Genomic DNA, 72,089 nt, shown 5'->3' on the forward strand with positions numbered 1-72,089 from the left:
CTATGAAACATTCAGGCTATGAATAATTAGTGTTATTAATAGCATACACTTTCACTGTATCATGTCTATTATTGTTCACAAAACATATGATGTATGAGTTTCTGACCTTTGACCTCATTTGCATACAAAGGTTGTTTATTTAGGAAATTGAATTTTACATAGATATCAAAACATGGAGTACTTTGAACCTAGTTTGTAACAAATGCCCCCCCCCCCTGAAAATTCAAAATGGATGCATTTTTTTCATATCACAATATAATTTTTGTGTAATTTGATACGAAATTCTTATCTGCAATGAGAAGGAATGAGAGATAATACATGACTCTACATTCAGAGGTTAAGTGAGTCACTCCTTTACTTGCCTTTCATTTTGGTTCTTTTATAAATCATCTAATTTCAGACATGAATGATCGAGAAAATGTCCAAATGGAATATTTTGTGCCTTTAACGATACGCATATCTGTTTCACAAGTTGACAGGAAATGATGAACGATGAAATTCATTAGCGATATAAAACTGAATCTAGATAGAGACAACCATAGATCAATCTGCCTACATCTATTTTAACATGCGCTATGAATACACACAATGGAATATCCCCCCCCCCCCCCACTGTGTTATTTATTTTGTACATCAGAACAACATCAGCTGGAAAATTGCACAGTCCATTATTTTATGACTGCTTGTTTATGAGATTGGCAAACTGTACAGTAACCAATTTAAACAGTGTGACCCATTTTTTTTAGCTATTTGGAGTGCGAGTGTGTGTACACCATTCACTGACAAGTTGTATTCATGGAAATCAACAACAACCAATTTAACACTATTTCAACAATTCTGACCAATTCTTTTACAAAATGTGGATACATGTGATTGTATATATATGTGTGTGTGTGTGTGTGTGTGTGTGTGTGTGTGCGTGCAACTGTTCACCAACATGCTGTGTAAAGTGAAATCAACGACAACCAATGAAATTTCACACAAATTCAAGTGACCCATTTTTCTGCAAATTGACTACGTTTGTACTACATGTATAATTTATAAACATCTTCACTGAAAAGTTCTAAAATTAGGAATCAGCCAGAACCAATTTCATACAATATCAATCCATGTGTACAAATGGAAATCAAGTGACCTCTTTACGACAGTATCTGGTTGTGTGTCTGTGTGTTTGTGTTTGTGCGTGTGTGTTTGTGTGTATGTGTTTGCGACAGTGTGTGTATGTATATCTACATATGTATCTATAGATGTATGTGTATGTATCTATGCGTGTCACTGTGTATCTGTGTGTGTGCATGTACTCATATATTTTCTCTGACAAGTCACATATTATGTAACTACAAATGGGCAACACCAACGCATATTTCTCTCTGACCCACTATCAGATTCTAGTAGAGAGATAAACTAACATATTCTGTACATCCATAGGGATTGACTATGATCTACCCACTCACTTAAAAGTAGAAAGAAACGGGGTAATTCCCCTTAGACATCTAAGAATAGACCAACAATATATACAGTCAAGTTAAAAGCAATCAGGCAATCACAACAGACCCCGCACAGCTCTAATGACGATACGATTAACCAAGACAACACTTCCAATAACACCAACACACTGCAGCTCACTAAATTACAAATATCAATACTTTGGTTATATACACAGGAAAAACTTGGAAAAGACATGATTTTTTTCCCATGATTTCCTAGTATAATTCCTTAATTCTATTGGGATGGAAAATCCTGATAAAAACATAGACACTGTTTATGATAAAATAAACTGGAAATTCGGTTTTCTCTACTTCTGTTTGAACAACACACAACAAAATACTGACCATACACAACCAGGGGAGTAAAACACACAGTTAAAAGTTTCTCATGCAGTATATTTGAGTGTAAAATTCCACAAAATACTAAAGTCTTCTAATTACACATAACTGCCATTAATTTTCATCATACAGTATTACCATACAATGGAATTATCCAGGCAACTGTGCCATGAAAGTCAACGCTATTATGCCCATCACAATAGATATACCTGCACATATTTTTTTTTTTTTTTTTTGGAAATTTTTGATCAAAAACCATAAATAACACACTAGTATTTCCATAGTACATGCCTAACTTTCATTGTGAGGTGTACTAGAAATGTAAAGCAAGAAAACCCTTTTCATTTTTCTTGTTCTTGAATGGGGGAAGGGTTTGCTGGGTACTAAATATATGAAAATAATGTCAGGAAAAATCAACAGATTTTTTTTTTCTGGTCTTGAATGCCTTGAATGCTGAGAGATAGAATACGTGGTGATAAATAGCATATGTTGTAGATATGACCTTTGACCTGTGGGGTGATATGACAGTGATTATCAGTGAAACATGTATATCGGTACACTTCCCTCACATCAGTACATATTAGTCGCTCTCACTGACTGCTGCCTTTTCGCAATCTACTTTTGTGACCTTCACGGCGGTTTACACAAAATGATTTATGTTACATAGCATATATGTATCCATGAAGTCTCTAGGTCGGCCATGTTAGTTATGACTACCACCTGGTGAGCTTGCACAAGATTAAAATCTCTGCTCATTTGCATAATAATAATTTACATATTCAGCAAGTAAATGCACACTGTGATTGGGCAAAATGATTCAATACTAAATAATTCAATATTCCTCAATTTCCACACTGCAGTTCAGTGTATAAAGTTTAAACAATTATGCTACAAATACAAAACTGCAAATTTCAAGTCGACTCTCTCACCTATTCTCTTATGTGTGGACTTAAAAAGTTTGATGAAAATTTCATTTTGAGATTAATTTGTTAATGTACCATATATATTCAAAATGTAGAAATGCAATGGTATTCTGGCAATGTGCCCATTTTGACGAATAGTTCAGTCATTTTAGTAGTTTACAGCAGAAATTTAAATTTAATGTTGACTGAAGTACTTAGTGATGACAAAGTGACTCTAATGCACCAACCAACTTATCAAGTGGTTTTCCATTACACTATACAAGAACATATACACACTATACAACACTAACCAAAGCCTGGTTAATACCATAACTTTCAAGAAATATTAATTTCCATAAAAAGGACTCATAAATGTCATTTTTTAAATTAATATCTCAGCTAAAAAACACTGGAGTGATAGTTATAGACACTTGACACTATACTTCTCAGTTTCCATGGAAGCAAAATGATGCATCACCTAACAGGATGTCATACCCAGATTAAATGTTGACCCTTTGACCCTGGATTTGAACAAATTGCTGTGTATCCAGAAAAATCAGTATGTGGGTTAGTTAATTGTTACCTATTATATACACTACAGGATTAACAGGGTGATCTCTTGTACAGAACTTATGAAACAAAATATCAGAAAAAAAGGGACAAAATAGAAATTGAGGCTAAGAATTTCCAGACACAATCTTTTCATGACATTAAATTATCACAGGATACAGACATATGCTTTGCATAACAAAACACATTTGGATCCATAGGAAGTTTCGCTTTGTAGTTCAAAAGAAATTATTTCGAGAGTGGAAGTCAACGTCCTTTGCTATATACACAAATTTTGTGTCTGACAACATATATCATGATATTCAATCACAGTGAGTATCACATTACTTGAGACATATGGAAAATATATTTCTTTCTTAATTCTATCCTTGGGGGAAAATGTACTTTCCTGATTTTTTTCCTGGCCATGTACAACATGGAGAATTATCTCATATTTGAAACAATGCAACTCGGGGAGTCTAACTTTTTGTCATATTATGAGAAGCTGACAACAAAATTAATACCACCACTAGTACGTACACGAAGCCTTTGGTCGTTTTTTATGTTAGAAAATCCAATATTTATCCAAGACTATGATTTTTAGTCACTTACAGTTACTGTACATGTAATGCTATTGTTCAATTCTTGAAAAGTGACAATCAAAACAAAAGGGCAAAGTTCATCAGAAGTTGTGTTCTGAAAATCAATAAACAATCATTTTCTAAATCTCACTTTGTTTTTAATCATTCAATGCATGAACAAATAATTTGGACAATCGGTTTAAAGACAATTTATACTGTAATAGACTTAAGTTATAGCTTTGAACTGGCTCAGTGGGTGACCAACGAACTCAAACAGCTGGTCCCTGCCACTCCGCAAAGTACCTCTACACATCTATCAAATTCGGTGTTTATTTGTAATCGACGTCTGTTGTCTCGAATTTTTAACTACAAACGATTGTGTCTAACAAAAAATACAACACTTTTTTAGTGTCATGGTTTAGTGAATTTAGGAAGGAACTTGGGAAGTTTACTTTATTTGACAGTGTCTGCTAAACTTGTGTTTGCATGATTGCTTTTCCGTTGACAGGAAAGATCACTTTTTAGGAGTGGGACAAGCGTTTCCCTTCTGCGATGGGAAATACGTTCTAGGGGACGGAGTTTGGCGAATTTTTTTTCGACAGGTTGTCTGGTGTGACTAATGATTCGGGTGATTTCGGGGTGAAAGGGATGGACGGTCAGTGAGAGTACATTGTGCTAATTGATATGGCTTGGTGATAAAATCTCCTGATACCGAATACGGAGTAAAACGGGGTCGTGTGGATTTTACTGTCCGAGGCCAAAGTGAGGAAAAGATATATATGGAACCTTGTACATTACCTTGTATACTTGTCCGTACGTGCCATTTCCTACTACTTCCATTAAATCGAATATACCTGCCGGGTCCTGTCAAAGAAAGACAAATCGATTCGACATATTGATAACAATTGTTCACTGAAAAGGGCGAGAGACAAGGCGGGGGCATTTTATAACGAAGAATCGAACTCCTTCCATTTGTGTTGATGTGTGTCTATTGTCTGCACGGCACAATCTTTCAACTTCGAATGTTTATTTTCATGTCGGCCCGCTTGTAATAAACTTAGGAAGCGATCGACGACTTCGGTTTCGATTTAGCAGGGCGAAATGGTTAAATGGTATTTCATTCGATAGAACAAACATTCATAATCGGGTCGGTAACAAAGATTACAGACTTACCCGTAAACTCGACAGGTCAATATCGTCCAAGCTACACATGGTATTCTGCGATGCCATTTTGAATAATCAGTTCTCCAGCATAGGCATTCGCGAGATAATGTTTGTGATCGGTGGCAGTTTTCAACTTAAACACGGCAGTGTGTGTCACCTACTGACCATCTGAGGCAAAATCCACCTTCATACTATTGACGAGAAAAGCAGCTTCACTGTTCGTCGACCGCTTCCGTCAAATTCATGCGATCAATCTACGGAAGTCCTTCTATGTACATCCGCTCTCGTACTCATCACGGCCCCTGCCATTACATAATTTGCATATTCAAATAGAGGCGGGGCAAGCCCTATTCCAGGGCATTATGGGTAACCGATCTATGACGCAAAGTTCGCAGAACTTACAAATTCTTCTTCAAAAAAATTCATTTCATTCGTCAAAATTAATTTTTTCCACAAAGTCTGACGCAAACGATTTTATATAAGCGTATCATTGAAAGAATTGAATTGGAAAGTTCGTATATTGGTTAAATTCATCACAAGGTGTACGTGAGATAGAGAAAGTACATCGCAGGATACAAAAAACAAAATAAAAGATTTATTATTGAATAGAGGGCGCTAAACGTACATACCCGATGGTCCATAGTCCATGACCCATCGAACTCCGAAAGTACATGATACTGGATTGAATATACTAGGTTTGTTCTTTGTGTCCTGTGTACTTACATCGGGTGATAAACCATCTCCTCTGCATGGCAACAGCCCAATGTAAATACAGTTACAAGCAAATGCAACCATTTCTTTCATACACATGTTCTTTGTCAACTTTTGAACAAAGTTTAGCTTCAGCTAAATTTTTTTACAACTTATAAATTACAAGACTGAAACCAGTAATCCTGGCCTACAGACAGATGGATAGACATAAATGCACATGTGTGCATGCATGCATGCACACGCACACACACATACACACACACACACACACAATGTATAAGTAACTTTTTCTCCTATATTTTGACCCGTGTTACTGATATGAAGTTTAAAAGCCCCGCAGATATGACACTGGGATTGGGGACTAGAAAACAGAGTGTAACAAAATGAAGGCAAACATTTTCGTAACACTTGATACAAAAGGTGCATAACACTATTAACAGCCCACACATGTATGTAACTCAAAAATGTAAATAATCTTCTTAATCACAGTGTCATTTCCTAGTGCAAGTACAAAGACCTTGTAGAAAAGACGAAACACAACAGAAACAAAACATGTATTTTTAGATTTATTGTAAGAATTCTAACAAGCAAAGGTTTGTATACCTGGTGACGGTATCACATACTGACTGTACCATGCAAAGTTTCATAACCTTGCTGGCTTCTCCTATGTCAACTACCAAGGCTAGCTACTGGGAGAAGTATGAATGTGAAAGTGTAAGCTTGAATGAATAAATAAACATGGCTTTTGTGTTCTATTCTCCATTCTGCTTTGATTTAGTATTACATGTTGGACTGCATGAAGGACAGGGGAGACTTATTAGATGAAGGGGAAAAAAAGAAACCTTTTAGATCATGAATGGAGGCATTCAGTATATGTTTGTTTGTGAGTACACTGGGAGTACTTGATCAGAAAACCATTTACTGGAGACTTCGGTCTCTGTAGTTTGAATCACTGTCATCATTGTCATTGGTATTCTTGGCATTTGGGTAAGTGGTCTTCATTTAGAAATTGAGACCTGCATTTTTCAAAGGCTCACGATTCAGTCCCAGGTTCTCGAAAGTGATCTCATCAGCAGAGCTGTAATTCCAATAAGGGGAGAACCATTTGATTTCGGGTGGGGGGGGGGGATTTTGGGAAGAAGATAAAAATTGTCGGCAGGTGAATGAGAAAAAAAATAATTTGATTCTGTAATGGCTTGAGAAAAAAAAATTGTTCCAACAGACAGAAGTAAAAAAAATGTTGCAATGTGTTACGAAATTGGTAACCGAGAAAAAAATTTGCATTGCTTCTAGAAAAAATTCTTTGCTGCCATACCCACCCCCCCCCCATCAAATGGTTCTCCCCTAATTAATAATAATGATTCCATAGGATCATTTTGTTTAGGAACAATTCTTTCTGTAGTGTATTGGATTTCTAGACTAAACAATTAGTAGTTGTAAGCACTCTTATCACCCCTTTCCATACTTTGAATGCGAACATGGTCTCAACTAAACCATGGCTAGTCAAAGTCCTTCAATCAGCACAAAAAGTTGTTCATCCAATCAGTGAACCCCAACTATTATAAACAGTGTATAAGTAGCATCCTGAGCTGATAAATATACCATATTTGGACATTACATAACTGCCCCAATAAACACTAACTTTATGAGGGACTGTGTTATTAGTTAGAATTTTGTGATCGATTAACAAAGACATGATGTTAATGACTGTGTGGGTGGCTGTGGATGAATTTTAAATTGCATCTCATGCATCTCAGGACTTCTAGAGTAACGACTTTGACTATACTGTGAGTGGAAGTATAAATGGTAACGATACTGTATAGGAAACTAGTCTACATTTTTATGCAAGTCGATGATAAATCTTGGAGGAACTAGACTACCCTTTCCACAAAGGGGATGATAAGGACACTCGGTGACAAATTTTAGTCGACTGTTTACACATCCAAATTAATCCTATATCACCATAGACCTAATAGTTTAATAAGGATTAAAATTTGGGTGATGAAACAGTTGTCTAGCAATGATGCAGAAAAATTTAGTCCTAAACACACAAATGTTCTTGTCTAGTTCTTTTGGCTCCATTGATGAAATAATACTAAGACAAGAACCTGGCATTGAATGATCTCGAATGTAGTCTCCGTTACCCAGACTACCTTCATTGGGGGCTACACCCCCAACCTAGTGAGAGACTCTCTGTTGGGGTGGAAAGTCTGGGTAAACAAAACTATCTCCAATTCAACATGTTCACCAACTCAAGAAGTAACAGGTGAATAACTATCCATGCCTAATTTTGTATCTAACAACACAAGACAAATTGGCATTCATTTGAGGACTTCGACATTTGATGAGTACACACCATAATTTGATAAGCTGGGTCTTTTTTACTACAAACTTCCAGTCACTCTGATGACAATTGTGTCAAGATTCAACATTTTTGAAAGGAAGAAAGGTTGATCCTGCCTTTCATACATAAGAAAAAGTTGTTTCTACCAGATCTCGCATGACATGGCCTTTCTGTGAGAACTGAAAAATATCCGTAAACCTTCCACCATGGCTCCATTGATAAACTAATACTAATACATATATATTGGACATTGGATTCCAAGTAACTTTAGACGGCAAGTTTTATTCATCACTAAGAGTATATATTCAGAATCAACAAATCACTCTGTCATGCAGTAAATATCGCATCAACAACACCCCCACACTGTAGAACTACAACTTCATACCTTAGTTAACACAATCAGTTCCTTGCTATCAAGATACACACCAATCTGATGAAAATCTGATGTGGTGAAAGCAGCTAGATGCCTATATTTACCTATATTTCCATCGTTTTGTGTCGTTTGTTTTGTTCCGAGTGATCGCCACCTTCCCACATCTGAACCTGTGTAATAGACAATCTCATTGAATGTCGACAATATTGTAAGGTTTTCACAACCAATCAGCACACTTCAATTTCTCCAGTGTGTGCAGCTGCCAACGTAACACTCATCGTCATTGGCCAATCAAAATCGCGAGATTCAAACGCAATTATCTATTACACAAGTTCAGATGTGGGATGGCAGTGATCACTCGGAACAAAACAAACGACACAAAATGCTGTACATATAGAGGTAAATAAAGGCCCCTTTTACCACACCAGATTTTAATCAGATTGGAGACACACACATGGTGATAAAAACAGACACTACACCACTATTTTCCTTGTACAGTAAATACTTTATTTCTTTGTTTGGTGATTTATAACAAATAACACGCCATTCGTAGACGTTATTTATTCCTTGTCTTTTACAGTCTTTGTACCACGTAGACGACCAGTACGACGAGCAGCGATGAGACCGACCTGTCAAGAAACAACAACAACCAAAGTTAGTATACAGTATCAAAGTATTGATGCCGATGCTAAATTGCGTCGAAATCTTCACAAAATCACTGCATAGACTATCACATATTTCCAAATACTGAACGGCAAAAGTTGTTTACTTGACTCTGCCAGGAAATACTTGTGACAAAAGACAAAGGTATGTGTCACTACATTGTTAAGTTTTAGTAATTCTGAACAGCATACATGGTTTCGTATTTGCTGTGGTTCCCCGTTGACAAACACAGCTAGACATTCTTGTTGTGTGATTCATTTCATTATCAAGTGGTTGGTTTAAAAAAAAATTGACAATGAGTCAACAACACAACAAACTTTGTCCTTGAATTAATCCTCTATGTGCCAACAACAATACAGCATCAATGCACTGTAAGCTGTAATCTTGTTTTGTTCTAGTATTTCATAACGGTATCTTTGTGCGTTCAAAGTCAGAGAGTGCATTTACAAATGGCTCATTCTTTCTGTTGTTTGGAAGCCTTCACAATAGTTAACTGTTGGATAATGTGTACAAGTCTATGCTGTGCTCCCTAAACTTGTTGAATCTCAACTATAAATGATAGTAAGGCAACCCCTACACAAGGTAATGCCTACGCAATTCCCGGCAATGTGACATCCACCCAAACTCCCAATGAGTTTCCTATGCTAATTTAGTACTAAACTATATCAGACACTCCAGAAATTTTGACCATTATGAAAACTGTAACCTCGGTGGGGTAACCCAAAATGAATTCATCACACACACTACTAAATTACACTCTACTTGAGAACCCGGTAAAAAAATTGAATCTTTCATCAGTGGACTTAAGAATAAATCCATATTATTATTACCAAAGTGTGCACAATGAAATTATTTCAAAGCTCCATATCATTACAGTCACATGTGCAACTCTCTGAAAGTTCAACTTGACACAATTGAAAGTCTCATAAAGATGGTTCCAGTCTTTAGTGACTACTGCCACCTAGTGGTAAATTTTTAATTCTCCACTACTTTTGTTTTTATTCGGACAATACAATACAATGAGACTTACCTTGCGACCAGATGATGCGTCTCTTCTAATAGTAGATGGTTTACCAATATGTTGATGGTTACCACCACCGTGGGGATGTTCAACAGGCTGTCAAAAATACAAAAAAAAATAGACATTAATTATAACCGAGCAGAAGCTGAAATGCATCTGAAATCCTGCATTCAAAAGTAACCACCTTCTGTTGGGAGCTTACTGTTTAAAAGCCTCACTGCTACCAATAAAATGTTTCTTTCAAATCTAAATTACATCTTTTCCGGCAATTTTTGTACTTCTAGCTGGAGCTGATAATCTTTCATGACAACCAAATTGATTACTATAAATCTAATTATGTATTTTTCAGATACAAATTCATCCAGCCTCTGAATATACAAATACTGAAATGTAAACAGTTTCATACAATTTTAGTAAAAATGGAAAAAAATTTCCAGGTGAAGTAATTGTAATACTGCTACCCCCAAACACACTTAGCTGTACAGATCTGTATTTGCCTTATTTCACTTACGTTCATAGCCACACCACGGACACGTGGCCAGCAGTTCCTCTTTGCCTTGTATTTGTGGTACGCCCTTCCTGCTTTCAGCAAAGGTTTGTCAATTCTACCGCCTCCAGCTACGATACCTGTACATCAATAAAACATTAGGAAATGAGGTCTGCACAACAAGCAAGGTACTAATCAACAACAAATGATTACATGTTTACAGTCAGACCAAGTTTTCATTTGTCCATGACAACTACAGTAACACCCATTTTTACAAGACCAACAGGACAAAGCAATGCTGTGCTGGCAATGCTGTTAACCTCTAACAAGGTAAGAGGGGCATGGGTCCTCTTGTGATTTCATGATATACCCTCGATAAAATGCATACATTTCAAAGCATTTTAGATGTCAAAATATCTAAACGGTAATCCAGTATGCCCTCTAAGCCAATTTGACACGCCACTGACGCACAATCTAGTGACACACCAAGATTTGGTTTTTTCCTATCTCTCACTATGTACTACTACTCACAAGAAATTGCACTTTTGATCATTTTAACTCACAACAACAAAATTTGGTTATCATTAGAGGGCACACTGATTGTATCGCTCTGCCCCAATCAGTCCCCTTGTGAGCTCTGGCTGATAGGACACAGACTAGGGAGAATGCGGCAATTTCAGTTTTCCATAATATTGTCAAAAGCTCCACCTTGTCAGGGTGAATTTCCCCATCACTACGTCCATCTCATCACAACAACTGATAGAGGTAGAACACTCTACCTTGAGGGTTGTATATTACCCCAATCTCCACTTCCATCCTATCACACCTGATGGAGGTTAACTCCAACACTTACCAACCATTCCTCTGTTGGTAGATGCAACAACTTTTTTGGCTCCTGATGGCAACTTGACTCTGCTTTTACCAGTATCAGGATTATGTGACACAACTGTGGCGTAATTGCCTGAGGCACGTGCTAGTTTGCCTCGGTCACCGCTTTTTTCTTCTACGTTACAGATGATGGTACCTTCAGGCATTGCTGAGATTGGTAGGACGTTTCCGACCTGAAGAGTAGCTGAGAATATACAGAGAACAAGTTATTGAGGTTGATATTGGAAAGACAGTGAATTCAAGACTAGCATACATACTGTCTGCTTCCCATGTACTGGATTATTCAAAGAAGTATTGAAACAAACAACAGCCTTTATCCTTGCAAGTGCTACCCCACAGACTTAGTATAGTAATTCATTTCAAGGGTAGATTTTGAGGCTCGTCAACTTTGTCAACAAGTCTTCTAGTATTTTGATGTGAACCAGACAAACAACAATAACAGAACACTGTAATAGGTTGCCATTATACCCAGCACTGGTCATGGAATATATACTCGGGTCATTCAACATAACGACAAAGCGTGTCTATGTCATAACAACATGTGTCTATGTCACTGGTTCTGCGATTCTTAAAATACGAGTCAAAACATTCAAAATTGCCATTACTTTCCCCAATTCAAATTGATATTACTGGTGCTGGTATAATTATGCTACTCTCCAATATTTTTCTTCATTCAAACAGAAAATACTCGTGACCTGGGTGTCATAACTACTCATCTAATGACTCGTAGTGACAAAGGCACCTTAGGTCACTCGTATTTTCCTTGGCTAAAGGAAGAAAAATATGGAGGAATAATATCTAATTGTTCTCAATACACATTTTCAAATGTTTGCACAGTGGTCAAATAAATAGCTTTGTGAAAGAAGTTCCTTCCAAAGTCAGTCATCAATACTGCAGTTGTGCACGAGACCAGACAACTAATGACTTTGAAGGGATCAAACATCAAGAACTAAAAGAATTATTTTACAATATTTACCTTTTTTACCGCAATAAATGAACTGTCCGGTGTACATGCCTTCTGCTGCAATGAAGTTCTCTACCCTCTTTCTATACCTGTAGGGGTCACGGAACATGACCTTTGCAAGTGGTGCACCTCTACCTGGGTCATGAATAATGTCCTGTGGGTGAAGAACAATTCCTTTAATAAATGTAAAATTCATATCAGGCTTTCAGAGCGGGAATCTTTTGTGATCACAAAATCACAGACAAATTGCTCAAATATGTGGGAAATTTAGATTGATAAAGATGGACTGTATCAATCTGATTAAAATCCGATGTAGTGTACACAGCATGACTTCTTTTGGGCCATTACATTTACTGCTGTTTGTGAGCGCTCATCACATACATCTGACACAATATACGTTTTCCCAAGCCACACATCATGCTAAGTGAAGGCACTCAACCAATGAAAATGCACAACGCGCCGAAACACATGGGTACAGTACAGCGTGCTCTGTTCGACTAGAGCACAAGCACAGAATGCAGAGGATAATGTTATCGATATTGTTTGGTCGTTCCCTTTCTTTCAATTTCAAAAGTTGAGTGTTGTACGGTCAGACAGATTCTGGTTGGCTACTCATAAGTATGAGATTGGGTTCAGGAAAACCTATGGTATTGTGTCAGATGTATGGTAACAACTGCTCACAAAGATCAAACGACAGTAAACGTAACAGCTAAAAAGAAATCATGCCATGTACTCTACATTGTATTTTAATCAGACTGGACTCTATATAAGTTCTTGTACTCTTTCAGTAGCAAGTCAGTAAAAGCTACCGTCAGCTGGCTACCATAGTTCCCAGGTATTCCCTATCAACATGCATTATGGTAGATGGTATGGAAAACCATATTTATCCCTTCTTTTTCTTGGGTCCCAATATTTGGCAAGAACACAGACTCTTGCCACAGTATTGGCTATGTTAATAGGGTTATACAGTCAAATCATGACCCAAATTGTCGTTCATGCAATTTTACTACCTGCAGTGAAATTGAAACATTGAAATACGTTTTTCATGGTTTCATTCACATACGAGAGAGCTCGGCCAGTGAATAGGGATTCTATCGTGTTTTGAAGATATGTTGGTGTGCCCAACTGATGGTTTTACTGTAATTTCATAATACACAAAACTGTACTTACTGTAACTATACCCTTGAGGTAACCATGTCTTTCAGCATAGTCCAATGATCGAAGCTTCGCTGCACCTTTCCTGTGTTTTGTATGGGCTTTGAAAACTGAGCCCGGACCTTTACGCTGGCCTCGGATAACACGTCCCATAGTGGCTATAGTATCGTAATAGAAAACACAAATGATAGACATTATAAATTTCTTAATTGTGATATTACTTTTTCTCCAATTGGGTACTTGTGAAACTACTTCCAATAAACAGAACACATCGACTCAAGGATATGGCACGTTTCATTTTTAGCGATGTATACCACACAAGATGTCAACATGGGGACTCGTGGATCTTACACTACATTTATTCCATGTAAATGTCAAAAATTGGCTAAAATATCGATACCACACTTATAATTGACTTATGAGGCATGTATCTTTTCAATTTTTAATACACAAAATACATTTATATATACGATGATCACCGATTTAAAATATTATCTCGATCTCTCCACAACTCACCAAAATGGCGACGTAAGTAAGAGAAAGATTCCCGGATGTCATCTTCTAAAACAGCGCCCTCAAATTCACTCGTGTTTCATAAATCATAGTATGGTTATTCACCGCACTTTATTGATAATGTAGTATTTTGATATTTAGTAGTTATTTGCACACTTTATTTAATGATTTTATCATTTTTAAATTTCTATTTACTATTATTTCATTGTTATTGGATGGTTTTATCATTATTTCGTAATTATTTCATCATTATCTGGCGTTTATAGCATCGTTCTACCATTGCATTAGTTCATCATTATTTGGGGATTTCATCATGGTACTATTTAGAGCAACAAAAACATGATATCAAATACTACACAATAGGACACACGAGACAATAAAAGAAAAAAAGACCACACTAATAATTGACAGTAATACAAATAAATGTATATAAAGAATGTAACTGCCAATTTGTGAAAGGAATTCGAAAGGTGCAAGTTGTGTCAACCCATAAATTTATCAAAGGAATGAACAAACAGAGATTTGACAAACTATAATGCAATATACATCCGAGTTCTTTTCAATTTGATTCATTCGCTTTTCATATTTGGGGCTAAAATTAGTACCATACACAGTATGAACTGAAACAAACGTAAATCAACCAAAGGAAACCATCATCTAAGGTACTGGTACATGGTGGAACATGAAAGTTATTAATTTGTTTGCAGCTGCAGTATACAGTATGTTCATACTATCTGAGCGTGACCACACAACTGCTTATATACGTAGACTGCGCCATGTGAAAGAAAGTCGAGGTTGACCGATGTGTGAGGGCGCTCCGTCATGGCGTACTGACAGACCAGCAAGACTGCACTGCACTGTTACATTATAACCCCCCCTCCCCCCGTCCAATGTTCTACACCCCTCCATTTTTTAATGCGCCATTGGAAACTCACACTTTCTTTCTTTTTCAAGTCTGTGCTGGGCTGGGCTACATGGAAATAGGGAGGGATTAATGCAAAAAATGTCAGTCGGAGATGCGATTTTTTCTATCGTCATCGCTGTGCTGTAATGACGCGTACGACGACGACGACGACGACGACGGTGGTGGTGGTGGTGGTGGTGGTGGTGGTGGTGGTGGTGGTGGTGGTGTTGATGATGATGATGATGATGATGATGATGATGATGATGATGATGATGATGATGATGATGATGATGATGATGATGATGATGATGATGATGATGATGATGTTGATGATGATGATGATGATGATGATGATGATGATGATGATGATGATGATGATGATGATGATGATGATGATGATGATGATGATGATGATGATGATGATGATGATGATGATGATGATGATGATGATGATGATGATGATGATGATGATGATGAGAGAAAAAAAATAGCGAAAATAGTGAAGTCAATAGTGGATGCAGAAACTGACAATGTTACATACATAATAATTTGATAACTAACTGACTTGCAGAAATATGGAAATGTCCGTCTGACCTCAAAGAGCTGTAAGACTAGTATAATAGAATATGTCCTGAGACAGTTTGTTACAATACAATAGGAAAGGTCAAGGTCAACCACATGTCCTGAGATAGCTGCAATAATTGTAGCGTTTTGCTGCGGTTTTGAGTTTTTTTTCGTCTGTTTTGGTGACTTTTTAAGTTTTAGTGTTTAACCCGCACCTAACTTTTTAAGTTTTAGTGTTTAACCCGCACCTAAGTTAGGTGCGGGTTAAACACTAAAACTTAAAAAGTTACCAAAACAGACGAAAAAAACCTCAAAACCGCAGCAAAACGCTACAATTATTGCAGCTAGTCCTGAGACAGCTTGATACAGTACAATGGAAAAGAGAGTGATCTCTGGTAGCATAATTAATTCTTTGTAATTAACTTAATATCAATAAGTCCACCTCAGAGATGTGAGAGATTTTAATCCAATCAACAATCTTAGAATAAGAATTGTAATATGTTTTGTATATGTAGAAACGCACAGTTTCTGTGCTATATATATGTTACATTTTAATAGTACTTGGATGGAGAGCAGAAAGGGCAATCTGAAGGGTAGACTGTAAGGGATGAGTATATGGTGAGATCTGGCTCTCTCCATGGAGGTTGGAAGTCCTTCAGAATCCTATCCTACCTCCATAAAGATCTTGATCGTGATCTTGATCTTGATCTTATCTGCCTTATACTTGCCGCTAAGATGTGAAATAAAGCTATCTACAAGCATCCTGTTGGTCAATGTGCATTGATTCCTGACTGAGTACCGCTAAGCTGGCCAAGTGAGTGTGATTCCCTGTAAGAAGTGGTTGCTGGTAACAACGTAGTGACAGAACGTTGAATTTTACAACAATATACAATTTCTTTACTTGTTATGACTGTCCTCTTTGCACCCCTTATTTTTAAGTGCTTTATACGAGCAATTCAGTTTTGTAGTGACTAATAAGCCCGGTGGGCTGGGTGATGTGTTTGCTTTCTGATATTGTTATTGCCAATTTGTAAAATGTATATCACATGTCACGTGCACTATAATAAACAACCTTTACTACTTACTACTATACATGTAAAACTATTACTTCCAATCTGTAATGGCTGTACATCTGATGAGAAGAAACCAATAACACAGAGACCATAGGGAAAACAACGCAAAACACAACTACCTGAACTAGACACTCAAAAATCTTCCTACCCCACCTATTCTAAAATTGAAACTAATCGGGAACCACATTTTTAAAAGCCTAATGTAGACAAACACTGCTTGGGTATCACCATCGGGAAATTTAATTATTTGCGAATTTAGTTGTGCAACTCGCGAGTTGTGATTTTAAAAAAATCTATGTGTCAACGTGTAATAAAGGAAGCTATAAAGATATTAGATTAGATGTCTTTTCAATTTTACTACTATATGTAATTATAAATCAATATGTCTCAAATGATAACCATCTACCCTCGTTGCGTTTCCAGTTAATTTTACACAGTTGTTACCGCACAGTCGTCACTTTGACTTACGAAAGCCAGTGATTACTGTACCCCTGCCCATGTTCGAAAACTAATAGATATCTGCTGGCGTGGCGTGCGTGCATGTTATATATAGGTGATTTATGATTGTCTTGCCAGCCATCTGCTACGACTCGGCACGGACCACCATCGCAGTTCGCTTATTCAGTCAAAGTGTCCGCGATTCAATTATCAATTGATGAAGATTGTCTTTTCATAACTTAAATGAGCAAATGCAACTTAAACGAAAGGTTTTAGAGTGCATCTGCCATGATTTCACTTCACTCAGTCAGTCAGTGTTTCAATTCAAGTCCACTTTCTATTTACATATGATATATGGGGTTAAAAAATCAAATAAGTATCGTTGGTATTGTGGCATTTACTTTACAAAAACATGTTTACGGCAAATTCTGTGTGGAAAATGTACTCGTCTCTGTACATTTCTTTTCAAAAGAATTTGAGTGATTGCACAACGGAAAACAGACTTACACAATATCGAAAGAAGAAAATTGTCGATGTCATTCTGATCATGGCATATTTTCTCCCAAAACGCCCTCTGGCGTTCCTAGATTGAAGGTTTTAAACTTTGACCTGAAATGGTTTCATATTAAAAGAGAGGGGTACTAGGTGGGAGTCTAATAAGTAGAAGGAATTTAGCCATGTGAAAACAACTAGGATATCTACAAAGGAATAATTAAAATCTCTCAAAGACACTAAATACTTTGATCATCTTCGTTATATTTTGAGAATTTTTTCCGTATGTTTGCTAGACTGAATCGTGTGCATCTCTCTGTGCAAGCTGTGGACCCCATAGTAGAGTCTTATAGGGCCGGTAGTGACGTAGCAGTACCCAGAAATAGTAGCGGCGCAGCTTGTCCACCTTTTGTTGTAATTTTCTTTCTTGATGACCAGACAGTCTCCAAGTATACACTAATTTTTCCTCAATATTTTCTAGTTATGAGTAATGGGGCCAATCAACATGGACAGGGTCTAGATCAGCAGGTAAGCTGATATCACTTTTTCGGAATAGAAATCCTAAATCATGTACAGAGAGCCATGGAAAAGTGCCGTACTATCACAAATTTTTTCTCGTGTCGAGCCATGCTACACCACCAGCAGCATTCTGAAATATCTCCGGAAGGATGATTCACGCTGGGGCCAAAACTTTGTAATCTTTCGAAATATAAGCAATCTGCTACGTTCAACAGACCATCTGGTTGTTTTAAGATACTTTTGCAGCACATTTCGATCTTTTTTGTGGGTTTTCAAATTGGAAATGATCTCATAGTTGCCGGATCATGCGCCCTCACAAAATGAAACAGAAAGATACTGAGAGAGCGGTAACGCTATTTTCGGCCATTTTCTTTTGCATAAAATGTGTTCCCACGTGTAGGTCAATTTCCCTTTTCCCGAGGAAAATGTTCTTAATTTCCCCTATCATTCATAAATTGTTGTTCTCACTAATTTCAAATAGTTGGAAACTCTTACTGTTGAGTGAAATATTATTCACATTAAGTGTCACCTGCTCGTAGTTATAAAACCGGCCGGCTTCACTGAAACTGTGATGTCGGCCATTTTTAGTTTACCAATTTTAAAAAACGACACAGGTAGTCAACTGTACGTGCCGGCAGCGGAAAGATCTTAGTTTGTATGGTAAAATTGATACTATAGTTAAATTAAGGGTTGGAAATTAATATGTAGGCCACTGTGAAAACTGTTTATGGATAGGAATATAGAAGTTATAAAAATGTTACAACTTACACATGACTTCAGTCTGGTGTGGACTTCGTCAAAACAGAAAGCTACAAAATTTTAAAACATTGCGGCAAATTGCCCTTCATTTTTTAAGACAAACAGCTTACCCTGACACATTTTCAACAGTGACCCATCAAAATTGACTAAATATTGAGATTGTTTGAAGCATTTCCATTCCAGAAAATGTATTTGTCATGTGTTGGGGGGGGGGGGGGGGTGTTGATCGAAGGAAGTCTGTTGATCACGATGTTGATGAATAAGCTAGCCTATCCCACACCTAGCCCTCTTTTAACTATTCAGAATTCATATATGCCCATTAATAACAAATGCTGAAGTAATAATATAGTGATGGCTTGTGATCATTTTCATTTATCCTCAATATTTGACATGCTGTTTTTTGTTTTTTTAAAATTGAAAGCAATAAGTACTTAGGGTTAAATAATGATCTAAAGTATTCCATGACGAACAATAGTTAGGTGCTTTTTCAACATTTACTTCTCATCTGAAACTATTATCAAACAATTTGAAGGTGTGTACCCAAGTTATTTGGTTACAAGGCTTGTAGAATTCTGTCCTGAAAAATCAAAACTGGTAGAAATAATGTATATGTCCCTTGCTAAGTATTCAATCAGTTTTTACATGGAGTTAGAATCACTTCTCCATAGTTTTTCAAACACTGTAAAAAAAACAAGTTTCTTTATGTCATTGCTACATTTTCCGCATTGGGGGAAAGGTAGTCGCATATATAGCGCTATGACTAGAGTTGCAAATTTTCAATCCATACCTTTTTCTATTTGAAGGCATTTATCACTGTGCATGACAATGTAAATCTCTCAATCAAAACTTCCCATGACAACCATTGTAATCAGAAAAATGACCTTTCATGATTTGACAGGCTGTGTATCGGCAAACAAAATGGATGGGGGTCAGCCTGATTGTAATGGTATAGTGATTACTTACAGCAAAAACAATGATATCGTTTGCCTTTCTTTCTCTTTAGTTTGCAGGCCTAGACTTGAATGCTCCTATCGACGGCAGAGGAAGAGGAGGACCAGTAACACGTAAGATGATCCTATTTATTGAAAAAAGTTTTGTAGAAATGTAGAAATCTTCCCCAAATTGAATTTAATGTTAGCTTCAAGGCCAGGAATTCATACCTACTAGGTTCTTCAGACTTGCATAACTCAGTTATTGTATTTGTATAAGTGAAGACAGAAGGATTACTTAGGCATAGTAGTTTGTTCTGGACAATCTTTTTCTTAAGCTTTTTCAAGGAAATGTTTTTCACACATACATTTTGATCTACGGGAACTTGGTCTTTAAATGCTGAAACTATTCATAATCAAGATGAGGAATGCCTACCCTGTGTTAGTCAAAAGTTGTTATCATTCATGTAAAGATGAAGAATGCCTACCCTGTGTTAGTACCAAATTACCATTCATGCAAAGATAAAGAATGCCTACCCTGTGCTAGTACCAATTTGTCACTGTTCATGCGAAGATGAAGAATGCCTACCCTGTGCTAGTCACAAGTTGTCACCATTCATGCAAAAATGAAGAATGCCTTCCCTGTGTTAGTACCAAATTACCATTCATGCAAAGATGAAGAATGCCTACCCTGTGCTAGTACCAAATTACCATTCATGCAAAGATAAAGAATGCCTACCCTGTGTTAGTACCAAATTACCATTCATGCAAAGATAAAGAATGCCTGTGCTAGTCACAAGTTGTCACCATTCATACAAAGATGAAGGTGAAAGATTTCTATGTTACAACTTTTTCTTAAATTCCTCCATCCTAATTATCATTTATGACTACTGAAAACCGTAAAAAAGAAATTTATGTAATACCTGGATGCTGATAGTCTCCCTGTCCTTGCATGTTTTGTCTATAACAGCAGGTGTAAACAAATTTAGTAGTGGGAGGTCAACCACTCAACTTATGTAATGAGTACTTGGAGACATCAGCCCAGCAAGTCACCTTATATCTGGTGCTGTGCAAGAGTACATATGTAACTGTACAATAAACTCTCTTGTCTGCCCATCAAAGCAGTTAGCTAGTCAGTATTTTACTGAAATCATTTGACAGCAAAGTATCTAGGTTGCGCAACAAGTCTTGTTATAAATGCCGTGTCACTGTCAGTCAACTTTTACACAAAGCAATCATATCTAGTGCAGGGCTCGAAATGAATAGTAATCCCGTGTCTACACAGACTGTCATGCTTTGTCATGGGCCACCATTATTTGCAGCTGGTATCTCAATGGGCTGCCACAAATTGTCAACGATTTTGAAAATAGAAAGGTTTAGGGACACCATAACCTTATCTCAGATAAGGCGTAAAAAAAGAATTGTGTGAAAAATTGCGTGGTTCCAATTACATTCAATTTTAAAATAGGTAGGGTAGATAGATTTTTTATTTTATTTTTTACATTTTTTCTTTTCATACGCGAGTGTCTAGTTCAGATAGTTGTGTTTTCTGTTGTTTTCCATATGGTCTGTGTTATTGGCTTCTTCTCATCAGATGTACAGCCATTACAGATTGGAAGAACAGTTTTATATTGTCTTTTTCAGTTGATGTCAGTTTCCGCATCCACTATTTCTTGTGAGACTTTGCAATTTTCTTATTTTTTTTCTTGAATATGTAAAACAAGTTAAGGGTCAGCGTAAAAAACTAGGTGAGGTTGGGTAACTGGAACCAAACAACCTTTTTTGTTTGGCCTAACCATGATACAGAACACATGTATATTTCCAATGCGGTCCTCTGTTTTCTGTTCAGGAGTGTTGGACTACTGGTCACCATCCCTTGGCTAGCAATATTTGAACGTGGTAGCCCACTTGGACTATTGAAAGAAAAAAGTTGCATTTGTAATTTCTAGCCCTGTAGTCTACTATATGTATATAGTCTTGTTTTACAATGGCTTGTAAATTTTTGCAATGGATGGCTTATTTTTAGACTGGCATTCTTGTACAAATGATAGGAGCTGATTTGTATATACATGATGCAAATTTTGAATAATTATTTCTGTTGAAATTGGTGTATCACAAGAACACATTATTCAAAGTGTTTATGTACAGGAACGCTGGTTAACATACAACTTCTAAATTTGCATGTATACATGTGTATGCTTCACTTTAGTCTGGATACCAATGTGGTCTTTAACTAAACCAGTGAGTGTGAGTGGTGGTGTAAATCATAACAATACCGTGTATGAACTAGACTAGCTTCACTAGCTTTTGGTGGCATTTTGTCATTTGTGTCATGATTTAACAGAATATATTTCAGAATTTTGTATTCCATTTGCTATATTGATTATTATCAATACCCAGAAAGTTATGTGTCACACATGTACGTCAAAAAAGTAGTGAACTTGTGATATGAACTTTTGTGATCAAGTTGCCACCATTCAAGGCAGCAATGTATGTCATTGATATGTAGGGGCAATGTGCCCTCTAATGATAGCCAAATGTTGTTGTTGTTGTGAGTCAAAATGAGAAAAACTGGCATTTCTTGTGAGTCACCACATAGTAAGAGATAGGGAAACACCAAATTTTGGTGTGTCATGAGAAATTGTGCATGTCAGTGGTGCGTCAAAATGCCTTAGAGGGCACACTGCGTAGGGCTTGGGTTGTACCCAAAACTTCAACACTTTATCTTTCAGATGTCTTTAACTGTTATGATGCTTTGTACTCCAACAGGTTCAAAGTATATTCCTCCTCATTTGCGGAGTAGTGGTCAACCTCAGCCACAGCCTCAGGCTAACAACTTCAATCCTGCTGCAGGTGGTTACCCTCGTCAGAACCCCCAACAAGGTAAGTAAGATTCTTGATACTGCACTATCATACATTGGTGGTGATGGTGTTGTTGTTGTTGTTGTTGTTGTTGTTGTTGTTCAGGTCTTGCTGTGATCATCAAAATTGTGTGATGTGTTATCATGGAAGTCAAGATAATAAAGAAAATTACATTGCAAAAGATGAGAAACTTTCGATATTGCAGCAATTGCTCAGCTTAAAAGATATGCATAATTGATAATAGTAGGTAGGGTAAAATATGCAATACTGTGTTCAGTGCACTTATGTTGGGGTGCCCCCAACCTTCCTGAAGCTGAAGCAGTTTACCATAGAAACCCCCCCAGTAAATATATATAACTGTACAGTAAGTTGTAATTGAAGATTTCAGCATTATACAATTTACTTTATGCATCTATTTATAGCCTGATTTTGAAGAAAAGATAATTAGATTTTAGTTGTTACCTCTTCTACCTGAAAAAATTGCCCATTATTACCCATCAAAAGGTCTATTGCATCTGGGTTGTAGCGTTGATTGACCACTGCTATCTCCTCTGTGCCTAGAATTCTACCGCAGAGCAAGTGGCGGTGGTGGCATTGCCTACAATAGTTTTGATGGCTATGGTGTTCCTGGTTACGCAGGTCAACCACAAGCTTTCCCGAGAGGTGCGTTACTTTTTTGCCCTCCTTCTTTGGTTGACCAGCTTACCGCAGTATCCAACTTGTGTGGATGTGTAGTGATTTGATTTGTTGGAAAATATGAATAAGCATCAACATCCCAGGATAATGTGATATGTAGTTGTTTTGTTTTGTCTTTTTTTTGTTGCAAATTTTTTTTTTTAATGTTTACTTTCTTTCATTAAGTTTTAGTACTAAAAGTTTAGTATTGTTTTATTGGGGAACAGCTCCTACTAATCTTAAGTAGAGTTGAAGTAGGGTAAATTTTTTTTGAATACTGATAAAATATGATTGACGTTGTGCTTTTGTTTTAATAACTCTCCTTTGATCGTCAAAGTTATTAGGGGAATATTGATATCGATCCAAATTTTGTTCAACTCAGGTGGTTTTGTTCCATCACCAAATGACTACCACATGAGAGGTGGCCACCAGCAGGGCCACTTTCAAAACTTTCAACGGCGTGGAAGTGACCAGGAACGTCCCGGAAGTGGAAGGTACAACCAAGGTGGTTACGATAATAGAGGGGGGTACAACAGGGGAGGATATGGTGGAGGTGGATACCAAGATAGAGGGGGGTACAACCGAGGAGGGTACAACAATCGTGGCAATTTTAACCAAGCTCCTGCGTACAACAATCGCTGGAAGAATGACGATCGCTCTAATCTTGATGATGGGCGACCAACAGAACCAGCCACCCTTGATGACTGGACTAAATTGCTTCCAAGAAATGAACGAGTGGAAAAGTAGGTATATTTTATTGGAATAAATCTGTTTTAGATATTATTCACCAATATTTTTCTTTGTTAGACTCATAGTGACAAAACACCGTAAGTCATAAGTATTTTTCCCGACTGAATGAAGCAAAATATTAGAGAATAACAAAATTATACCAAGTGCCAGTAATATAAAAGAAAAATCGGGCAAAGTAATCGCAGTTTTAAATGTTTTGACTAGTATTTCAGACCGGCAGAACTAGTGACGTAGATGCACATTGTCGTAACATAGGCGCACATTGTCATAACATTGAACTTTTTGATGACAATGTAACTTTTTGCCAATGGACTGTAAACTTCAATAATCCCATTCTGTGCTTCTTTTGTAGAGAGTTGTTCAGTGGCGGATGTACTGGTATCAACTTTGACAAGTATGAGGATATTCCAGTTGAAGCTACTGGAGAAAAGATTCCTGACCATATTAATGATGTAAGTTTAGTTCTTTGTCGAGTCTTTTCAAGACACAGCCAGGGAGACGTTTACAGTAGAAATGATGTCGGCTTGGTGTTTCACTTAATGGAACATTGCGTTTTTGACAGCTAGACAAATTTCAACTGTAGACTAACAATAGCAGAGACACAACAAACACTGCATGATCCTTCACCCAATCACATTGAACACTGATAAGCATTGCTATTCTTTCAAAGTGAAGTAAAAACAGACTTCTAATGAAAACATTACACATGGACTTGATGATTTTAATGGCTTCAATTGTTTATTTTCTAACTGATAATCAACTTGACTACTTCTTCATTGCCTATTGCAAGTTTCCTATTAATGACATGTTTTTGGGTTTTTTTTGGTAGTTCTGTGATATTGATCTTGGGGAAATCATTCAACTGAACATCCAACATAGCCGATATGCCCGGCCAACACCAGTCCAGAAGTACGCCATTCCCATTATTCGCAAGAAGCGTGATGTGATGGCTTGTGCACAAACAGGTAAATTTTACAGAACTTAGATCCTTCTTGAGTATGTCTGTTTTGATGTTGACATCCACTGAGGGGACAAAATCTCAGTTTTTAATCTGAATTGTGATGGTATAGAAGTGGTTGCCGTAGAAATGATCTCTCTGTGAGGTGCTTTCATGTATCTTTTATCGAGTGGCTTCGACAGAGCTACCAACTGATACATTGATTGTATGTGAGCAAGCAGAAAAGAAGGCTTGGTAATATGGCTAGTATTAAATTATTACCTTGAACTCGTACTGTAAGATTGACACGTACGTACGTACATACATACATACATACATACATACATACATACATACATACATACATACATACATACATACATACTGTACATACATACATACATACACACACACACACACACACACACACACACACACACTTGAGTGTTTGTGTTACAAGACATGGCATATCTTCATACATAATTATTTGTTTCCAACAGGTTCTGGTAAGACAGCAGCCTTCCTGCTGCCCATATTAGCTCAAATCTATGACCATGGCCCTGGGAAAATAGCTGAGGTTAGTTAACCCCGACACCATACACACTCACACTTACATTCTCCTTGTGGCATTTGCAAAACGAAATGTTGATACGAGTGACTTATGAACCCACTGTAAATGTGTCAGCAATGTTCAATTTTACATGTTGTGCTCCTGCCTCGCTTTCTGTTTCACCGCCCTGCTTTTCAGTTTGCAGCCTTGTATTACTGATCAACCTCAAAACATTATTGTTTGTCAATGTTTTCACAAATATGGCTATTGTTCTTTCACTGTGCTATTCACAGGTATATAGGTAGATCATCAAGTCACTGGTGATCTGTGTGTTTAGTTTTGATGATATTTCTTATTGTTTAAAATGGTAACTTTGGCCTCTAAGAAAACAAATGATTGTTCACACGTTTTCAAAGTTAAGTGACACTGTTGTGACAAGCGATAACGTGCTCTGTGTGACATGCAAAGTTTTTCTGTCAACTTGTGTGCCAGGTGAACATATACATAAAGTGTAGGTGTACACAATAACATTTCATTAATGTTATGCAAATTACATGAATAAATTATGTGAATGAGCTACCACTTAGCAAAACAATCCGAGGAGAACACTGCCAGTCAGTATGTCATTATCGTTTCATTTTCTAAAGAGTTTTACTATTATCTAGAGTGTGATGTCTTGTGTTTTCTTGCTTTTATTTTATGATTTCTTGATTTTTATTTGTTATTTAACAGGAATTTTTTATAAAAATTGCATCAAGAAGTGTTTTATTCATGACAAGTGAAAATTAACATTAATTTTGTTTTCTGTCTGCAGCAAGTGGCTCCACAAGGAAGCCAGGTAAGCCTGTGTTTTGTTAGTACAGTGTTCTCAACAGTTCTCTGGGGTAGTGGGGTGATATTTTGCATAAGTTATACAAATATTCATAATTTATGCAAATAATTTGCATAAAACTGAATTCCTCCAGTAAGTAATTGAACTGACTGAGAATTTCATGTAGATGTGATGAACTGTGTATTTTAATTCAGTGATTTGTGTACTTTTAAAAACTTAACAAAATTAATTGGGAAGGAGCACAAAGATACCGGTTCCAAGGTTTTTTGTTGTTTCCTAGCAACTATTCCATTTTCCAGCAAATATGATTGTGTCTGGGCATGAATTACAATCTGCCTCTTTTTGTTCAACAGAACCGTTACACACGTCGCAAGCATTTCCCTCTGGGTTTGGTCTTGGCACCAACTAGAGAACTGGCTTCTCAGATTTATGATGAGGCTCGTAAGGTAAGTTTTTCCAAACTTTAGAGAATATAGAAATTAGATAGATTACTTACATTCATAAATAGTCTAGTGATAAGATGTAAAACATTTAGTAATTGAGTATACTGTTAAAATAGATGTATATAGATTTTGTGTGTCATGAAACTCTCCTTTGCGGTAACCCTAGTGTGTTTCTTATATATATTATATTATATATTTAAAAAAAATTACATCAAGTGAGGAAAATGAAATAATCAAGTAATAATCAAGTAATCACATCGCCAATGAGGAAAAAAAAAAAAAAAGAACAAAAGTTCTGAGACCTGTAATTGTGATACTAGACTATACATATCTGTATCGACAAGAATTCATATTTTTTTTCCTGTGTAGTTTTCTTACCGATCCCATGTACGTCCATGCGTGGTATATGGAGGTGCTGATGTTGGTGGACAGATGCGAGATCTGGACCGTGGATGTCACCTCTTGGTTGCTACTCCAGGACGTCTGGTTGATATGATTGAGCGTGGTAAAATTGGACTTGATCAAATTCAGTAAGTCTGGGATAATGATGTCTAAACTATGTACATTACGGTGAAAACCAAAGTACAGTACAGTATTTTTTTGTAGCTCCCAACGGGCATCACCCAGGGAGGGCTACTACTTTGGGTTTTGTCTGTCTGTCTATGTATGCATGCATTCACTTGCATATCTTTGGCATGCACCAAGCAATTTCAACTAAACCTGGCACAAAGGTACCATGGTATGTGACACATGTGCACGTCATTTTGCTTTGCTTTGCAACTCAATCAAATATGGCCGAATGGCGGCCATATTTGTCGTTAAATTTCAAAGTATCCATCATAACTTTAGAGGTGCAATATGTAGTGATTCCATTCAAGTGCCTATGCCCATATTATCAAATATGGGCTTTCTTTTAAGCCCCTGTCCTTTTACCTTTAAAGTCTTCTTCAAGGCCAAATAGCCAAATTTGGGTTGTCTTCAGAGCTATGTTTTCAATGAAGGTTTGTTGACTGTTAAATTCAGCCAAAAATTGTCATCCACTCAGTCAGTCAGGGGTTACAAACTTAAACAAGCTTAGCATCATTGAGCTTTCAATATGTATAAACATCCTCGTTGGAATTAGTTTGCAAGTTCTAGCCATGCCTGACCGTTACCTCGAGCCTGCTCAGTTTGTAATTCCTCACCTTGACATTGCCTCATAAAGTAACTTTTCCAGTCTGTGGAAATAAGAAATCAATGTATTTTATCACCATTCATCACTTATAATTTTACCAATGTTAAAGTGTCTTTAGAAGTAATTGCGAGTGTTTACCTCTTCAGATGGCTTGTCCTAGATGAAGCTGACAGAATGCTGGATATGGGTTTTGAACCTCAGATCAGACGCATAGTGGAACAGGACACCATGCCTAAAACAGGAAGTAGACAGACACTCATGTTCAGTGCTACATTCCCAAAAGAAATCCAGGTATGTGTGTCAGTGCTAGTCTGACGGAAAATAACACAAGGTTGTTCCATGTAATGAGTCAATGATAATGCATTTTAGTTATGATTACAATTCTTAGACCTTCATTTACGTGTAACTTCACTGATTTTGTTTTTGCACCCAGTGGTAAACTGTTTGATTTTGTTTTTGCATCCAGTGGTAACTGCTTGATTTTGTTTGAACGTTATTTATATTGAATTTGCACAAGTACACAAGTGAAGTTTTGAGAGATCTTTAGCACAGTTGATCCTCAGTAGTGCTATAGGCATTAGAAAGTGCATGTTTTTTTCATATGTGTATGCGTGTGTAAGAATTTGAAATGGAAAACCACTACACTAAGGCCAAAAAAAAATAAAAATCTGGTTCTGGTCAGGGTAAACTTTCTAAAGTGGTGCGACGACGCGCGTTTTTTTTTTTTTTTCCTAATTTTTTTTTTTTTTTGCAAATTAGTAAATACACATTTTTGACACTTTACATGCTCTCGGAAGATGTCATACAACTCTGGAAGTTGGCACTGTTGTATGGCAAGTTTTATACGATGCGGATCAATCATCCATCAGGGCATCACTAGTCACATTTACAAATTTATCTTATCGCCCAGTGATTTGCAGTTATAATCCCGATTTGCAGTTACAATCCCATCCAAGATAATGAGTCTTGCCTTGCAACCACTGTATAATGTCATTGTGCAACTTGCAACGTTAAATAACGAGAAATAGGTCTGTCCAACGGACGTAGAGGAGGCAGTGTTTTCTTTCGAGCACCGTCCATCATCAGTCTGATACGCAGTCTGTATACGGTACGATGTTTGACACGTCTTTCCAACTCATCGCAGATGGAAAGACGTGTCGAACATCGTAGCGCATACATCCAGAGCTAACTGCTTACGCTACAGGAAAATCTTTGTATTCAGAAGGCAGAACGAAACGATCACCAGAACTAAGAACACCTCGAAAGTCAGCTGAATTGATATCAACATTTCGATTGCTCACGACGTACTCAAACTTCTGACATTTTCGAAACATGTGAGCGGTTTACCACCTAGCACAGTGAACACACTATTTCCCGTGATTCCCATCAACCACGCTCATCGTACATATTACGTACACATATCGTACGGGGGATTATGGGTATGCAACAGTACTAGAAGAAAAGGGTACCCGTTACCAAATAGAAGTGCGCCATCACACGAGTTAAATTTTTTCCGCTAGCCTTGCATACAGTGTTGATCGACGGGGAATTGTAAATAAGGAACGGGAAAGCAAAAATTATCGGAAAAAAAAGGATCGACGCGGGGGTATTCAGGGCACGCGCGCGCTGACCAGAACCAGACATATTTTTTTTTTTGGCCTAATGGGCTTGGTAATTGAGGGTGGTGGTGGTGGGGGGGGGGGGGGGGATTATGCAGGTTGTTATGTTGGGAAAGTGTTAAAAGTAAAAAAATAATTATACATAGGTGTGGAACAAATTGAATTTTAAAAACATAGGATATATTAGTGTGAAAGTTATCAGTCTTATTTGTAAGGACATCTTGATGGAGTGTTGTTCAAGACAAGACGAACCATCATGGATATGTACACCAAGTCCCCAAAAAATTGATCTTTGGACAAGGGATTTCAATTTAAACATTTGTGGCAGATATTTCAAGTGCTGATTACCTTTATTGTACAGTCAGTTATGCGGCAATATCATTGGCCACTTATTTGTCTCCTGTCTTCAACAGATGCTCGCCCGTGATTTCCTGGAAACCTACATTTTCTTGGCAGTAGGTAGAGTTGGTAGTACCAGTACCAACATCACTCAGAAAGTTGTATGGGTGGATGAAGCGGACAAGAGATCTTTCTTGCTGGATCTGCTGAATGCTGCAGGTCAGAAAGTGATGTGTTTTTTCAGAAAAATTGTTGTCCCAAGTTTAAAGGAGAACACCGTTCTGGAAAATGAAAATATAGTTTCAATTTGATATTTCTTGGTGATTGTGCCAAATTTATTTGATGTGAAATCGTGAGATGACTTTCCACAACCCAAAATTTATGGAAAAATACATTTACTTCCTGGAATGGTGTTCCCCAATTAAGCTGTATGGTTTGAACAGAAAATACAGACACTCATTGTCATAGTAACAAATCCTCAGTGTTGCTTGTAATATTTGTCAAAACAACCTAAAGTGTTATTATTTTCCATAATTGTTGATAACATGTATGGATAGGTTTATCATTCTAAATATGTATTTCTTTATTCAGCTGACAATACTCCTGACATGAAGGCTTTTTCCCATATCCCTGGTTTGCTTGGTAAAAACAAAAATATTTGTGGAGTTGTGTATACTTATTCTCTGTACTTCTCGAGCTGAGTTTGTTTAATTTTGTGCATATAACAGGTTCTGAGTCTTTGACACTGGTGTTTGTGGAGACCAAGAAAGGTGCTGATGCGTTGGAAGATTTTCTACACACAGAAGGTTACCATGCAACAAGTATCCATGGCGATCGTTCTCAGAGAGAACGTGAAGAGGCTCTACGTAACTTCCGTTCTGGCTTCCAACCTATTCTCGTTGCTACTGCTGTAAGTTTATTCCGTGATTTACAAATTTTTTAAATTTTTTTCCAGACTCAATTACTCATATGTGGTTTTGATATCTTTATAGCATAGTTTATGAATGTTTACATGATGAAACATGGATATTTATATTTGTAATAATGAATTTGTCTTGATATATCTACTATATGTATCTAGTAATGATTGCAATTTTTAATGAGTAAGTTTTTTTTGTTTACATATATTTGCTGTGGCTGTAAAGCCTTCCAAGTTTCACTGATGTTCCCATATGAAGCAATGGTATGATAGGTCTCACATTAAACTTCTGATCCAAACACAAACTTGAAAATTGTTACCTGAAATTTTTGACTGTGTACTTCAGACCTTGTCAACAGATTGCCCCATTATTCAACACGAAGCTCACATGTCCGTAAGGTCACATGTTCTGAATAATGGGTCAGTGTGTTGACAAAAGACCACTGAAGTATACAGTCGAAAATTTCAGGTAGAGTTTTCTTCACTTTTAGGAATATGAATAGTTTGTATGTGAAATATACAAATTAGTAACGTTTTGTTGTTTATGGAAACAGGTAGCTGCAAGAGGTTTGGATATCCCAAATGTGAAGCATGTCATCAATTTTGACATGCCAAGTGATATTGAAGAGTACGTCCATCGTATTGGTCGTACAGGTCGTGTAGGCAACTTGGGTAAGGAACATTAACATGTGATTGGCAACTCCCCTCAGATTTGTGAAATTTGTCGTGTGGCCACATTGGGTAAGGAACATTAACGTGTGATTGGCACTCTCCCGATACTAGAAAATAAAATATACTGGTTGTGTGACCGCATTGAGTAAGGAATATGAACATGTGATGTGTAAGTTGTTATATGGATAAAGATGTCCTTGGTATATGGATACATTGGGTAATGAACAGTACAATGCAATTGACTCACCCTTCCTATTTGAAAAAAACACATACTAATATGGCCACTAAGCTATTCAGATTTAGTTTGGTGAGATATTCAACAATTCTGTATTGTTGTGTAGAAGTGAAATGAAGGGATTGTTGGCAGTTTGATTGTAATAAAGACAAGTGTAAGCAACTTGAAGGCCTTGATTTTCTTTCTAAGTTGACTTTCTATTCTGTGTTTTTTAGGTTTGGCAACATCTTTCTTCAATGAGAAAAACAGAAATGTTGTACGTGACCTGATGGAGATTCTGGTTGAGAATAAGATGGAGATACCGTCGTGGTTAGAATCAATGGCTTATGATGCCAAACATAGTGGTAGCACTAGACGTGGCAGTGGCCGCAACAGGTATGATGTCTTTGATATTCCTGAACTGCCATCATATATAGTATTCAGTCTTGTCCTGAGGGTTATTACAGCAGGGAGAATGCTTTCAAATGAGCTTGTTTTGTGATTGGCGAGGGGGTGTATTTCAAGTATATTACATGTAGGCATTAATCAATATACCATGATATGGATTTCAGTGGCGCAATATTTTAATGCCCCTCTCTGATTTGACTTAATGAATGTAAAAGCGTATTTTTTAGCAAAATAACAACACTTCTTTCGAGTGAAAATGAAATTTTGAAATTTGCAGCTTTCTTAAAAGTTCTGTTATTTCTCTCTATTCAAGGTATGGAAGTGGTGGTTTTGGTTCTCGTGATTACCGTCAAACCAACCGTCCTCGTAACACAGGGCCACAGTATGGACATAATCCTAACTTTGGTGGTTACTATGGTGGCAGTTCCTATGGTGGAAGTTACTCACAAGCACCACAGACAACTGACTGGTTTGGAAACTAAAAAGAAGAAAAGGAGATATTCCCTACAAAGTCGACTGATGTGTTTGTGTCTCCTCAGTTGACAAACAAACCCGACCTGTCAAAGGAGAGACAATTATGTTGTGAGATAATAGTGTTGTTTCAATCACGACGACACTTCTGTCAGTCAGTCTGACGTTTTTCATATCAAAGTAGGGGATTTTCCAAGTCCATGTTTGTTAACCATAGCCAGACATTTCATTCTGTTTTCAAAAAAAAGTCAAGTTTCTAGTTCTCATACCAGTTTGTCCAATTTTATTGAGAAATGAAACCGTTTAACATTTTCACAAAAAAATGATCCCGCTGGTCTCAAAATGTAGTATACAGACCGTGTGTTTGTATGTGTTTACCATTGTAAGGGAGAAACCAGTATCTACATTTTTCACGTAAATAGCATTATGGTAAATTCAACATTTGGTAAAACTGGCCAAGTGTTTGTATTCGATCATTACCATTGTAAATACACAGGTATGAAAACTTGACACTTGGCAAAATATTTCTAGATGTGTTGAGTATAGTGTTAGTAGCTAATTATAATAGTGTATGACAGGACTGCCATTTGACTGAATTTGAGACATACATGTTACGGCTCTTGGTCGTAATGCCATTTATATTACGGTTGCAAGTCATAATGTCAACATCAGTATAGAATGTTTGCAATACCGTACGATAATTTTGTAATCCTGGACACAGTCCTCATATTAGTACCGTTTGGATGCTTCAAGTTTATAAATGCTTGGAGTTGTTTGAAATTTGACAAAAAAACGGGACTTGTATCTAAGCATCTATACGTAGTAACATTGTGTTTAATTAGGTAACATTCACTTAAGAGAATGCAAACATGAGTGTATGCTCAGTTTTGAATCTGCAGACTTAATTCGTGTCCTCGTCAGTCCTGAGGAGTGAATTAAACCAATTTTTAAGTGAAAGGATTTATCTGGTCAAATGGGAGTCCTGCTTGGCTGTCTTTGCTGTTAGTGGTTTCACACAAGTATCTTGACAGCACTTGAAAAGTACAAAACCAATTCTTACAAATCCACTGACTATTTAAAAATAATCTATTAGGAAAACGTAAGAATCAATAAGCTTTATAAGAAAAAAAAAATCAGTTAATGTTATTGTGTAACCTTTATTCAGAAGTTTACAAACTGAAAACATCAAGGCAAATTTCTGAAGACTGTGTCTTGATCAACTACTCTCTACTGAGTTGTAAACTTCAGCGGGTTTTTTGCAGTTGCAAAATTTGTCATTTTTTTTCCTGTGGGTTGATATGTTTCTGGTTCTGCTGAAGTGAAACAGAAATAACAAGAGGTTAAACTCTTTCCTCCAATGTGTGCTGTGTAGAAACAGAAGGTCAAGGTTGAAAGTTGAAACATCCACATATGACCTTTCACCATCCAACAGTCAACGTTTTGTTTTTTTTAAAAATGAAAACTTTTGACTCGAATCAAACACTTACATTCAAAAAAGTTGTGTTGTTTTTTTACTGCGATCTCAGGAACATTCTCACTTTGTACTGAAACATGTCCTGGGCTTTGTTGAGATCTTTTACCGTTTTGTGACACAAGTGTGTATATCTGTAAAGGAGAGAGAGCATAATGCTTCCACGAAGTGCACTGCCTTGGTATATAGGCATCCTGATATTTAGACAAATTTAAAACCACAGGGTGGGAGAGAATTATGGTAGTTCTTAAAAGAAAAAAAAGTGGTCTAGTTTCTTACTTGTCTGACTACTGTCATATTTCTTTTAAAAATTTGATAAAGGAATTAAGTACAGAAGGGTAGATTATTTAACATTTATACTACTCTAAGTGGACATACCGAGTTGTACTCAGTGAAATTTTATGTTTTTTTTCTCTCAAATGTATTTTTATTTTGTTTTAATTATTTGCCACTTTGGCCTGTGTACTTGGATATCAATGGACGGGAGGGGACATTTCAATATGCATATTATAGCTTGGGGAGGTCTTAGCTACAAAGTGATACACACAGTTGCTCAACCCCCCTAAATTTGAAATGACATGGTCTTCTTCAGGCAGGAAGCAGAGTACATTTCAGTCTGATTAGGGTGAGCTGACTCTAGGATAGGGGTGAGCAGAATCTGAGAGGGGGCTCAGACGTGTACACTGCCTGTGTGTGGGCAAAATTTGGAAAACTTAGCCAGTTGTACTATTTTTTTTTTCCCTGAACGGAATTACTCATTTTACATATAGAATACAAATTAGAAACTGACGAAGCTATTTTCTTTGTAAATATTTGTACATATTGGAGAGGACATCAGTTTTCTCAGAACTTAAAAAACTCTTTGGAAATTTCAGTGAAGAGGATAAAAGAGAAACATGAACATTTGAAATTTGAATTTTGCTGAGGAAACCAAACCAAAACATTGACTTTAATACTCGAAAGCAAAATTTGTGCAGATTTAAAAAAAGAAAAGAATGAAAGACTATAACAACCAATATTTCTGCACTCGGAAATCAGTATTCCCATTAGTGTGCATAATCCATAATATGCATAGCAATAAATGCAAATAAATGAATGAGTGGCCTCCTCTTTGTTCTCAGTTCACAATGCAGTGAAATCTTGTTCATGAAATGTTGAAGGTAAAAAATCTACAAGGGCTTGGACCACAACCAAGCTCTTGTGTAAATATGCTAGAATAGATTACAAAGTCACATAACTGATACAAGAAAGAAAGAAAAAAATGTGATGATCGTTCTTCAACCAGCCAAGAGTTACTGGTCATCGGATTTCACTGTATCATGTTTCTATTGTCATTTGAAGATATGTACGAAGTTTTAAACAGATTTCCTATGGAAAGACTTTTCGTGCAAAAAAAATTTGTTTGCATCAAAGATAAAAACAAGAATATTTTTGGATATTGTTCAAACATTTGCCAAAAATAAAAGATACACTTTTTCTCTCTCATTTATAAAAGTAGGACTTGATGGGAAAAAATTGCTTATTTGATTATTACATATAAGAGGAAAATAATCTCTTTGCACGTCAGGTCACATGAGATGTTTATTTACAAAAAATAAATATAGTGCATACTGAAAGTAGCACTTTTATCATTTGAAAAAGAAATTTCTCAACTCAGGTATGCACTTCTGAAACTTACAACCGTTTCTTCAAATTTTTATGTGTGCTAGTATTTATTTTTCTACCTAGTGTCAATCACAACTACATTTTGAACTTATTAAAAGTATGAAAAAAAGGAGAGGAAATCTGTTGCATGCTCCATTTGGTACTGTTTCGTCAAGTTTCAATCCGTTCTTTGTATTTTGTCAGTACAATTGTGACATGCGTAGCTCGTCGTTAAACTTGAACTTTTCTGTCTAGAAATCAGAATCTCAACCGTATAACGTACATTTTTGATAAAAAAAGACCTCTCTTTCTCCAAAGAACTTGTACATATTCTATAATAGATAATAGAAACAAATCCTGTGACGTGAAGTCTAGAGAAAAAATCTGTTTGTTTTTTTTATTTTTGTGAACATTACAAGTTACAAGATTTCTCCAAGCTGTTGCCTGCCCATTGAAATATTTAGAATTTGGTTGGTGCTAAAAATATAAATAAATGATGTGCTCTTTTTTCATTCGAAACAATATTTTCATTTTTTTTTTCTAGAGGCAGCCTGAAGTTAATCCAGTTCCTCATGTAACTGGTAAAAATGCATTACAAAAGAATAGGGTTTAAGACTAGGTTGTGTCAATGTACAAGAGAGTGGTGATTGTTTGGAGGTTTTTTTCCCTCAATATTGAACAGAAAAACCTATGGGCACCCTCTCACTACATTGATGCAAATATGATTATGCAATTTCATGAACAGAGAATGATTTTTAAGAGTGCATACACATTTATTTTTGCAATTCTAGAAGGATGGGGAAAAGTACAAGTGTTGCGTATATTTAACTTCAAACACAATCTGAAATGATACCATACTCTGAATATCATCTCTGTTTTGAATGCGTGAAAATATCTTTTAGAAAAATAGAACTTTATTCGACTGGTGAATAAAACTACCAAGAACGGGCTGAAATATATATTTTCTTACAAACCAAGTGCAATGCCTCAGGCGCCTTTTTCTTCAAAAAAACAAACAAACTTGCATTTTATATTGGAAAGCTAGTGCTGAGTACACACACATAGATTGAAAGACTAAATGTTATTACAACAGAACTTAAAAAGAAGATAATTTATTTGGTCGTTATTTTTAAAGTATAATTTATTTCACACTTGTTGCAGGCAGTACTGTGTATTATCCAAAGAGAGATAATATTTTCTTCATCTAAAACGTATGAAAGCTCACAAGTTCTCGTTGTGGACTTTTATTTGTAAATTTGAACCCACATGGAAAACAAGTGCATGTATGAGGAAAATAAAACTTGCGTGAGGTTGTATGTATCGTGCGTTATGTTCTACACATCACAGACGGAGTGAGAGAGTAAAAAATGTTTTAGGTACAAGTTACATATACTACATTATGTAGTAATATTATTATTATTATTATTATTAAAAAAAGAAGCTTATTTCTTGATCTGTACTTCAGTCAATGAATAACCATGTTTTTTGTACTTTCACGTACTTTAACTTTATATAACACATGTCTGGCTATATAGTAATTACCATATACAACTTTCTGCTGTTGATGTTTTTGTGGACTTCATTACTATTAATTTTAGTGGTTTTTTTCTGTAACTGACATCGCACAAAGCTACCCGAGGTACATTTATAAATTATATAAAAAATCAGATTTTTACATTGTTTTACTTTGCTGTGATAAGTAGAGGAAATTATTGATTTTGATGTTCAATGGGAGAATTCAGAATCAAGGGTCAAAGGGCACCAAGATGGCTGCCATCAAAGTCACCAAGATGGCCACCAAAGGTCATCAAGATGGCTGCCAATGAATAAATTTATTTACTCCAGTGACATGAATACAAGCAATGCAACTTGACTTATGAAAGGGGTAGAAAAACATCACATTCACAATCCATGAGTACATTATCACGGGTGGTTATTTTTGTGCCTTTAATAGTGTTTTTGTGCAAGCTGAATATGTTACATAAAAACTTACAATAAGTATTGTTATTCAGTGATCAGTTCAGAGATCTGTTAAAATCTTACTATACTTTCAGTTACCTAATTAAAAGTCTTGTATGGCTTAAAATTATACTTCTTCTTGTGTGACTAGATTTATTACACTTTTCCTTGTAAGGTTCCCTTTCTATGTCGGACTATCTCTTACAGACGAGAGAGAGAGAGAGAGAGAGAGAGAGAGAGAGAGAGAGAGAGAGAGAGAGAGAGAGAGAGAGAGAGAGAGAGAGAGAGAGAGAGAGAGAGGGGAGGGAGGGAGGGAGGGAGGGGAGGGAGGGAGGGAGGGAGGGAGAGAGAGAGAGAGAGAGAGAGAGAGAGAGTAGTAGTAGTAGTAGTAGCTGGCATCCATTTATTTTTCCATCACTTGGAAGTCAAAACTCAAAATCCCCGTTCACCTGAATACCGTGTTATTAAGATTATTGTCTATGTACAAAACTGCTGTTTGACCTTGAAGATGTTGTTGGAGGTCAAAGTTCAGTGAATGCCTTGCCAAAGATTTGAGAGAAATGTTTACACCCAACATTTGCACTATTGAGCTGTTTGCTACTAGTAGCCTAAAAACATAGTAGACATTGGAATGGTTTCTTTGGGAATCTAATGTCACAAGGTACGGAACAATTTACTATATGTAATGAGGAAAAGGAGAGACAGAGAAACGTGAAGATGAATTTCATTTTTTTTAATCGACCGACTGACCCATAGTTGCCTTGAAAATGTAATGAGAAACATTTAAAAAACAGGCCTTATACTGAACAATGTCTTACTTTACAAAATTGTAACATGTATTGGAGAGCGTAAGCTACGTCGTGACATTCCGCCCTCACCGGTCACCAGCCTCAAGCTCCTTTACAGACGTGGGATGGGTTGACTGATGTGTGAGGGCGCCCTGTCACGGCGTACCTTACAGACTACAAGTATTGATTCACTTAGTATTTATCCATGCAGTTGTCATCAATAATGCAGGACTGGTGCCCTCAATTGACCCATTTCAATTATTTAGTTTTGTATATCACTTCTGAGAAAATGGTATGCCTAGGGTTAGGAAATTAAGTGTTGCTGATCGTGTCTTCTATTACAATGTCTTAGATTAGAAATTCGTTTTTGGGACAACACAACCTTATTTCTTTCGCCTACATCACTGAATTAGCGCCCTCTTTGTCATATTTACCCAGAATGTGTTCTTTCGTTTATTTAGAACGAAATGAGGAGTGAATACAGCAGTAGTTTCGTACAATATATATATATATATATATATATATATATATATATATATATATGCGGACAAAAGTGCTGAAAAACACTATTCCTGTTCAGGGTTTTCTAAAACGTGTTATTGTTGTTTCATGGGTACCATTTGAAAATTATTCGATCATATTTGAAACCCCAAAAACATAAAAATATGATGTGTAGCCAATGTGAAATATGCCTCTCGATTTTCTTTACATGACACCATTAATGAAAATCAAATTTAGGAAGTGATGTAGGTATTTAAAAATCAGCACTAATAGCGATGAAGATCTTACACAGCTGACAAAATAGTTCGTCACAATTTATATGCTGTCGTGACAAGAACACTGTCGGTTACTGTTAACATTCACCGAAAATATGGGACGTATCACTATACGAAAAGTCATATTTGACCATGTCTTTCCACAGGCCAGGGTAAATCTTGAGCTGGATAGAGATGGTGGTTAGATGGCTCACAGGTAAAGGTTGGGTAAAGTGGGTAAATTGGGCTTTTCGTGTCAATCAAAATGATATGACAAACAATCTCCCCTTCTCTATCTCTGTCTGTGCAGATGTCTGTCTGTCTCTGTCCACCCCCACCCCCCACCCACACCCTCTCTCTCTCTCTCTCCCTCTCTCTCTCTCTCTCTCTCTCTCTCTCTCTCTCTCTCTCTCTCTCTCTCTCTCTCTCTCTCTCTCTCTCTCTCTTCCCCCGCATACAATTATTGCCACAATAATTGCATCGGATTAAACGATATCTAAACACCATTGTAATGTAAATCTAGACAAAATATGCTAAGACAGCAGTATATGCTTCAACTTCAAAAAAATATTTTCTCCACTGTTTTATTTTCAAATAAAATACATAATAAACAAAAGAGAAATAATGCGAGGTATTGTTGTGCTTGTAAATGTATAGCAGCAGTAAAACTTGCAATCGTTGCTAAAAAAAAGCGGTGTTAACAAAGAAAATAACACACATACACATGTATCAGTTCAACCCTTTCACCGTGCGCAGTTTCCCGCCAAAATCGAGGTGCACAAATTGTCGCACTTCCGACGTTTTACCAAAGTTTACCAAACAATTTTGAACCCAAAAGTGAAGAATAATTAATGATTAGTCAGATTTAGCATCAAAATTTCATTTAAATACTAGACAATTGCAAATTATATTTGAACGAAATAAAATTTACGGCATGGCAGTAAAAAGGTTCAGCTGACATCCAGGAAAAGAAAAGCATACACAAATACATATCATGTACATATACCCTCATATGTATCTACTTTATATCGTCTGCCTTCTTGCAGATTTCTGTAGACTAAAAAGTTAGTAAAGTACAAATAAAATGATCCCTGACCCAGAAAAGTCTGTCAGAACAAACGACAAATGAACGATGAGTTTACCATAACTTGAAGATGATTGGCTAAAATAAAACATGTCACTTTAGTTTTGCATATTCAAATTATCATAACTTGAAGATGATTGGCTAAAATAAAAACACCTCACTTTTAGGTTTGCATATTCAAATAATAAGAACTTGAGGATGATTGGCTAAAATAATACTTACTTTAGTTTTGCATATTCAAATTTTTAGTACATAAGGATGATTGGCTATTATATAAATAATTCATGTGAAATGTAGTTTTGCATATTAAAATCATTCCGATAGATAACTATTAATATTAGGGTGAAAGAGTCAATTAGTCCAAACTAAGTTATGACATCACAGACTAACAGAGACGATGAACCATAAAATTTTGGTACCAAAGGGGTAATCCGAAATGAAACTATACATAGAAGTAACTGTGGAATATAAATGCACTAGTTTGTTTGAACGTAAAGCTACGATCTTAAATGTTTTAATTGTATGCTCTGTTGTGGTGTTAACTAACACGAATAACTTTGATGAACGTTACGTTTATTTTATCCGTGCTCAGTGATTGAATAACTTAGAATTAATCTAATTTAATCTAATCTAATCTAATTTAACCGAAGCTATTCATCTAACGAATGGTTGACGCTTTGGTACGATAAAGGAAGTAACTAAAAACAAGAACAAAATTATGTCGTAAAATCCGGATTGTTTTTCATAAGGATAATATTATATACATGAGTCTTTAATAAAGAAATAAATAGTATTTCAAACTCCTTCGTTTGACCGTAGTTTCTTTTCAACATCAATTTGACGCGTTAATTTTCAATAAATATTGAAATGTTAAAAACGTCACCACCTTTACTAGTCTCGGTTACTCAGCCTCTCGCCGCTGGGGGCGCTGCCTACGAGACCACCCCACACGTCTGCTGGGAGGGCTCGTAGAAGAGCCCCAGCGGTGAGAGCCTGGGTAACCGAGAATACGCCTTTATAATTACATAATCAAGCAAAATGGCACATGAATTAAAAAATGTCCATCTTCAGTCCTCACATCCTTTAGTTTAATTTCAACTTTAGCTTAGTTCCTTTATGTGTTCGAGTCAGTCCAATTCTGACAAAATTGAATAAAATATATTATTATATACATGTAATACATTCAAGCACCGTGAAAGTCAACTTGAAGTTCATTTTTCGTCCGGGTTGTTTTCCTCCAAAGTTCCGATATTAGTACGAATACTGAGACCAATCCTCATCCGGGTCATCCCGTGTTTCTGAGGAGTCCCCGTATGCAAGGTACCGTTTTACGTCATTGTTTCGCGACAATGTGCGATAGTCGTTTCCAATTCGGAGGTGATGTGGTTTCTTGGACAATGTCTGTCTCTTTTTGAACTCGGTGTGCATTCCATAAATATCAAACAAGGCGATTCCCTTTTTAGGTTTGACGATATCCTCAGTGGGTGATGTTGGAGATGGCGGTGTACTACTACCGGAAGATGATGGACTTCGCGAGTGTCCTGTAAAGAAGAGAAACACTTATTAGGGTTGCCATATGCAGTTACATGTATTTTAACGTATGACCATTTCAGAATTACTAGTTTATACAATTGTACACTACCGCTTTTCTTTTTCAGCAAAATTTGCATAAATTGGGGTACTGAAAATGAAGTCAAATTCAACATGGCTACCGTGACTTTAGATTCCTAACATTTGTAGTTTACAAGTTTCTAGGATTTGAATATGTAAATAAGGTCATTATTATTTTATCGTAATCTCGTTCCATTTTTAGTCATTATAGCCATCAGTTTTGGTAGAGTGATATTACTCTGTAAATTTAGTGACGTCAGCAATTGTGAAATTTTGGAAAAAGTATACCCTTTTCTACACACCTTGTGGATTTCTAGCCCTTAGCTGTCCTTGTCTTTCAACTTGTTCTCGTAGTTTCAACTCCCAATCTCGGTACGCCTGTTTGAATGACTTTGCAAACGCCACGGTTAATGCCTCAGCTTTGACCCTCTTGTAGCAGTAATGGACGTTGACTTGGTAGGCCTGCTGAAGACATGCGATGAAGACGAATATTTTGGGACTAACGACGTCTGATGCGCAATACTGGACACAGTGAATAGGAATGATGGCCGCCCTCTCGCCAGTGTCTGGAGATGGAACAGAAAGAAAAAAAAAGTTTTAGGTTTAGCGCCACCTAGCAATTTTTCTACACTATCTTTCGTTTTATTGAGTCAACCGTAAGTCGAATGCAAAACATGAATGTAATACAGTACTGTACTCGTCGAAAGTTACCATGCATGACGAGAAATACGTGCGAATTCTCATACACCACAGTTCACTTTCGAAATCAACTGTGTCCTCTGAGGGGTAGCTACACATTTATCTTGTTCACTGAACAGAACATGCGTGATTACCCGTGTAGTCTTGTGTAATGGTCCTTCGGGTAGCTCCATGGTCACTTATTACTAACTCTAAAAGTCGTTGTGAACCGAGGTCGTGAGGCTTGAAACCTCGATTGATCTCCCTGGACAACTTAAGCTGCAATCTTCCTTCACATTTGAAAGTGATTGAAATGGCCATTGTACGTACGTACGCGTAGAGTAAATGGAAGGAGAGAGTGACACAGAAGGCAATCAAATGTGAAGTTATGAACACCGTACCGAATCGTTGTGTTCTCGCTCCTAAGTACATCCCCTGTCGGTAAATGAATACCTTGTGGATTATACGCTCCGTTGCAAGTCAATCATTTCACAAAATGACTCGGAAAGACAGGGCAAGGCACGCCATCTAACACAATAAATTAATTTACTGAATCTTGTCAAGGTAGTAAATATACGTTGCAAAAGTCGGTTTTAGCGTATGCGCAGCTCATTGGCGTTTTCATGAGCGAGGGTACTAATTGGTCAACTCCTAGAGGAGTGCGTTCTATCGCTGCCGTAAAAGTGGGTGGTGGTGTTACGACGATGTTTTTAGTGAAATGTGTTGATCAAATCCGTGTGACGGTATGTGTACTATGCTAAGGTTGTTTGGTTTCAATGTGCTATTGTTTTGTAAGTGAAAAACAGGTAACACGCTTAAATAATTTCGACTTCTGTTGCACTACGTGGCATGATAAAGGATACTTCCCATGACGTGTGGGGGTTTGTGTTTTCTCATACAGCTCATTTACGTGTATTCGATATCAGCGTTGGTGACACGTTTGGAAAAATGCCAGAAAATAACATTAAGGTCACTAGATAACAACAGTTGCGGGTTTTAAGACTGTACATCTTGTCAATAATTTCTATTATCTAGCTTATGGCGTTGCTTAGCAACATCATCTTTTAACTGTTTTTAAGTGCTATTTCATCGTTTAGGATGCATCAACCCTCTTTAATTGTTTGCTCTGGTTAATTGGCCTCTCAAAAGACGAAAATGTGTAGTAGCCTACAACCAAACTGTTCATCGATTAACTGAAATGAGAGGCAACCAAGAACCCCGCGGGGTAAGGTATGTGTAAGATATTGATTTTGGAGCCAAACCAACTCAAAAGAGTTACGAGTTGTATAATCATCATCATCACATCACGTGTTATCTCGCGTGGATTCATTACTTGACCGAGTTACCGTGTGCCAGACAAGCACAAAACTACCACTGTCTCTTCCCCCCCTAAAAACACTAGTTCTGCTAGAATAGGTTTACATAATTGTACAATCACTTTCAAAGCGTGGGTTTTAAGCTGGATCAACTAGTCTGAAGGATTTGTTTTTAGTTTACAAGGCCTACTATACTTCGGAAAAAGAAAAAAGATCCATTCTTTGCGAGTTTTGTTCGCTCATTCAGTTCAGTGGTTTGGCGTCTAGACAAAATTTAAAACCTTTTCTCAATGATATCTGGCATAACACCAATGTTATAATGAAAGTAAACTGTCGGCAATAAAATAACAAAACTATCCAATCGAAAATTTAAAGGGACTCTGAAGACATGACGCACACAACGATACTTTGTGTGTTGTAAAGTCACTTGGGATCCTGGAGAACCAAGAAATTTAAAGATAAAAACGCTAGTACACCCAAAAAAACGAATTCTTTTTGTCAAAATGTAAGTTCAGTGCTGAACATACAGTAACACTACTTTCAGTGCACGGTTTGAAAGTGTTTTGTGAAAAACATTGCTTTTTATGATGTCCTGAATTGTCGACATACACCCAAGTTCAGTCATAGCTTATTCTATGTTATTTGTAGGTATTATGCAAATATTATTCAAATGATATGCAAATTTCGTACTTGTCCTAATTCATGGTAGCCTACATCAGTCATAATATAATATAGTCTCGAAAGATACGAGGCGGGACGACACGACGCATCTTTTCAATTTGACACTGGATGCTGACCACTTTCAACTCGATAGGTAGTGGCGAGGTGTAACTATTCCAAAACAAAAATGTGTATTAGATCAAATAAAACCATTCCGAATCAACAATTTAATAAACAATTTTATGAAGTTTTTAAATATTTTACATTGTCATAGAATTCTTTGTTCCTTTGTTAGATTATTATTAACTTTGATGACGTAACGGCATCCGTTGTTAACTTTTGTATATAAATTATAAATAATGCAATTCACGTTAAAACATGTCAATCTCGGCCCAAGCTTTTATATCTAGTATTGAATGCCTACGCTGAAACATGTCAATCGCGGCCCCAGGGTACTACATTCTTAGCGAAACTTTGCTTTGTAACGACGCGTGACTCTGCGTGTCTGGAGTCAACAGCACAAAGCGAAGTATTAGCGAAAATTCTTGAAGTTTGAAAAGGATCGGAGAACACTGACTGTATGGGTTTATTAGATTCCGACAGTTCTATAACATGAACTACATGTTGTGTTCGGTTGCGTTTTGATTCACAAACAACAACAACAACAACTTGTATAAATATGTATACAGGTACCGACGAGCGTCAAATTTTTTCAACGTCGCAGTGCTTTTACAGCATACATACCTAAGCAAGTTATATACGCCATGTCTAACATGCAAATATTCTTACGAACACATGTTGGCAAGGTGGTTTTTCGCTTTGACCAGAAAATATTCTCTTTAACACAAAATATACAGAGTTTTTTTGTTCCTCTCCTATGAATCGAATTCTTGTGTGTTATATTATGTATGTGCATTCTATCGTAGTTGACCACCTAAATGCGTCAAAGACATGGCATTGTAGGTGATGACAACACGATACTCGTATTTAATGGCCATTATAGTTGTTTGTTGACACCAAAAATAGAACATCGAAAGACCGGTGCGTTTATTTAAAAAAGAAAGACACAATGATCGTATTGTTATGCACCAATTCAAGCTACGCCAGTTATTTGGTCAGAAGTTCTACCCCCGGGGCTACAATTCTTAACTTTGGCTTACTTATCCATAGATACATGTAACGTTTTGTATTTTAAATTCCGAAATACTTGTTGTATACAAGTATTTTCGACTATTTTTTTTATAACACAAAATGTTCACGTTTGATGTTTGATCAACAAATTGACAAAAACGTGTTGCAAACAAACTTTGATGACGTTGGAAACTTTGCAAGGATACAAAAAAACGATAAACTGAATTGTGTACACAGTGTTCTGGAAAACTATCACTGGTGATAGTTCTGTCTTTAAATACACCACTATCATACGTTTGTTTGTTTGTAAAATAAACCTTGCGTCCCATCAAAAGGGGAAGTCCCTAATGTGTGTACTTTTTTTTAATCACATATATCGTTACTGTACTGGCATTGGCAAATATTTGTTCATGTATACAGGGAGAAGTGAAACGTGGACTAGATTTTGGAAAATTTCATCTATTTTGGTGTTTTGTCGAACAAATGCCGACGTTTGGATATCAAACATGAAAACTCCGTTGATGTTACCATGATATATCGAACAACAGTTTCGATCGTATTTGACCATTTGATATTTTTGAGCTGCCAAATGTACTAGTTTTAAGAAGTAAAGGTGAACCAACTTATCCTGACAACGTAATTTACGTTAGTTCAAGTTTCAAGTACTGTAAATAGTGTATAGATATTACATGTCTTCATTATTCAAGTTTCAAGTGTCAAAGGAAAGTCGGTCAAGTCTCGCGTATCGCGAGATAAAAGAATGTAGTTCACATACGATAGTGCACCCTTGTTGTTGGGTATGCATGTCATTGTATCAAGTCAAGTGCATGTCCGAACCAGAATTGATCGATATTTATGTAGGTTCAAGTTTCAAGTGTCATATTCTTCAAATTAGCTGTATAAACTTGACGACTTCACTACTGTTACCCTTCGCATGGAAGTAGAAGTACATGACGTGCTGCAACTAACTTTCATGCCATACGTCAAAACTTGCTTTGTTTGGTTGTCTGAGCTTAGTAGTAGCGCAGGTGGTTCATTTTATACAATTGAAAGATTGCACCTAATTAAAATGCGTAATGAAACTGTAATTAGCGATAATGGCTGAAATTCATAGCCAGAGGAGGCCACTTTGTTTTACCCGGAAGGGCAAAACTGCATCACAATTTGCATGACAATAGCACTAACACAGAAAGGGCACGCTGAAAAGACAAAACACGTTCAGTAGGTGATTTGCATAACACAGTAATAAATGTACACGTGATCACCATTAAATGAACATACTAGTAGCTACCAAGTTTAATTCATGCCTGATTCTTTACACTGATGGTTAGCTTGTGTTTGTCACGTGACATTTTATCAATTGGGTAGTATTGAGTAGAGAATCCTGGCACTGCAAATTCACATTTCGTTTTTTGTCATCAAAAGAAGAAGTTTTTCCGCCTAACTTTCAATTTGGTATCTCTCCCGCATATATCTCTTCCACTCTTTCTTTCAAATAACTAAACCATTTTCATTGTCTCAAACCCCCGCTGGCGTTTAACACAATGCGACTCCCACAGCCCCCACATCAAATGAAATAGACACAATTATAACTACGGGTGTTTATTTACTGTGAATATTCGAACATCTTCAATCACTGCCCCCTATAATAAGAACGACACTACTTTAATAACCGTAATGATTAATCAGAAATTAATTACTTTTGATTTTCTTCTGTTGCCCGATTGACACACATTGGTGTAACGTTACCAGCTAGTTTATACAACTTAACAGCGGAACGATTCGAGTGTGTAGTCGGACATCCAGGCATCGCGTCCTCATTACCTTCAATTCTGTACCCGGAACAATTATCTTCCTCGAGTCAATGAACTATTGATTTTTTTTTCACTATCTTTTACTAACAATCTCTGAGCTCAGGCAAATCATAACATTGGTACCACATTCAAGTTACTCAAAGTTTTGATAGGTGCATTCAATTGCATTGTTTTGATAACTATTGAAAATCTGTGAGGGGGAATTGTTGTGAATACAACAAAAAGGGGTACATCTATTGGTTTACATTTGACCATGCAAGCATCGTTTAGACCGAACATTCTTTTCTAAATTCCTTTGTGGAGTTCAGTAAATTGCGTAGGAGTGCTGTGGTGGGCTGACCAAGAATTTTAAGAGGCAATCCTCGGCCTCGGCAAAATTCCTTTCACTTTTTGTTTTGCATTACCCAACCCACATATTTCTACACGCCGTGCACCCTAAAAGCGAATTAATACTCATTTTTTCGGACTTGTATAACTTTTTTCTGCTTTGGAAGATCATCCGCAAAGTTTATACATCTACAAAAAAAAGTCTGTGAAAGAAATGTGTTATTTATAATAAACAGAAATAGTCTGGAATCTATGCGGAGTTTTGAATTCGTTATTCCCCCAAGAGGGATGGGAAATCAAATTTCAAAATCTCCAATTGCCCGGATTTTCGGCTAAAAAGGGAATGACAAAAGAGCGATTTTCGCAGACTACATAGAACGAAAAAAAATGTCACGATCTTTACCACGTCGCATTTTTTAATTGTTAAGATCTGGACTTCCCCCACTCGACAGTCGAGGACCGTGTTCGTAGTCACACAGAAGTAGGGTGGACGTGCTGCTATTCGTGTTTATGTGTGTACATTGTACTAGGTGTTGGTATAATCTATTCTACCATCATATATTTGTGGCATCAATTTACACCAACCACTGTTTGCAGAGTACCACTATCGTCAGGGTCAATAAGATAAAGAGTTGTAGTTGCTATGGCGATTCAAACTTGGCGCATGATCTATCCAGACTACACGCAGACCTTAAAAATTGTATAAGTGTTTGAAATAGGCGAAGAAGAGCGGTTATAGTATTGTTAGCTGCAATGCGACTCAATGCAGTGTCGAAGACCATATAAATTTGACTTTGAGTACAATAACTAATATATGTGTGTGTGTCTATGTCCAAAACCCACTAGACAATTTGTCTTCTATACATCGAGTCAGAATTTGAATTTCAACGTTCTGAAACAAAATGTTCTCCAAATAAAGGTAACCATTTTCACCCTATCTTTGTGGGTGTCGAATTCATCATATTCACTAAGCGTTTTATGATCTACTGAGATTTGACCCAGTTTTTCGTACTTTAAATGCTTTATTATGGTACAACTGTTAAAATATGGGCACGCTATTCTTCAAATGCCGAGACTTATAGACCACTCGAAGTGCCATTTTTACAAGCACTATAAAATACACCAATGTCGCCCAACAGACTATAGAACATATTCAAATCTGTGAGAGGATATAAACCTCCTCGTGTGTCACAATTATCTTGTCCAGTCACAAAGTTTTCCGAAAGCGTGTTGGTGTAGACGTTTTACAACAAATTATTGACTTGCTGTCTATGATTAATACGGTTAGCCGTCGGGTGTAGATCAAATGTCAAGCCAAGAACACACGTACATAGCCCTCAACCAACACAGGTAGTACCGCTGGTATTATCCACTCTTTTATGAGGCAAACAAGAGGTGAAATAGCGATCCAGCCCATTGGGTCAGGAAGCAGCCATACCTTACAAAGATCTCGTGACATGTCACACCAATTGTGGACATACCAGTCAAAGAATGTGAGTTTCTAAAGTGACTCCATCACCAGATTTCACTGACAAAGACTGACTGACTGGCATGAACAGTCTTACTTGTTTACATTGATGACGTAACAGAGTTTTCTAAACTATCAGTCGGAGAGAGATCGTGATCATCACACTTTTCAGATTTAACTTTTGTTGCACATTGAGAGTATTCTCGTAAAGTGATGAGTCTAAAATTATGATTTGGCAAACTTTCAGAAACGACGGGTCGGCCATGAGCTCATCGTACAATAACAGACGGTGGAATTTACACTATTATGCTGGACAGATCGAACAAAATGTACGATCCAAAATGACAAAATTATTGTTTTCAATCATGTGTCTACGAAACGATGATATTGTGTACCGGTCTTTGCTAGTATTCAATATTGTGGAACGCCTGCGTCTCATCATTACCGTACCATACGACACCGCCCTTCCCACCTCCATGGACACCGTAATTCTAAACAGAAACGTTGGGGGGGGGGGGGGCAAGAAGATGTGTTTAATTTTTTTAGAAATTTCCTGAAAATGGTATATACAAATTAATAGAATTCACCCCCTCGACAGAATTAGGAATTTCTCTGGCTCACTCACGTTTTGCCAGAATAACATGAATATGAAAGTTAAAATACCAATGACGACCCATGACAATAATGATTTAGTATGCATTGTACGTGATGCCTTGAATGCCTGCACCCAGTGGTCCATCCTTTTGTCTGTATTTCTAAAGAATTAACGAAACAAAACAAAAACTGAACAAAAGCCGCATTCAAGTTATACGGGATGATTTATCGATGAAAGAAGCCTGTGGATATGGTTAAAATTGATCCAACTTTTAATGATCATTGTATTAGTCCGTCTGGACAAAGCAGACAACCTAATCCCATCATATTCATATTTAAGACGTTTTCCAAAATCTTGAGAACCGAGAATAATACGACTAAGAACACTTTACAATTATTGGAGGTCGTTCATCCTCATGTGTCGCCCTCAAACTATGGAACTCTTTTGCCACTTGACATTCGCCAAGCCTCCAGCCTGGATTGTTTCAAAACAAAACTGAAGACTTATTTGTTCACCAAAGCATATGGTGTGCTTTAGCCATTCAGTGCTACTAAACAGAACATTGCTCTGGAAATCGGCGCTATATAAATTTGATTGATTGATTGGTCAAGAAAGAAAACACATCTACGCAGCTACTGTGGATGCGCCGCACGAAATTTGAGATTTCTTTTACACACGAGCAACAGGTGGTTGTTTTGGCAAAATTACAGAAAGGAAGCCCGCGTGTTTGAAGTACGTGTAAGGATAGGCGAGATTACAAACTTAGAACGTGAATACTTTCACGAGACTACAAAAAAGGGGATAAACACTACAACTTTTGTTCAGGGTTGAAATCTGAGAGTAGAACCTGAGATGTGACCCATTGTGTCAGTTGTGTGCAGGGGGGTAACTTTTATATGACACCGACAGATGAAATAATGCGACAGCGCTTTTCATCCATGTTGAAACTGAAATACACTTATCAAAGAGAGCGTGATTTTCTAAAACATGGCAAACATACAGAAAAAGGGGTTAGAATTCCCAGTTCGGAGAAGGCGGGCTCGGAAACAAAACGTCATTATGCTGCCGTGACATTCCTAACACCGTACCGGAGAAAATCCAGAGTTTTATTTGCAAGGCACTTTCCCCTTACAAATCAAACAATGTGATGGCAATTGGTGACAATTCACTGTGTGTACAGTACTTTGAAAAGGGACCAAATGGTTTGCTTTATTGCCGTTTGCCACAAGCACCTAGGGCAAGTAGGTAAATGGAGTTTTCTAGATCTTATGCAAAATTTGCCTCACAGCTCTACGACACGTCGATACACACAGTAATCAAAGACGACTTACGTAGAAGTTGAAACTTTAGTTTACAACAGGGTTGCGATGGTGTATGCGACTGTTGTACAACAACGGCGAAGTTAAAAATACACAGTTATTCCAAATATTTAACTAAACTCTCTCTCTCTATTTGTCAGTTTACCACTTTGGGTTTTAATTAAGACAAGATAGTGATCTGACGTTTGATCTATTGAAGATGTTCAAGAGGGTGATAAGTTGCCAGGTCGTGGTTAGAATTGTTAGAAGGCTCTCCGTTGTTGCTACAGAGGCGAAATAATAATTAAAAATCTGGAGTGAACAAACCAGCACGTCACGTCAATACAACACGCTGTAGGCGAGTTAATCCTTTTCAGTTCGATAATATGCTCTGCTTTCAGAACAGATTCCTGTGTGTAAGCTGCATTGTTTTTACTGACTCGAAAACAATAAGTACTTTTATAGTCGAAGGCGCTAGGCATGCTAAACGTTCTTGTGGTTCGATCATGCTTTATTTGTGTGGTATGTCGGGAGGACAAAACAAAACCCCGCAAAGTTGGTACCGATCGTTCGCTGCATTTCATCTGTGTTGAAATACCAGTTGTGAGTAACTGAACTAGGTTCATGCATTCTTGTGGTTGTTTGCCGAACCGCGGTAGAATTGCAGCAAAGAATGACATACCAGCGCCGACGACAGGTTGGGATATCGTATAGCATTTACTGTCACTCGTTACACACGCGATAACTTTTCACACACTAGCTCTCGATGACACGATATGCAATCTACGTCAAACCAAAAATATATATAGGACTTTAAAAACAACCTACCCGTTCTTTCCTGCTTGATGTATTTATCTGCCACTGTTAATTTACACTTTGGCATTTTTCTCCCCGTTGACTTCACATGGCCTACCATGCGTCTAACCATAGTCGCCACTTTCTGTAGATCGGGCTCGCGGCTCTGCAACTGACTTCCGAGGTGCTGCGTGTAAAATTCCATCCCCTCACGCCGAGGACTACTAACGTTATTTGGTGACTCTTTAGTCCCGGTTCTCATCCATTTCTGGAAGATATTTTCTCTTCTCTCGTAATCCTGCATCTTTGGTTTGAAATATTCGAAGAGCGATCGGCGTACGGTGTGTGCTAGTGTATCTCCAGTAGACTCTGCCGGTGTGTGTGGGAGGGGTCATACTGTAAACTCAAGCGTCGAAACTTCAATGACGTAATTTGCATATGTTAAATACTACCGCCAAAATAGGTGACTAATTTGCATATGAGTTTGATACTTCGTAAGTTTACACCACTTAGAGTTGACGACACTCGGTATGTTATCGTAAACAAATCTGGTAATGGTTAGGTATTTTTTTCAGGGCCGTATATGTAATGTTTAACACGTCAAATGTTCTTATTTTCAGTGTTGTTTGTTGATACCTGACGCATTATTAAATTTTAGCTGGTGAAAAGTTGAAGGTCACCGTATGCGTAGACAAGTGCTGGTGGTCGAAGTACGCAGACAGGAGAGGCGAAGCTTAAAGTCCGGTATGCATACTCCGATTCCATCATCAGTCATTGGAAGAATCGCGAAGCTTATGACTGGTTTGTTTTCGGGGAAAATCCTGGTTTAAATTGGCTCAAGTTCCTATACCCCCCCCGTCTATAAATCCCACTGAAGAACACATTATACCCCTTCCTCTGCAGTATACCCGTCCGTCTAAAATTTGCTACGGAATTCTGGCAGCATTAGGAAAAAAAACCAGCATTTACCAAATATGTATTAACACATATTCGAAGTACTTTCTAGGGCTACCGAGTTTCCATCTCCCAAAATAAAAAAAAACACGTCATTTCATTTTACAGCAAAATGAAGTTAAGTGTTAACCTTCACAGCTCAGACCCGTCAAACGCAACTAAAGAATGTAAACTATGCAGCACTCAAACTATAGCAGCGTTTACTACAGCGTGGAATTTTTTTCATTTCCGATTTAAATGTACCTGTAAATCTTTTTAGCGTTTACTTTATCCGTTGTTATTGGGGAAAAAAGGTCAACAGTTTTGAGTAAGGCACTAATACCATGACCAGATGTCTCAAATAAATGCTATGCCACTTTTACAGTGTGACGTAATGGAACATGGAACTGCATGACTAGGAGATTTGGCTGATAAGCTAAATCTTATATGGATGACGTCACCACTGCCAGGGATTTTCATTTGTCAATGTTTTGATGTTTTTTTAGTCAGTCGACGACGGTTTCCAAGTTAGTCATGAGACAATGAATAATTAGGGAGTAACTCTTATAGTACGGTAAACAATGGGAGTAACAATAGTGAATTCACATCCTGACATTGCTAATTTGAAATGCTGTTAATTAGGTTCCCTGACGTAACTTTAATTAGATTGATGTCACTCAGTAACTTAATATTGGAGTGACGCTTGGGTACCAAAATAACTACAAATTGTTAAAAAACGTGTGAAGTAGGAACAAGTGGGTGTGAATGTTTTTTTTTTATCGTTTGCCAAAATTGAATCCATAGTGTCCTTCGATACTGAAAATACTGAAACATCCGTTTTTCCTCAAAATAGGAAACGTGCTATCACTGTAACAGCGTAGGTCTGACCCAAAAGTCATTCATTATTTCATATATTTGCTTTCTTTGACTTTAGCCTGAAAATGCAGAAGTTATTTTAACACTTGAAAGATAAATTTGAAAAAATAAATAAACAAATAAAAGATAATGAAAAAAATTGTAAAAAAAATTTAAAATGTCAATATTAAATGTGAAGGGATTAGTTAGTAGGTGAACTCATAAAAAAACGCAGCACACCTATTGTGTTGTAGAATAGGTTTTTGAATGGCTTGCTGTACCGTATAATTTTCGTTCCTAATCTGGCCCACATCTGTACATAAATAACTCTGTGGTCATGGAAACATGATCCGATTCCAGTTCGACCTGGTTCTGTAATCATCATGGAAAGCGTGTACAAGAGTACCGCAGGTAAATAAAAGATAGCAAGTTGATCTTCAACTTGTAAGTACGTCTTTGTTTAACTTTATTGGCGGTTTAAAAATAGGTTATCCTGCTTGCTATGTATGTCAAGAGGAAGGGTGTCATTCTTTTGGAGAATACAAATGGATATACATTCGTTTGGAAGTTGTGTTTTTTTTTGACGCAGTATAAAGTTCTTATCGTAATTCTGTGCGAGAACACATCGCTTTGTTACTAGTACGTCGATTTGTCACAGCTGTCTACCCTCATATGCAAACAATCGGCATTTATAGAATACCTTTGCCCAACAACGGTATTGAACTTGACTGCATTAAGCCAAAATTGTATCTATTCTTTGGGAAACAATACGGCCACTGAATGAATGTGCACCCCGAAAACAAACAGGGGATCTGGCCTTCGGTGACGTCACTACAAAAATGACCCGACAGATGTTACCAAGACGCAGACGACCAAACCAAATGGTGCCACGTTCACCGTGAAGCAAAAAAAAAGTTATATTTTGTGACGTCAACAATGGCCGTTTCATACAAATTACACACGAATTCTCGATGTGACACAGAAATGGATTGTTTTTCCCCAAATCGCCAATATATCACAATGATCTTCTAACATCAAAATAAACCAAGCTTTCCTATTTTGATGATGGCGATGCAATACATGTACAGGATTCTAATGTTTTGACATGTTTTTCTCAACTACCAGTGCTGCTACATCAATACATGCATCGTGTTTACTGTAAAATACACATACACGCACTTGAGTCATTCAGTGATTCAACATATTGTATCTGAACTACATCCAGGACTTTACTCCAGGGTATATGCCCCCCTCCCCCATGGTCCTGAACAGATCTGAAACAAAAATGTGGAAATAAAGTGTGGCTATATTATCATTTTAACTGTGGCAGATACATATTTTCACCATGTTGCACAACCACATATACATGTGTAGACAAGTTTATCATTTGTGATCGATTTTTATCTAAGGTCAGAGGTCAGAGATTAATGTTATCGTCAAGTGACAATTTTATGTACTGATATTCATCATTTTTGGAGAAGTTTCATCCATTTAATACTGTAGATAAGAAAAGATCAAACGGATAGTACATCGTGTATAGTTAATTGGGCAGGCTGGTTATTCATTTATTTTCGGTATCTGGATATTCAAATTTTTAGGAAAAATAATATCCTAAAAGTTTAACTTTATGACCAGTTGCGAAGTACAAGATTTTGTCTCTAAAATATCTATCTATCTATCTATCTATCTATCTATCTATCTATCTATCTATCTATCTGTCTGTCTGTCTGTCTGTCTGTCTGTCTGTCTGTCTGTCTGTCTGTCTGTCTGTCTGTCTGTCTGTCTGTCTGTCTGTCTGTCTGTCTGTCTGTCTGTCTGTCTGTCTGTCTGTCTGTCTGTCTGTCTGTCTGTCCGTCTGTCCGTCCGTCCGTCCGTCCATCCGTCCATCCATCCATCTAGCCATCTAGCCATCTATCTATCTATCTATCTATCTATCTATCTATCTATCTATCTATCTATCTATCTATCTATCTATCTATCTATCTATCTATCTATCTATCTATCTATCTATCTATCTATCTATCTATCTATCTATCTATCTATCTATCTATCTATCTATCTATCTTTTTTGAAATTCAGTCCAGTGGTATTATATGTGCTCAAGTCTCTGGGCTTTTCCATTCTTCAATATTCGTTTTGAAACTACAACAGTGTTCTTTTATGTCAAATGATAATCTGGATGAGTGAAAACAGTTGGGTGAGTGCGCAAGCGCAGAGATAACTAACTGGGAAAAATAAACCAATACAACATTTTGTAAATTCCTTAAAAAAAACTAACAAACTGAAAACACTTGAAAATTATAAGAAAAAATCTCCCAAGCAACTGATGTCAATCTAGGCTGGTATACAATCACTATTTACCAAAGACTGTAAAACTCGGTCACACACCCTAAGGCTTATACGACACTTCGCTATGTGTGTTGATAGATGCAATTTCTTCCTGCCCTAGATATCCAATGTTACGATGATCGCTTCAAATTTATTTTGACTTTTTATGTACGAGCATAAAGATATCATGATGATTAATTGCATCTCAATTGTGAATTGTTGTGAAGACCGTAAACTGTATATACTGATTGAACGAGGCCCTTCTCACATTCCGTAGATCACTTCGGTATGTCTCTATGTATGTATGTCCTTGACAGCCATCCATACCTGTGTTATGACACCGGTACCATTGTAGTATCTTCTACACTATATCGTATCTTTTGATAGCCTTGATCTTTTGCCCTTGTTCAGCCATTTCGAAGCGTCCTCTTTCTGTTCCATGGAGTCTTTAAGAGCGTACTTGTATGTGTGTGTATTTGTACATTGCTGTATAAGGTGCCGCATTGGTAATGGTGCGTAAAAGCAAAGGAAAATGGACATGTCAGGTGTAAAACGTTTGGATAAGATTACCATGTGATGGCATTTTTTAGATCGAGATTGTGAGTGAGTGAATTGACAAAAGAATGTATCACTCTGTCTCTGTGTTTCTCTTGATGTTCGTAACTATGTCCCTGTCTCAGTTAGTTCTCTGAGTATGTTTGCCTGTCTGCCTCTCCCCTCCCTCTCCCTTCTCTCTCCATTTTCCACCCTTCTCCCCTCCTTATCTATCTATCTATCTATCTATCTATCTATCTATCTATCTATCTATCTATCTATCTATCTATCTATCTATCTATCTATCTATCTATCTATCTATCTATCTATCTATCTATCTATCTATCTATCTATCTATCTATCTATCTATCTCTGTCTATGTATGTATGTATGTATGTGTGTGTGGGTGCGTGCGTGCGTGTATGTATGTATGTACATGTATGTATGTATGTATGTATATGTATGTATGTATGTATGTATATGTGTATGCATGCATGCATGCATGCATGCATGCATGCATGTATGTATGTATGTATGTATGTATGTATGTATGTATGTATGTATGTATGTATGTATGTATGTATCATTCTCATACAATACAGGAAGATGGAAAAGTAGAAAAATGAGAGGGCAAATAGTGGAGGGGGAGGGGGAGTTAACTTGCTGCTCAGTCAACAATGAATTATTTCAAATCTTTGTCACTATCACAATACACACCACTACCATAACCTGGCCTAGCCTTTAATACTTATGCTATGATTCAGAAGATAATACCGTTTACGCTTCGTCTGACGTAGAGCCGTTCGAAGTACACACTGGCAACAACAGACTGATGTTACTGTGACGAAGCACAAACAACCAGATATCACGGTGAGGCCAAGGTAGCTCGTGACGTTTACGTATAGAAGGGAAGGGTAGCGTCAATAAAGGGATCGTCTTGCCGGAAATTTGATTTTTGGTTTCGGCAACAAAAGGCGAATAAATGTGATACCCTCAATCTGAACTGAACAGAGCAAAAGACAATAACAAAGCAACAGTCCGTAATACCGCTAAACGATCACAGTCTGTAAGTCAAGGAGAGTCTTTGTCGTAGGCTGACTTCAAGGACAAAACATTCAACGTTGGTTAATCAAAGTTTACAAGTTGATACTGTGTCATGCTGACGAGAAAAGGGGACAGTTCTCGGCTTTGCTGGAAAATTTTACGACACTGTATGATTTGTGGCTGTACTTTTTGGCTTGCGTGATTATAGTGGTATTAGTACACTAAACAATAGATCATATCAGATTACTGACTGCAAATCACAGTGAACAGTGTATCGTCTGTACACTGTGAATTATCAATACGCCACTGGGTTGAATCACTGTACTTCAGTGGTACACGTTTTACGTCAATGGTCTTACTAATTACACCCCTTTGTGACTCGTGGGGTTGATTCATTGAGCAGACGTTGTTGCTGTTGTTGTTGTTGTTGTTGCTGCCGCTGTTGTTGTTGTTGTTGTTGTTGTTGTTGTTGTTGAATATCGATGTCGTTTGATAGCCATTTTAGATTTTTAAGAACAAAACAGGCGTGAAACAATACGAATACAGTAAGATAATAACTGCTGTGAATTGCCCCGAGCTCTCACTCAAATACGTTATATAAATATAGGTAGGTGGGGACAAAAAACACACGAAACCAAAGAAGACAGAAAAAACAAACATATCGTATACGTAATTCCTAAATACTTTGGGGATCGAATAAAACAAACTTAATGAAGCAGATTATGAGTTCCGTCTATCTCCAGGCTCTCTCCTACCCTACAGCCTTCCAATTGTGAGAAGCTATTTTGCCCCGTGGGACACCTGAATTCCGGAGTAATAAAGATGCATCTGTCACTCACAAAGAAAACCACTAACTCTCCAGAGGTTCCATTCAGATTATAACTTAACCGTTTTAATAACCCTGAATGCGATGGTCGTAACATTACACCCATATAAAACACAACATAATTGAATATATGTGCTATTGTTGCGATAAATTTCGTGATTAGTTTTCACTTTGCATCTTCCACCTATGTTAGTTTGCGTGAGTAGTTTGATTCACGATGTTTACATGATCGATACGAGATGTTCTGGGTTTTCTAGTTTTATGTGTCATACACGTGTATCATCATGTGATTGTATTAATTACAGCTCAGACAACTAAGATTAGAACTTGGAACAAGTTCAATGACCCGTCACAATGTAAAACGAATGGACACGAGATTCTCATTCGTCACATGTGGGTGTCCTATAGATAATAATTTATTTTACGTTTTACATTCATTTTTGTATTATATAAATGATGACTCCACTTTTTATCTCAAGGACGTTGGAATTCCATCGAAGCTGTCTAAATTTAGCCGATGGGTGACGGGTCTCGATGCGATGCTTTCATACCCACCCCATTTCTGTAAGCTTACTAGCAGTGTTGCAATAATTAAAATTGTGAATCCAAACGTAATGAGATTTTGTTCTGAAATCTGAATTTCGGAGGAAAGTTGGCTGAACAGAAATTTGTTTTTTCCTCAACAGTTTTGCTTATGTCAACTTCATTTTTAAATGATTTATCAGATTTTAGTACCGATATTTTGAATTATGGGGTTACTTTAAAAAACCTAATTCCCCATCTTTTTGTGCACGTATCTCTTGTATTGCGATGAATATGTTGCAATATTTTAGAGTGTATGTTGTTATGTTGTGCATTCATGAACACTTTAACCAATCCATGATTTCTACATTCGATTTCAACCAGTTGAAATTAAAACGATTCTCTAGTAAATAATTTGTAATAATTAATTCTGAATCAATAACCTGTGCTTTTGTCGCAATCACTGGGTAGAAAAGAGACACACATACGACAACTTCACCGAAATAGTGCAAACACCTGAGAATTGCAGAAGTCGGTCTGTTATATCGGACTCTACGTCATCTGCAACCACCGAGATTTCTATCGTTTTAAAATCAAGAAAATGTCAAATACCAGAAGTAAGTACTCGAAATATCAATTTGACAGAGTTCCTGATGAATCAGCGCATTGTTAACAAATCGGTACCGAATGCTTCACGTGTTGAACACATGAATCTGCACGTGGGTGGATTCAATAACAAGCGACGATGGACGAAAAAGTCGTGTCCATGAGCCGTTATTTAGAACGTGACTTAAATAATAGCGTTGGAACCCACCTTTTTTCTGTTGAAATATGTTTTAGTTCAGATATTTACAACAATATAATGGTATGACATTTAGATTCCCTACTAAAACTATTAAATCTGGCTTTTCAGTCACAAAGGACTTCTATAGGACCCCACCTAGTTTTTTCACGCCAACCCTAACCTTTTTTTTTACGTATTCAAGAAAAAATAAATAAAATCGCGAAAATCGCGAGATACATTGGATCCGGAAACTGACATCAACTTAAAAAGACAATATAAAACTGTTCTTCCATTCTGTAATGGCTGTACATCTGATAGGAAGAAACCAATAACACAGAGACCATAACTATGGAAAACATAACTACCTGAACTAGACTCACATTTGAAATAAAAAATAAAAAAAATAAAATAAAAATCTACCTACCCCACCTATTCTAAAATTGGGTGTAATCGGAACCATACAATTTTGTTTACGCCTTAGTACCATAAGGGCCTAACTACAAAAGTATGTTATATTGAGGAAAAGGTCAAAAACGTCAGAAGGTCAAAAACGTACTATCAGCACTAGGCTTTTTTTCCGCATTATCTGTCATCACCCAGGAAATATTTTGACTGAAAAAAACCCAGCAAACTATTGGAAATGTCACCGGAGCTTTTGAGAAAGATTTCATTTTAAGAAAAAAAACAACCCCAAAACAATCCCAAAACTCTGAGCCAACTTTAATTAACAGTGTCACCTAATTATCTTTTAGAAGAAAGGTTGGTCTTTTCTGAGATCGGAAATTACACAGGAACAAAATAATTAAAATTACTCAAATGGAAAAATCACAACAAATAATGAAATTAGGCCCTTGTGACACTGTTTAACCCCCTTCAGTCATGGGAATATTTACACCGTCAAAATTCTATTTCAAGCGTGAATTGAAAAAATGTGTGTAAGAAGATCTGGACTTCCATTTTGTCATTTTTAATTTGTATTTGAAATAATAACAATTATAATAATGTTGGGTTCTTATATAGTGCTTTCCCACGCCGCGCTCAAAGCGCTGTACAATTATTACCCTTGGCTCGGATCAGAACGGCACAACGGCCATTTTAGTCTTCCTCAACTCCCCAGGGAGCATACAATCCATTGCAGCCATTTAAGCGCATAGGATTAAAGCCTTCACATTGCAACCTACATCCTACCAGGTCTCAAATTATACAGCTGGGTTGACTGAGGCACAGAAATATTTTTAAATATAGTGTAGTTCTGACTAGTAAATGTATTCATATTTTCTTATTGTAGGACTCATTGTGAAGTGTTTCAAGCACTTCTTCGAGGAACTTCAAATTCAGTGAGTGGCACTTAACTGCCAGTAAATGTGTGGGAAAAAAACACAAACATCGTGGCTGAAATTTCACATTATCGTTTCTACATGGTGTGCCACGTGAATTGTAGTGTTCGTTGTGAGACAAAATTAATATTGTTAATCAAAACAAAACTGCTAAGAAGATACTTAAACAAAACGAATACTTTATGCACACTAAAGATACTTAGCTATCGCCAATCATGGGAGACCATTGAATTGTTTTAATGTACACATAAACAAAATAGTTACACGGTTAGGTTTATTATGATACTGTGTAACAATTCCATGTGATCTAAAATGAGAAGGTGGGGGTGCGGGGGTGGAGGATGGGGAGGGTGGGGGGTTGTTGGACTACTAACAGTTCAAGTATGTGGTACAATTAATATTCATGAAAATAAGTTCTGCAGCAACCTATTTTTTTTGTCTCCGCGAGGAGGTCCAACTGTTATCACTGACGCTGAAGTAAACTGTTTACTCCAGTCATGGAGGCAGTGAGTTTCTACCTCCATGCTCCATCCATTCGAGAGTCAATGCTATTGTCACAAGCGTTAAACTTGAAAGCGGAGCAGTCTGCTACTTCTGTGCATTTCCTTTCACTACCTTAGACAAAGAAATCTAATTCAACAACGACATGTGGGCATTATACAACTACCTACAGAAGTTCTAGTATTAAAGAAGTTTGACCCCTAGGTCATGGTAAGTCGTTGATACTGAACTCAATATAGATATGGGTTCAATGACATGTTGGCATTGAGCTAGCTATTCAGTGAGCTTCAGTCCTGAGTTTGCTAAATTTAGTAAAGCTGCTTAGCAAACCCTATAATCTGCATATCGTTATCCCCTCATCAACATATATATATGGTACAGTAAGCATTTTAAGTACCTAACGGTGAACCGATATAAGATGATAGATGTTTACATAACAGCATTTTAATTAATTCGTTACCTTTCTTACACGTGTACAATCTGCGGGGTACATGTACGAAGTAGGATTAAATATATATACAACCAACTGCGACTACATGTATATATGTATGTATGTATGTGTGTGTATATATATGGAACCCTACATACCCATGGACTTAATGAATACGAACCATCTGGCATACATAACTGACTTTGCACATCTTATCTTGTCGTTTATTTTCACACCTTTTATTACGTCACTTTTCATGATCACTTAACACTTTTCGTCGTTCGTAAGAGCGCTGTTGGTTTTATTCTATTAGTCATCCATGTACTGTAGCTTGATAAAGGTGTGCTAGACACACCGAAACGTCACTATCAAGATTTCAACTTGGGATTGGATGTTAGGACGATTGACTTCGAACTTTTGCTATCTATCCATCGAGTCACTTATATTGTGTGTATATATATATATATATATATATATATATATATATATATATATATATATATATATATATATATATATATATATATATATATATCAGCATTCCGTAAATCCTATGACATGGATACGATATACTCTAATAGGAATTGTTTTAAAGGCCAGAGTTTCAATCCCCGGATTTGCATTAGTGTTATCTTATCAGTATAGTTCTAAGGATTACATAGGATTATTCTTTGGTTCTTATAGCACTGTCAGTCTGAAAGGTCCAGTCGTTGGTCCACTGTAACCATTCGCTACCCACGTGTTATATAATAAACGGAAACAACACCTGGCTCGTTCAGGCTATATTCCTACCAGCCAACTGTTTTTCACAGCTGTATTTTAGTCCTAATCCGAACATTTATGTATACATATGAAGATTTTCTTACTTTCTCAGTGTATTTCACAAACGCACCTGTATGGTCCTATTAAACTACCCAATATCTATGAAATAAAAGCTATTTATTAATCAGTGTTTATTTGTGCAACCTTGGCTGTACTGACTCATAACCTTCGTGTTAATTTTCATGTACCTCAAAGCTATCTTAAATTCTGGAAAACAAAGAGCTACTGAGAAAGAAAACAAAAATAAATAAACATTAACGGACGGAAGCGTTGTTTATTTTCTAACCATTGGAGAAATAATATAGGCCATTCGTATGAATTAAGGAACGGTGTTAAAATCGATACAAGTTTAATATGCTAATTTTTGTTGTAATGGTGTCAAATTGTTACACAGTCACTTATTAAGTATTCGATCACTCAAAATTACAGGTATTACTGCAACTACAGATAATCCCACAGTCCTTTGCTTCTGAGCATGCTCAGAATGACTTCAAGTGAATTAGCCAATAATACGATGGAGATTCTTTCTAAGTGTTTACCCTGTCATTTTCAGGTGTTAAGTGATTATTCGATTAAACTTTCCCACGTTTTCATAACATCAGTTACACAACCCCCAAGGGCAAATTGACCGGTAGCATTTAGACGGAGACCAAAAATAGACCTGATGATAATAGCGCTATTGATGGTATTAGAATGCTGTCGATAGAACTGTCGGTGGTCCCCAAAGAATACCCATGACTGATCTCATTGTTGTAACTGTTTCAATACACTTGACTGTCCTCTGGATAGATTCATCTCTCAACAATTGTGTATAAATGAAATTCCGGTTGAATTTATCATAATTGTTTGCATATTGAGCGATGAATCTATCCAGAAGACAGCTTTTGGTGTGTATAGTCCCAAATATTTTAGTGCTTTTTTTAAATTGCATGTCACGAAAGTGGTTATACCAATTGTGTTTAGACTTTAAATACGTCTTATTTTTTATACTAACCAGCAGCTGAAACAACTTCTGGTTTTATCACTATTATTTGTTTTGTTTGTTTTTCACAATTTCGCTTCATTTTTGTTAAAATTTAAACATCCGTGAAAACTTTTTAAATATTCATATTTTAGTATACTTTTCTTATTTTGAACATTCGATATCTCTCAAATGATCAAAGCAGAAATAGTTTTAGGATAATGTATTAATGTAGAAAATAATGCTCAGGTCAGGTCAGCTTGGCTTCGGTATTTTGGACGGTTCATACAAGTGAACATTAAACTGGGAAAATTGTGAAAAAAAACTCTGACGCGAAAGTGGTGCAGTGATGTTCACGCTTGAAGACAAATTGATCATCAAAATGACTCATGTTTACCTTTCGGTAATATAACAAACAATTATAGATATCGATTCGTCGGGCAATACAGATGGTAAAGTGTGCCCTCAAGGGGTCGTACGTTATGTCGTGGTGTTACCTCACCTACCTGGCGGCCATCTTAAATTGGTATTTCAACGACGACAATCGGTAAATAAAGACGACTCCCAAAATAGGTTACGTTACGTCTGTCATTTCATGTTGATAAGGCGGAGGCGTAAATCTTGTCGTTTCTTATCAACACGCTAAACATGGTGACCGTCATGACATTCAAAAGTTCCGCTTTTTTATTTCCGTTCTTAAGTCTCCTACCTCTGTCTGTCTGTCTGTCTGTCTGTCTGTCTGTCTGTCTGTCTGTCTGTCTGTCTGTCTGTCTGTCTGTCTGTCTGTCTGTCTGTCTGTCTGTCTGTCTGTCTGTCTGTCTGTCTGTCTGTATGAATGTCTGTCTGTCTGTCTGTCTGCCTGCCTGCCTGCCTGTCTGTCTGCCTGTCTGTCTGTCTGCCTGTCTGTCTGTCTGTCTGTCAGTCTGTCTGTCTGTCTGTCTGTCTGTCTGTCTGTCTGTCTGTCTGTCTGTCTGTCTGTCTGTCTGTTTGTTTGTTTGTTTGTTTGTCTTTTCTTTATTTATCACTTTGCGAAAAGAGACAGACACACTAGCAACAGAGTATACATAATTTAATTACCGCTCTCTCTCTTTCTCTATATTTTTTTTAAGATTTTTTTTTTTTTTTTTTTTTTAAATATTTGAGATAACAAATGTACACCATTGACTATAACATTCTAAATGTTATATGAATACCAGTAAAATGCCTAACAGATGACAAAATGGGACAAAGATTGAAGAAAAAAATCCTTCCGGGGCAAAATCACTGAATATTCGGTTTCAAATTTTGACCCGCACAGTAACAAAATTATGCATCATGGCATCGTCCAACTTGCCAAGTCACGTTTTTTTATCGTGAGAAGTCAGCAACCGATATGACACGTTATTCACACTGAAATAAAAAAGGAATTTTTAACAAGTGTGTAAATGTATCCAATCGTCTTTACTGCATAACATTTGGGATCGTTCTGGATTAAGACACAATTCAGTATTCTTTAATAGATCTGTGTTAAATTTATCACAAATTTCGAATTAAAACCATATTACACGGTATCATTATTGTAACAACGTTCAGTTTACTGCTGAATTAAACAAATACCGTGCTCGCCTAGTAACAAGAGGGATACCTAAATTTGTTACCATTGAAAGACTTGTTTTTTCATAATTTGTAGTTTTTTTTTTTTTGTTTTTTTTTGTTTTTTGTTTTTTTTGTTTTTTGTATATGTAGTGCAATTGCGAACAATAGCCACTTCAGGAATAAATGACAAAGAGATCTCCTAATTGGCCAAGCAAATTGGTTCGCTGCTGCTCAGAATAACAAAAAAAAATAATAATAATAAAAATGTAAGACGGCAACACTATACGAAAGGTGTACATTGTACTTTAACGTGCATTGGGTATTGCACTCCAATACACGGGACCTCTATTTTACGTCCTGTCCGAGGGACAAAAGTAAAGTATAAAAAGGAATCAAAAATAGTTGCGATATAATATAATTTAATGAACAAGAGAAAAGTGTTTTCAACGGAAGATTTATTAGTTTTGTATATTAGTATCTCACAGATTGGAATGAGAATGCGTTTCGTTATGAAATTAAATATTCGTTTTTTAGAATTAATCTAAAAAAATTAACCCATATCAGACCATATTATATAATAATATATATAATATATGAGATACTGCTAAAACAAGTGTACAGTTAGTCAGATTACCAAAAGTTGGTGATATATTTAACATCACACCAGAATTTTGTTATTTTTTGGCACAAATTATTTTCATGAAGAGTAGCCCAAAGAAAATACCTGTTTATGTTATCAACCTACATTTTCATAGTACATAGACTGATTGTATCGTCTACGTATTTCAGAGTCGAATTGAAAATAAAACGCGGGAATAATAAAGTGTTGACTTGTCGTCAAAACAAACAGTGAGAGTGCTGCGCACGCGTAGCTTACCACCAATCAGCGGCCACCCTTCTTTTAATAGACTGCGTGGAGTGGAGTGAAGTTAATTTAGTGTGTTAAGTCAGAGTTGCTTGTCCGTGTTGTCATTCCTGTGATCAGTGTACAAGAGAACAACTGGTTACATTAACTTGTCCATCGTGTTTATTTATAGGCATATCGCAAATTTTGAAAGCGTGCCTAGCTTAAACTTTTCGGCTAATAATAGTGAACTTGAAGGATATAATCTTCTATTCTTTAATTCCGGTGAAATAAAGTTAGTTACACTTTAAAAAATCTTTGCACATACTAGTACTAGCAAATGGGTGGTATTCACCCACTTGGAAAGTAAATTACGGGGGTTGTACAGACTTCATCGGTGAGATCATTCTCGCTTGAGGTATTGACAACAAATTGGACTGACATGCTCACTGAGATGAATTAGAGTGCATTCATCAGAACAAAGATTTTTCAGAAATTGTCCCCTTGAGGATTTCTTTCTAATGAACTATAGGGCCTCTGAAAGGGGTTTCTTTTAATCGGAGGAATGCAAATACACGGGTATTCAACTCGACAAAGATGCGAAGGACGCCTACAAACTTCTCTGTTTAACAAAAAACAACATCTTAACTCAAAGTAAAGCACTTGCGTAACAAAAGGTCATCGGAAAGGCTTTAGCGGTAATACTTAAAGCAAAATGGATGTCTTTTTGTCTCATTATAGTCGTGAAATGCAACGAAGAAGATTAAAATAGACCTCACTGAGTGACTAAGAATCGTGAAAGGGGATAAGTACTCCTGGTCCCCCCAGGAAGTGTCTAAGAAGTCAGTACCATGGCTGTCGTAGGAGTAAAGTTATTGCAATACAAACAATCAAATGGAACGACGGAGAAATCCTATTCATTTTACCTACCGTAGGTGGAATTCAAAGCCAATTTTTTTTTTGAAAAAAATTCGTCCTAAAGTCGTCCAAATCCTTCAAAAAGATAAGATATGGTCAATACAATGCTGTAAATTCAAGGGTAGTCGTATTAACAACAACGGGGGAGTCATTAGGCTAGAGCTTCAGGGACAAGTGTAGGACGCCATACAATACATAAGTGTCCACAAGAGAACTATGCATTTTCCAAGTATCAACAGGTGGCATGGTATAGTTTACGACTCATTCTATAGTTGTACTCATCAAAAGTGAACACAAATGTTAGTTTGTAAACTTGTCAAAAAAGCAGCACTGGTAACTCTTTCCCAATTCAATAGTGCACGAGAGAGAAAGTTGACCTAACAACGTATTAAACACCGCTTTATGATTCACTAAATTTGACCTTTAACCTCGTGAAGTCGAAACAACTTAATCACCACATCATGGGCAACTGCACAACTTAAACGTGTTTCAATGCACGGGTGACTCAAGTACCACAGGCGTCTCTTTACTTGACCGAATACACAGTACAAAACAAGTCAGACAAACATTCACAATGAAACACCTGACATAGCTCATTCATTCGTCCCATCAAACCTTTCACTTGCAAATGTAGGTAGGAATCGCCCAGAGGGTGAATTTTTATTTAATGTTACATTATGAGGTGGCCTTTAAAAAAGACTTCCGAATACCGCATTGTAAAAGTTGGTCGTAAACCACATACATAAAAATGTGTTGGAGAATTATAGCTCGAAGTGATACAAAAAATAATACATGTACATCAAATCGCTAGACCATGCAAATGGAACAAAGACGAAATATTACAAAGTGTATCAGCACCTTCAAATTTGTCAAATTATGTTGTAATAATGTGTCCAGGTACAGAGATTCCCCCGGGTTGTCAAACAACAGCGGTGATTTAGCCAAATCGTATGTGAGAGTCAACACCTCGACAGAAAGATGTGTTTTTTTAGAGCATGTTGACGTGTTACCTTGGATACGGTTGATTTCTTGTATGACCCATTTTTTAGAACGCCATCTTGCTACACAACGGGTCTGTTGTTTTCACTTCTTATCATACCACGCATCATCAAGTCGTTTAGCCACCATCAACGTACATTTTATTAATCCATGACTTTATAGATTAGTTATGATACTATGAACCACGCCCTCTACAGTCATAGCAACCATATAAAGCCGCCTGTATGTAAACGACGAGCACACATCATAAGAGCAGTCGGGGTTCACTTTCTGAACTTTTTTGAAGTAATTTCATCGGAGTTAATGTGAAATATTTATCTTACACCACCGTATTTTCTAACGAACAGAAATGTCTCTATCCAAACATGCATTACTGAGATGATCCAAGTGTCCTTGCCTTTATCAGTTCATCTAGGTAATGAGGAACGGTTTATGTCAATCCATCGTTAATTTCATAGGCCTACCCATGACTACCTACTTGTCTTTAAATCCGGCAAGTCACCTGTTGCCGTCGTATAATCTACCAACTTCTGTCGTTCTTAATCCATAAATTATTGCACCATCATTGCATCCTGGCGGTATACAAGCCAGTGGAGCAGAATCATTAATTACTTCAGGATGAAGCTTCCCGACAAAATGAGTTAGATGACCGCTGGTGGCGCACTTCAGTTAGCGCTGATTTGGCCCGGTTGTTTCATTTACTTGGGCAAATTACACGTCGACGTGTATCCATGTGAATAAAAAGTCTCATTCGAGGAATAGCGTCTGCTAAAATGTAAGAGAAGGAAAGTATCGGCGATAAAAAAGACATCATAAGACGAACTGTATCCTTAGGCTAAAGACTAGAACGTTTTGTGATCATTGTACGAGTTTTGAAATGAACTGTTTATTTATTTATATGATTTATAAATAAAAAAAATCCAAAACAAATACCCAATCCTCATCCATATGGCCATGCGGAATACATATGTGCATATGTTTGTCTTTTTTTGCAACAATTTCTCCCCTGCCCCCCCCCCCCCACACACACACACCGTAAATTGTAACCCCAGCCTAATTTCGCACTATGCGTCAGCCATATTTCATTATGGTGATTTTATTTTGGGATACATCATATCTGCTTTTACATTATGCAATGTATTGTCTAATGATACTGTATAGCCTTTACAAAGTTAGATAAAATTCAAATACTTCGGCGAAATAGCACATATAAAAGCCAATCGACATAACAAAGAGGGCGCTAAGCACCCCGGTCATATGGGGCATGAAAGGCTGAAAGTTCAATCACTACAGCCACCTGTGACCCGCGAGTTGCGACCCGCCACCTGTCAGTTGCAAAACTGTGACCCGTGACACTTGTAGCCATAACTTTATTTTAGCTGACGTGTATTTGTTGATCGAAATGAATCAGAAATGTATCAGTAAGTTAAGTTTACATAATGCGGCCTACCAAAACCCAAACAAACAAAAACAAACAAAAACAAAGTACAAACAAATAAACAAGGATACCCCAAAAAACAAAAAAAACAAAAAAAAACAAATAAACAAAAAACAAACAAACAAACAAACAAACAAACAAACAAACAAACAAACAAACAAACAAACAAACAAACAAACAAAAAAAACAAAATGAAAAACAACAACCGAAACACAAAAGAAAAAACATGATTAGCACGAACGTTGACGATGTAAATAATGAAATTGTTTCATGTAATGAAAAGTGGACTTCTCACTTCTCATGGCTAGGTGCCAACAATGATACAAATTACACAACATATCATGCGAAACACACAGTACACCTGAACCACATACAACAGATCTGATGACGAATGGTATTGTATATGCCATCTCACTATTCTATACCATACAACAGTATTGTGTACTTTTCGTGTATATTACTATTAGAGCAAGTCAGATCTCGTTCACCTTATTTCTTTATCACGACCCTTTAAAGAATGGAGAGTCAGTCGGTCATTTACAAACAGAAGCAAGACAAAGAGAAAAGTGAATACGGGTTTCTGTTTGCATTATAATGTAGTCTGTGAGATATACGACGTGTCGTGCGCGCAACCCTAATACAGGATCTATCAATAGCCAACAAAATATACAGTGGTTGGTGTAGACTGTAAGGTACGTAGTGACGGGGTGCCTTCACACATCGGTCAAACCCTCCCACAGGTGAGGACGGACCGACACGACGTATCGTACAGTATGTGGTTGATAAGGCAGCGCGGCATGTTTAACGGACTGTGTTCGCCAGAAGACTATATGTAGCATATGCATTTATGATCAAAGTTGGTCATTTTGCAATGTTTGACTTCAAGTTGATAGATAGTAACATTGATTGTTATTGAAGGAAAGTCTAAACAGATCTAATAGACTCCCTCTTCAATCACAATCCTGTTGTGCTTAACAATCAAAGTGCTCTTGTCGAGCGGGTAAAATCATTGACTTGATTATTCCAGATTTTGGCTCTAGAATATGGAATGAAAAATTGGCAGTATATTGCACTCTAGAAAACAAAGTTTCAGCTCTATGTTTTTTCCTTGCCTCATAGGAAAGATTTATGGGTGTAAAGTAATCTGTGATAGAGTGTGCATATTTGTGAGACCTGTACAGATTATATAAATGCAAAGAATTTTCAATCATCTAAATTACGTTCACCTGGTTACAATATTGTTTACACCATCGTATAAATTGTCCGGGGCGGCCAGCTCTGGGTAGGGGTGTGTAGCCAGTGCTGGAAACCCCAGCAGGCCCCATTTCAGACCGACTTTGACCAAACTCAATACTCCATTTTAGACCATTACAGGTTCCTAAAAGATGAAAGTTTCTGAGACCTAAATACAGTTTCCTTACGAGCAACATTTTGAGGCAATGAATGGCAGTTATGATTTGGTAATGGACAATGGATCACATTTTAGACCAAGTAAATCGAAAATAATGCAAAGTAGACCCCGTTTTAGACTCTTCAGCTCGAAAAATCAGACCCCATTTTAGACCAAAGGGCAGCACATATACGTATACTCAAATAAGGTGAGTAGCACCCCCCCCCCCGGATAAATTGTCCAAGTGTGTGTCAATGCATATTCTCACTAAAAATTAATGTTATGTAGAGTACTCTTGACCCAATATGTGTGTTGCATACCAAAACTAATACTACGTTGCCCCTGACAACCGATGTGACCTGGTTTGTGGGTGTTGATATGTGAACCACAGACAAATGGAGGAGATAGGTATAAAGTGAAAAAAAACTTGCTTTAATGTCCTTCATGGTCGTTAACGTTATGTAAAATCACGAAAATGTTAAGTTGCTAAGACAAATAAACGAATAAATAAATAAATAAATAAATAAATAAATAAATAAATAAATAAATAAATAAATAAATAAATAATACCACGTCGGACAAGAATTGGTTTAGTTTGTGTCTTTCTTAGTAAACCGAAGTCTCCATTACCAGAGCCGAATGCACACGGAGGACAAACTAGGGGTTCTATAAAATGTACGTACTCGTTTCTCCAACCAGGCGTTATATTATACGTAGTGCCACTGCACTGCCGTCACCTTCCCGCCATCACAGCTACCGATGGCAATCGCATCACCGTAATAAAAATCAGCATTTGTAACCAAAAATCCCATTTCGACCGTGACGTGTACTCACAGAAATCAACACGTAACCATGGAGACCAACAGTAAACATCAACAGCCAGCAGTGACAAAGAGACAAAGGTTATAACGCGGAGACAACTAACAACAACAACAACAACCAACAAAACACTAACAACACTCATTCGTAG

At 36.9% G+C, this 72,089-nt stretch overlaps 4 protein-coding genes across 7 annotated transcripts in view; 1 reads left to right on the top strand and 3 right to left on the bottom strand.

The window, feature by feature from the left end:
• The window catches only part of LOC144442554 (mitogen-activated protein kinase kinase kinase kinase 4-like), an 87,001-nt gene extending 81,685 nt beyond the window's left edge, over window positions 1-5,316 (bottom strand). For all 3 annotated transcript variants that reach the window (XM_078131931.1, XM_078131929.1, XM_078131928.1), the window contains exons 1-2: window positions 5,032-5,316; window positions 4,657-4,722 (exon numbers count right to left, since the gene is read on the bottom strand). In XM_078131931.1, the coding sequence (XP_077988057.1) occupies window positions 4,657-4,722; window positions 5,032-5,088 (123 nt within the window). In that variant the 5' untranslated portion in view covers window positions 5,089-5,316. The remainder of the gene's footprint in view (window positions 1-4,656; window positions 4,723-5,031) is intronic.
• A 3,605-nt stretch (window positions 5,317-8,921) lies between these two features.
• On the bottom strand, window positions 8,922-14,197 carry LOC144442226 (large ribosomal subunit protein uL2). The gene is made up of 7 exons (XM_078131506.1): window positions 14,145-14,197; window positions 13,644-13,786; window positions 12,486-12,627; window positions 11,475-11,693; window positions 10,646-10,761; window positions 10,144-10,230; window positions 8,922-9,079 (listed from the first exon to the last, which is right to left on the bottom strand). Exons 2-7 carry the CDS (start codon window positions 13,779-13,781, stop codon window positions 9,011-9,013), a joined length of 771 nt encoding a protein of 256 aa, XP_077987632.1. The 5' UTR covers window positions 13,782-13,786; window positions 14,145-14,197; the 3' UTR covers window positions 8,922-9,010.
• A 3,814-nt stretch (window positions 14,198-18,011) lies between these two features.
• LOC144442503 (ATP-dependent RNA helicase DDX3Y-like) lies at window positions 18,012-37,854 on the top strand. Of its 2 annotated transcripts, XM_078131863.1 has the most exons (17): window positions 18,012-18,140; window positions 19,894-19,954; window positions 22,589-22,702; window positions 23,243-23,344; window positions 23,739-24,099; window positions 24,459-24,558; window positions 24,936-25,071; window positions 25,544-25,620; window positions 26,408-26,431; window positions 26,779-26,871; window positions 27,238-27,398; window positions 28,189-28,333; window positions 30,075-30,219; window positions 30,729-30,910; window positions 31,474-31,591; window positions 32,042-32,201; window positions 32,527-37,854. In XM_078131863.1, exons 1-17 carry the CDS (start codon window positions 18,096-18,098, stop codon window positions 32,693-32,695), a joined length of 2,193 nt encoding a protein of 730 aa, XP_077987989.1. In that variant the 5' UTR covers window positions 18,012-18,095; the 3' UTR covers window positions 32,696-37,854. The 2 variants fall into 2 exon arrangements, with proteins under 2 accessions (XP_077987989.1, XP_077987990.1); XM_078131864.1 differs by lacking the exon at window positions 23,243-23,344.
• A 2,030-nt stretch (window positions 37,855-39,884) lies between these two features.
• LOC144442365 (low density lipoprotein receptor adapter protein 1-like) lies at window positions 39,885-52,495 on the bottom strand. Its single transcript, XM_078131694.1, has 3 exons — window positions 52,112-52,495; window positions 42,299-42,562; window positions 39,885-41,926 (listed from the first exon to the last, which is right to left on the bottom strand). Exons 1-3 carry the CDS (start codon window positions 52,380-52,382, stop codon window positions 41,637-41,639), a joined length of 825 nt encoding a protein of 274 aa, XP_077987820.1. The 5' UTR covers window positions 52,383-52,495; the 3' UTR covers window positions 39,885-41,636.
• Between the last annotated feature and the right edge of the window lie 19,594 nt (window positions 52,496-72,089).

The sequence above is a fragment of the Glandiceps talaboti genome, chromosome 11 (assembly GCF_964340395.1).
Source record: "Glandiceps talaboti chromosome 11, keGlaTala1.1, whole genome shotgun sequence".
In the NCBI taxonomy this organism is placed as follows: Eukaryota; Metazoa; Hemichordata; class Enteropneusta; family Spengelidae; genus Glandiceps; species Glandiceps talaboti.

What these genes read in the sequence shown, in the direction of transcription:
- LOC144442226 (XM_078131506.1), bottom strand. Translation starts at nt 13,781, where the DNA reads ATGGGACGTGTTATCCGAGGCCAGCGTAAAGGTCCGGGCTCAGTTTTC. An exon ending in ACCTCAAGGGTATAGTTACA is followed by an intron (nt 12,628 to 13,643) that starts GTAAGTACAGTT and finishes CTTCACCCACAG; the next exon opens with GACATTATTCATGACCCAGG. An exon ending in ACGCATCATCTGGTCGCAAG is followed by an intron (nt 9,080 to 10,143) that starts GTAAGTCTCATT and finishes GTTTCTTGACAG; the next exon opens with GTCGGTCTCATCGCTGCTCG.
- LOC144442503 (XM_078131863.1), top strand. Translation starts at nt 18,096, where the DNA reads ATGAGTAATGGGGCCAATCAACATGGACAGGGTCTAGATCAGCAG. An exon ending in GCCCTGGGAAAATAGCTGAG is followed by an intron (nt 25,621 to 26,407) that starts GTTAGTTAACCC and finishes TTCTGTCTGCAG; the next exon opens with CAAGTGGCTCCACAAGGAAG. An exon ending in CTATTCTCGTTGCTACTGCT is followed by an intron (nt 30,911 to 31,473) that starts GTAAGTTTATTC and finishes TTATGGAAACAG; the next exon opens with GTAGCTGCAAGAGGTTTGGA.
- LOC144442365 (XM_078131694.1), bottom strand. Translation starts at nt 52,382, where the DNA reads ATGCAGGATTACGAGAGAAGAGAAAATATCTTCCAGAAATGGATGAGA. An exon ending in CATCAAGCAGGAAAGAACGG is followed by an intron (nt 42,563 to 52,111) that starts GTAGGTTGTTTT and finishes TTCCATCTCCAG; the next exon opens with ACACTGGCGAGAGGGCGGCC. An exon ending in AAGGGCTAGAAATCCACAAG is followed by an intron (nt 41,927 to 42,298) that starts GTGTGTAGAAAA and finishes TCTTCTTTACAG; the next exon opens with GACACTCGCGAAGTCCATCA.